The following is a 72,089-nucleotide window of genomic DNA, read 5'->3' as shown; positions in this document are numbered from 1 at the left end:
GGACAGATAAGAGTAGACTAGACACCTATATCGTGACGCAGTACACGATCTTAAGAAAAATGCTGTAGAAGAGTTATTTGAGGGCTTTAAAATTAGGGTTTAAAAAAGTGTACGTTCATATAAAAGAAATTGAGTGCAATTTATACTTTATATTAATACGCTAATTCAGAATGATAGAGATAGAGTTGCCAATTCTTAAATATCAATGATAAAACCTGCTCCTTAAAAGATTAAGAATTGTTTTAATTCATTTAAAATTAAGAGAATACAAGCTATAAATATTTTAAATGAAATGACTCGTGGGAATTATTTAATCAAAATATGTATGAAACCTCAACTGTCCTCATATAGGTCGACTCTTGGTCCGTGAAAACAATGATTACAAAGAAGGGGAAAGAAAGTAATGAACAAGCAAATGATGAGGAAAACATTTTCTGACAATGTCAAGGTTAATTACGACGCTCAAATTTTACATGAAAGAAACTAGGAACGAGATGCCAATGTAATCAACATCGACTTATCAATCTGTAAAAAGAGCTTGTTTAAATGTTAAATAATCAAAATATGTCGGGTGAAAAAAGTTTAATATTTTGGTGTTGTGAAAGATGGCAAGTCATTTTTAAATTTCATTTATTAAAAATTTATAAACCAGAATTTATATCTTTCATTTCTTTAAATCTTAGAGATTGCTTAAGTTATTTATGAAACTAATTTAGAAAGAATATTTATGAAATGAGAGAACCGCTTGGGCTTCAGCGACTGTTTTCTTACCTTATTTATGGATTTCCGATTAAACGTTTAACACTATGGAAATTAAACATTTATACAAATTACACAGATTAGTTTTAGAAAAAACGAATTATCCGATTTCTTGGACATTGAAAAATGTTTTATGAATTAAACTAAAAGATGGAGACTATTAGAGAAGGAATTTGGAAAAACTATTAATTCATAGTTTTTTTTTTTTTTTAAATTTCCAAATACAAGCCTAAAAATATTTTAACATAATAGAACTAGAAAAATTGACCCTTTATAGGGTTAAACGTTAAGAACCGACTCTTCTACTTATCTTAATTAACCTAGTGAAATTTCTTTAACCTCGGAAAAATCGAAACATTGCATTTAATAAGAAAGTTTATCCAGTGAAGAAAGAGCATTCTTTAACACTTATATTTACTTAAGTTGAAAACTGATATTAAACTTCTATAGAATTTCATAAGAAATATTTTGAATTTTGCATAGAAATTTATCACTTCACAAACTTTTAAAATACACTTTGTTAAAAAATAAAAATTTAAAATCTTGCTTTTATGTCCGATTTTATATTGTCCCGAGAAAATATTGATTCGTTACCAATTGAATAAAAGAAGCCCGATTAAAAAAGATTTTGAAAACACTCAGAAAATTAGGATGAAAGGTATACGAATGCATCTACTCCTACATTGCACCTAAACAAAATTAAATACAAAGTTCCGGCTTATATTTTTCCGCTTAAATTATTTCGATGCTTCTAAAGTCTAAACAATTTGATACGGCCTAAAATGTCAAGAAAATTAAATAGCGAAAATTTAAATACTTTTGAGTATCGGATTATCCTGGTATGCATGTTCATACATCAAAACAGTTTACCCTAAACTGAATATCTACTAATTTCTGCTCAATAAAACTTTAAAAAACGGGATACTTTAAACAAAAGGATTGCTCTAGACATTTCCAGATTGCAATTAGGAAAAAATAAACATCCACCATTTTGCTGAAAGGGCTCTTTTCAACCACTTTTAATTTCCTCCTATTGAGAATTATTCGAGTAGTACGAAACAGTATTACAGAGATATCAAAGTAAATGTGAAATAGATTTTATCGATCGATCGATATTTACATGGCGAAGTTTATATAATTTTTATATTAATGTGATATTATAATACTGCTTTGTCACTCCCTGATCTGCTACCAATTGCATGCCTTTATCTGGAATATTAGACAAACTGATTGTAGTTTTAAAAATAAAATTTGCTTTAAACTGCCTTCTTATTAATTTAATTTTCTAAGGCTCGATTACATTTGCTTAACTTATTAAATGGAAAAATTCGCTATTGAAAGCCTTTTCAATCATGTTGATCAGGCATGATCAAATTGGCTTACAGCCCTAAAGTAACAGAAGATGATTAATTAGTTAGCCGGCAATAACCAATTAACCATCTTCTGTGGAGAGTTAAACAAAAGATTTAATTACACTTTTAAATTATTTATATTGTTTAGAGTTAGAATTTTGATCATTAATTTTTAAGTGAAACATTCTCTGTGAGATTTATTCTAAGTAGTCGCAATTATTTAAAACAGAACCGGGAAATCAAGCAATTAAAACAATTTTAATTAAAATAACCTTTGACTGGAATGAGAAACATCTCTTAAAATTTGTTTTAATGAGAATTTAAATGAATTCTTGGATCTAATTATTCTGCGAAAATGCGTAATTTATTTTTTTTTTCTTTTGATTCAGAAAAGAAGCTTATTAGAGAACCATTTAGAATACAATAATTTTTTTCAACCATATAATCTTAACTGTTGATCATTATTAAGTTCGAGAATATTACAACTTGTATTACATTTCCAAATTATTTTTCGTAAATCCTAAAATAAAAACGAATAAAAGCCATTTTTACAAATGTGACTGAATCTCTGCAGGGCAATACTTCCGTATAAAAGTGTCAATTATTTTTACGTTAATTTCTAATGGCATTTATTCCTTCAAATCTTATTCTTTTGGATTATATCAGATTACCTAACCTCACTAGTTAGTATACACTTAGTCTTTTGACTCCACTCATTTCTGCTCTCATTCCTTTTAAGTCGCTTTCGTCTAAAATTATTTGCCTTTGAGAATCTGGAGTGTAGACTGCTCAATTGGTCATAATTAGCTCAACTTTATTCATATTTTTAGAGTCTTGTTCTTTTTGTTACTTCAAGTCACTTTAAATTATTCGTAAAATATCGAACGACTTATTCCCGATTAAGATTTTTAGAAAGCAAGATCGAAAGTCGAAGTGCTTACTTTGCGAGAAGTAAATTGGCTACCTAGCCCTTAGTATAAATGCAAATACAAACTAGCTATATTGTCACCCCGGTCGAGTTAGATACACATTTGGGTCGGTGAATCTACCCAACTTTTCGACAGATCTTTAAGATGAGGGCCCTCTCTACCCAAGGAACAAATACGTTAATCACGCTGTTTAGATAGAAATGGTTACATTGTTTTCGAAAATCCTTTACTTTAAAGCGGGCACGTAAGTAACATTCCTAATCCCGATTGAAATTCCCAGACCCCCTACAACCAGCCGGCTGGTATCCCACCTGTCCTACATTATTCCCAATTTCTTTGATACCCAAAAGATTCGACAAACTCGACACCGATACCGCGTTTTTCCCTACAAGCTCCATTCCTCAGCTTAAATTACCTTCTCCAATTTGCCCTTCGCGAAGTAAGCACAACGACTTTCACATCTGGCTTTCTTATAACACTTAACCCTACTCTTCAACGCTGCACTAGATATAAACCTATCAAGACATACACTTAACCCTACTCTTCAACGCTGCACTAGATATAAACCTATCAAGACATACACTTAACCCTACTCTTCAACGCTGCACTAGATATATACCTATCAAGACATACACTTAACCCTACTCTTCAACGCTGCACTAGATATATACCTATCAAGACATACACTTAACCCTACTCTTCAACGTTGTACTAGATATAAACCTATCAAGTATGTTATCGGATGAATAATTTCTAGATTGCCGTTTCGTTAATGAGTAATGCTGCGAAATTTTGAAATTGATGTACTTCAGGTACCGATTTTTATTATAAAATTAAAATTTTGTTTCTGGTAGCTAATATTCGCGATTAATATATTTAGTTTTAAAATCTCATTAGAAGAAGTTCGATCCAAGTTGAGTATTTATGTAGGTAAATAGTTAATTCATTTACTCGCAAGCAAGTTGATTGACCTCTCGAAAAAGAAAGATTTTTTAGTGGCTGAATGCTTCTTCAAATATAGCGATTAATTTAAAATTGACCTTACTCAATTTCCATGCATAACCAGGATATCTGAAACTCCTACTCACTCCTAAATTCTATGCTAACCAATGGAACTCTTCTATTTCAAATGAATTTTTGTTTAAGTCTAATATCGAACCTGTGGATTGCCCATGGTAGGCTCAAAAGTTTACAATTTCTTAAATTTTAAAGATTTAAATGTTATTAAAGCACAAATAAAAAAAGGACGTCCTTCAAAAAAAAAATACTCGATTTAAATATGGAAGAAATTTTAACTAAAATTTGTAAGAAAATTACTGAAATTTTAAGGCGTGAAACTTCAGAAAAGTAACTACAATATCAGAGAAGTAACTACAATATCAGAGAAGTAACTACAATATCAGAGAAGTAACTACAATATCAGAGAAGTAACTACAATATCAGAACACATCAATCGTTTCGAAATATCTGGAAGCTTACATTTTAAACAAAGATTTTATTACCTTTTCCGATACTATAATGCAACCTTCGTACAAGAAAACCGATCTCGCTATGGTCGATAAAGGCGGCTATTTCCTAGCATCCTTCTCGTATCTTGATAGTTCTGTATATAAATATCAAATTGCTTCGGTTATTGCAGAAATCCAAAACTTATTTAAAATCAGTTGCGCTTCCGAATTTTGCTATATTAAACGGCGGAAGAAATTTGTTTGAAGAATTTAGATTCATACCATTCAGCAATTCTATTATATAAATTGCTCTTTCGTAAGTAAAATGACCAATACATGACATTTCAACGAGCTTGATTCAAAACAGCGGTCTAAATACTCACCACAGAGAAGACCTACATGAAATTAAAAATTTTAAAAAACTGGCGAAATATTTATATTAGTTTCTTTATTAGAAAGTTTATTCTTGATATTTTTAAAAGCATCAAATACAATTAAGAAAGTTTTTGATTGCATTAATTATTATCTTTAACCAAGTAACATATATAAAATGAGAAAAACGTATCGTTAATGAAGTCCAAGCAGTTTTTTTCCTAAGCCAAATATTGAATATTACGCTCATTAATTAAAATAAAGGGAAACTTTATAGTTACACACTTATTAATAAAATTAATGTAAATTGTAAACAAAATTCATTTATCTTCGAAAGTATGTATGAAGACTGCCATTTTCCATACCATCACATTATCTTAGAAAGTTCTGGATATAAAGAAATTCCGGAATTACTAAAATACAAACATTTATATGATAGATATTTTGCTAAGCTTCTACAAAAGAAATGTGAAAGTTTAACTACGCAAACTAAGGAATATAGCAAACTGACGCAAAAAGAAAATTTAATAGAATAAAAGTATTTTGAAGCTTCATAGAAAAAAAAAACAGAAAAACTAAGTTCGGACAGTGAATTAGAAAAAGATGACGCTACAACAACAACCAGAATTAAAAATCTTATCTAACATCACAATGAAGATATTTGCCCGTCCATAGCATATATCGAAGATGCTTTAACCATCTTTATTAGAATTCCCTACTGCACGATAGGAATTGATATAGAAAAGCCTAGTAAATTTCTGCAAAAAAAAAAAAAATCATTAAATTCTTATGGATCTATGCATTAAAAAAGCTCATTCAAGCTGTGGCAAAGCCATGAGAATGATAACTAGAGTTATAATACTATTACCGTTTTCGACTAGTAAAGGCAAGAAAGTGAAAAAGAAATACAGTTTATAATACTGCCGTGCTAACCTCATCAATTCATGATGAACATAAACACCCACTGATAATACCAAACCCTGTTAGGATTCTATGAACATTACGAGAAGTACGAGTTCATTTATGAATCAACCTTGCATTAGCCAATTATATACAAGCGTTAATACAAGTAAATTCATAAGCTACATTATATCCTTCGAACGTTGAGCCTTTATCGTACTATTTCCATGCTTTGCTTTCGCGATAAGTCGAGGTTACCTATAATATGCAACAGTATTTCAAATCTCGTCCTAGCTGAACTTCAGCCGCACAACACCATACCTCTTACGGGGTGAAGGCCACACCTTAATGTGAAAGACCAACAAACACATTCATCTAAACAAGCCCACTAGGAAATGCGCCCATGTCCAGATGTCAGACACAACAGATCAATTACCACGCCAAGAAACAGATCTACACAAATCTACCAACATTGCTTTTTAATTTTGGCCCTCTGGCATTTTCAGTTACCATTGGAAATATAAATCAATATAGAAAACCTTCATAAAGAAAAATGGGCAATATTTCTATGATAATGTTTTTTTTATCTTAAATTTTTTTGAATCAATGAGTGAACATCTCAATATCTTTCCTACAAACCAAATTTGTCTTTCATTTTTACACAGAACTCAATCCTATATGCTCAATTGCAGCCACGCTTTAGTCACTAGTATTTTCACATTTACTACTAGTTTTGTTTACATTCTGCCACTAGTACTTCAGCACTTTCAAAAGAAATACAATTTAGTCACTAGAAACTTGTAACAAGTAGCAAGGCTTCCTCTCCTAGTATATTAACACAGAGATTAATATATTAATGTTTCACAAATTGAAGAGAATATCTGTGTTTATAAAATGTGAATTTCCCTTCCCTAAATTTAAAACTTGCTTCTATTAAATCCCTGAAATCAGAATTAAACTTTACAAATCTTGATTCGGAAACTTCGTCTCAAGGCATATCGTCAATTTTATGCAGACTCAAGTTGGTGAACTTTGACAAGAAAGGCGTGTCCATTGTACTAAATGGATGCTTTCTGACAACATCAGTTAGCTGAACAAAACAGAAGCTGAACTTATCAGCAAGTCTTATTTGTCGTTTCATTTCCGTTTCTGCAATGTTAATCCGGTAAATATCAATCTTGCGTTTCGTTATAATAGAAATTACAAAGAATCTATTACAATCCAAAAGACATTTGATGATTTACCTTTTTGAAGCCACATTTATCATTTTGATGCCACTGGAGAGCTATAATCTCCTTGGGAAACAAAATAGCGAAGCTGGTTGGAAGTTTTATTTTCCATAATTTCTAATAAATAAAATCCAAATAAAAAAAATTGTTCAGGGATACATCATTTCAAATATTTCAGCTAGTAAACGGAAGTTAAGATTTGACTTTAAAAGGTGGTTAATCCAAAATATATTTAAATTCCCTTAATGCAGAAATTGCTTTGATTTTGGGATGCTTGCTTTCAGAATTTGGAGATAGAAGTTTCTTATACCTTTATCAAACTAAAGAAACTGCACACATATTATTTAAAAGTGGTTCTAAATGAAGGACTGCTTTATTTTCCAGAAAGATAAGTAGAGCCATAAATCCAAGGAGTTGACTTAAATAAACTCTTGAATTCCGTTTCTTTAATGGCCAACAAGAATTAACAACCAAGACTCTGCGAGAGCTCCAGAGTTGCTAGAGAGAAGTTAAACTCCCTGTACAAAAAGTGGCCAACTGTTAGCGATTGAAACGCCAACGGAAACCAAAAGGAAAAGACATTTTGCATCATAGAATGTTTTCATAAGTATGAATAGATTATTCGTTTTGAAATGTGTCGATTCCGAACAGCTTAGAAAAGAAATTAGTAATATACGAAAGTTCAACTGGATTCCTCTCCCGAGGAATTAAATAGATAGAACAATATTTAAGACTGAATTCTTTCATTTCAAACTATTAATAAAAACAATTTTGAACATTTATCGCATTTTATTGATGCATAACCAGATCTCAAAATAATCAATAAATTATCTACGCTGATATGGAGGCCCAAAGAAAGCAAATAGCGAATAATATATTCCGGAATCTATCCAACACCAAGGATTGAGAGAAATCGTTATAAAAAAAACTTTATTTTGAACATTTTGACTTTATTTAGAAGACTAATGTCCATTACCACTAATTCAACTTTGGAATAAAATACCAGCTTTTGCTAATTTTGGTCTCGTTGATACTTCTTAAATGAACAAATCCGAATATAGACCATTTTTTTTTCCTATTCTATCTTCTAACATCATGCAGAAAGACATTTCAACCAAGAAAAGTATTCAACAAAACAGAATAAAAGTGAAGTTGCAATTTCAACAATTTTTCTTTGTGTGCGATTGAATGAGGGGTTAAGGGATTTTTAGCAACAAAGGCTGTCGTCCCAGCGTTCAACAATATCTCCAATTAATAAATGTCAAAAAATTTCAAGTGTTGAAGGAAAATATGGAGAGAGTTTATCTGCAAAAGCTTTGCTCGTGAGTTGTTTAAAATTACAGGTTGTGAGAGTTGAGGCCCAACTTCGACGAGAGGCAACGTCTGATGCTTGAGTATTTTCGGCAATACAGTAAGATATGATCCAAATTCGAAGAGTGGCATGTTTCGCAATTTGGTTGATTCGACAAGTTAAAACGATGTAGAAGGCCAAGTGCAAGTGTTTTGGCATTTTACTTTGTGTTATGAACTTTTGCGTGTTATTCGATTTAAACACAAAGATATCAGTAAGAAAAATTTAAACTTTACCATACGTAATAGTATGAAATTGAACAACAATGGTGTATTTATCCTGTTATAAGTAACGGAGTTGTTTATCAAATCTTTCGCTGCCGACACTGAGAATTTGGCTTGTCTATATAGGCTTAAGGATTAATGCGTTTATATATAGAATTCACTGGATTAACAGATTTTAAAATTCATTTGCAACCATATACAAGAATATTGCCATACGATATTCACTGCAAAACTAAACATTCAGTTTTTAGCATATTTTTATAATTTAAGTAGAAGAAAAGTTGCATTACATTTTAGATATGCAAGATTAAACAATGAATACCAAACTTACTAGGAGAAAGTGCCACGTGTAATCAAATCTCATTTTTGATGGACCCGTTTTAAATAAACTGGAAGAACATTCAATTTTTTCCATTCACTAGTGGACAAGAACCAAAATCGAGATCTAGAAATACAATAATTTCCAAAGAAAGTTATGTCTGACGATACGGTTTAGTTCTAATAACGTCCCGTTTTAAAGCAACACTAGGGCTATTTTGGGACGGAACTCGTAATTTTGGACCGCGGTCAGATGACGAAGACGACATCCGAGCTGGCACCCCCCTCTCCACACCACTCCACACCAGCGGGAGGACATTTGGATATGACGTTTAACGTGCACCAGACCCGATTACACGACGGTTCTTCGCTGGAATCGGGTCTCGAACCTGAAACCTCTGATTCCGAAGCCGAGACCTACCACCAGGCCACCGCAGCCCCTTATGATACGGTGTATGGTGTTTACGTTACTAAATATATTCCATCTGCATAAAATTGTCAAACTTTATCAACCCTTTCGATTTATTCTATGTATACCTGCAAGCACTCTCCACTCGATTACGATTTCGAATTAATCGTAATCGAGTGGAATGAGCGAACGATAAAGATTTTGATCGTGTTCAGAGCATTCAATTGTTTGATTAATATTGGTCATATAAGGCATGCAAAAGTTACTCTATTTCTTATAGCTCTAATTTTCGTTTTGAACACGAAATAAACCAACTCGTCAATACATTGATATCCAATGAGAACATTTCGCATGTTTTGATTTTAGTGTCAAGTTTGGCAGAACAAAAATAGCTTCTTGTTCATGCATGTAAAGTTGCCGAACGATAAGAATTCAGAGGAAAGTTATGTGAACTATTGTAGTTGAAGTGAGGAAAGTATTGTAACAAATGACAGATGCCAGTCAGAAAATTTAGTAACTCCAAAACTGGGCATGCAGCAATATTAGTTTGCGATATCTAATTATTGCATCTAAAAATGCATTTTTTAATTAAACGAGGTTTAATGATTGGAACATTCCAACTGGTGAGTTGCATTGGAATGCTATTTAAAATGATTCTCTGGCCTTTTCTAAGTGTTGGTTTGTTTCATTATAAGCCTACGAACACTCAAAATGATCAGCGAGGAATTGACGCCAGAAAGAAAATTTACAATTAAAGACTAACGCGGTATGAATTAAGCTAGAGACAAGTTTATATTGACTAGAATTAAAGATCAACCTTTAACTAAATATTTAATTCCTTTAGTTCAACTTTTTGATAATTCAAACACATTAACTACAAGAACGTTAAATTTTGACCTCGGTTATTACATTTAATTTCGAAATAAATATTCCTTGTCGAATTACATCTTAGATATAATTTTGGAAATTCCGAGTTCCTCAGATGTTAGAAGTATAAATTAAGCTTCATGGTTTTCACTCATTCTCTGCCGATTCTACACTATTCCCGATATCCTCCCCCCCCCCCAGCCGGCCGGCTTCCCCCTCCACCTTTCTATCTGTACCCATGAACAGCGTTTACTGAATCTCCAGCCATTCTTTCCATATTTTGCGTACACTTTCATTCATCACATAAAACCACTCACTCTTCACACTTTCATACATATATCTCAATACTCACTTTTACTTCCTCTCGCAAAGAAGCTTAATTTAACATCCAAAATAACTAACCGCGAATAAATTATCACCCATTTGATTTTATGTTTGCTTAAGTTTTAAATTCGTAGCGAAAAAAATTAACAAGAACTAATTTCGAACAGCATAATTCTAACTTAAATTTCATATATCTAAAACAAACCATTTTATCTTTAAAATTTTTTATATCATGTTTATTTAACGTCTTTAATTGCAAATTACTTTAAGCACAATCCGCTGATCATATCTTAGATGACTTCTGGAGCAATTATGTGTGACAACGATGACGTTTCCGTCATAAAACTAAAGTAATTTGAGAAAAATGTATTCAATATATCTCAGAAGACAAGCTCAGTAAAAACAAGAATAGGCAAATGCCTATAAATGTGGAAAAGATAAGATTTTAGAGCAGAGTATTCGAGTCCTCAGTGAAATCCAGTACACTAAGGAGCAAAATATGTATACATTTTCTTGTGTACCTTGACGCGTTTTAGTTCTACACGAACATATTTTATCAGATAGATGAAAAATGTATGGAGTGATTTAGAAAAATATCAATATATACATTTAAGTACTAATTAACATTAGTTATTTCATGATAAAAAGAGGACTTATTTTATCAATTAGTATCCATTTTAAATGATGCGACCGATTCAGGCTTTTGTCAACTGAAATTGATCATTGCGAAGCAATTGCTCAAATGTTTTCTTTTCGTATGCAAAACTCCCATTCTATTTTTCAACAAATCTAAGCCAAGGAAATATTTATCAAAACTCATCTAATGAGTTGTTCTATTTACATTTGATTCGTATTAAGTGGAATTTTTAGATTAACGAATAGAAAATTCAAGATAATAAAGAGTCGTGATATCACTCAAAAATTCCAAGAATCGAAAGATGCTTTTGAAGCTAAATATTAATACAGGATGAAAATAATGATCGACATTCTAGCTTCGATGCAAGAAAAATTGAAAAGTTGCGAAAAAGGGAGCCATCTGAAGTTCTGTTAATGGTCAGACATTGAAAAATATGCCAGTTGTTGGAAATTGGATTTGCAATTATGTATTCTTTTAAACAATTCGTCATAGACATATGATTGGTCAATGTACAAAACATTTTGGAATAAAGTATGCACCAAATGCTTGCTAAAAAACAACGTTATTTGATGAAGTGAAATTGTACAAGGCCTCATTGAAAGAGATACCACTTATCATTGAGGAAAATGAGTACTGCTGCCTAAAGTAGCCAAGAGTTCAGCACTTTTCAAATCTATAGATGCTGAAAGACATTTCTTGACCTTTCAAAGCGACAAATATTCATGTAGAACAGTAATGGAGCTTATATCCAACATTCAATTCTATTACATTCACCAAAGATACGAGATGAGCTTAAATTTCAAGACTTCGCACCAAATCCTCTTAAAAGTGAAAGGTTGTTCATTCAACTAAAATACGATGGCCACCGAGACCCTTGGATATAACTGTAGTTCTTTGTTTAAATGCGAATACCTGAAGTGCGTACTTTAACTTGAAAAGACGCTCTCCTAGATGCATTTGGTAGCCGGGAAGAGTTTTGAGAATTCTAAAAGAATGTGCAAGGGAACGTTTGCTTAATAGCCATAAGCTAAGCCAGTTTTGTTGTATAGTTGTCTTTTAAAAACATGATCTACCACAGTAATTAGAGAGAAGCTAGGTAACATTTTCCGTTTGAAACTCGGACGTTTCAGTATTCAAAGATACCTGAATTCAAGTAATCATGGGAAGGAGAAGATTAATACAGGAATTTTTCAATCCTTCAGATTATTGAAGATTTTGGTAAAGAATGGACTGACATGCAAAATGTTAAAAATTCAAATTCCATTTAATTCACGGAGAGAGTATTTGAATTTTGAATAAGCAACACTTGCTATTTCCATTAGGCAAGAAATGTTGAAATACAGGAATCGCATTTCCACTGTTTCAAACTAATTTTCTAATTTATAGAACAAAGTCTGGACATAGAATTCCCTTTATTAATTTTTAACATTCAAGATAAATTTCAATTTTACTTCGAAATTCATCGACTGAAGAATTAAGGGCCCATGCGACCACCGATTGGAAAAATGATCGAGTGGCCTTTTTTTTTTGGACAGAATCTAGTAGACATGTTTAAAATGACCAGATATCGATTCCGCCCAAGCTTTCAAATCCAATTTTTATTCAACTATTAAAAAGACAATGTTAACAACATTGCAGCAGAAAGTTTAAGCCATTTTCGCAATTGATCTATTTAACGTTGGCAGATTCATTCGAATCCAAACTGCTTTGTCCAATACCATTTTGCAGCTTTGTTGCAATTTGTTTCAACAGAGAAGTTCATTGGCTTAAGGAAATGGCGATTTCTGCACCCTTTCTACAAGATTCCTTTGATAATAAAACAAGCCTGCACCGTTGCTATGGCCACTGGCTCAGTGGAAATGCTCTCAGAAATCACAAACTAAATATTGAGGATATACATTCTTTTATGTTTACTGCAATTAGTATGAACCAGGTTATTTTTTTAATCAATTTTTGAATCTGGTCTTAAAGAACAAAAGTTTCTTGCACTTTTGTTCCAGATACTGAGAATAACGAAAATAATTAATTTCATATTCGGACTAATGACCAATTCAGATAAATGTAACAATATTTTGAATTCTTGAATGTATCAGATTCACAGAGATTTATTCATATTACTCAGATATGAAAAACCTAGTGACCCAGTCCAGACATTCTCGGCAAAAGATACATTTCAAACAATATAAAAATCTTTAAAACAATGACAATATAAAATGTAACAAACGTGACATTTCATACCAACTTTCATTTGTCAATCCACCATTCTTAATACACTGTAATACTAACGTCACTCTCGTAAACGACAATAAAATAAACTTTCTATAAAATATTAATTAATAACTTGAAACAAACTTATTTCCATGAAATCAATCCAATAATGTATTCATTTAACTTACAGCATTTACAGAAAAAAAAACAATTTCCATTTCATAAAAAAATGCAGATATTAAGATTTAACAACCATTTAAAAGGCTTTTCATTTGAAATATCATTAAAATTAATATTTCAGCAGGCATGAACTTAAGCGATGTGAAAATAGTCTTAAGAAATGTTTCTCTTGTTCCACAGTTGATTAGAATTTTTTTTTTAAATGTATCGATATTCTTGTAATATTTGCAGAGTTTATGATCTTTTTAAAAGTAATTGTATCTGAAAAGCCCCAAACGCCTTTTCAATCAAACTACAGTAGGCTACCAAGGCATCTGGATATCGAAGTTCCCCCTTTCATTAAATGCAACTAAAAGCCCTAACAACAATCGTTGAAATCCAAAAGCAAATTAAAAGCCTGAAAGATAAAAATATCTCAATAGTTTTTGCATTTGTTCGTGGACACACCGGCATTTATGGAAATGAGCGGGCCGATTGGCTTGCTAAAGCTACCACTAAGCGCAAAATCGACATTGACGTTCATATTCCTAAATCCTTTTACAAGAAGATTACGAGAGAAAAAATGGAGTCTGGGAATCAAGAATACCTCCTTTCAAATAAAGGGAGCTTAAAGAAATTTTTTCCATCCATTAATAAGAGACTATCATGTCATCATTTTTATACTAATTACAAAATGACCCAATTTCTAACTGGTCATGGTAACTTTAAAAGTTATTTGTACAAATTTAATTTGTTTCCGTCATCTTTCTGCGATTGTAATATTGGCGGGGAGGAAAATGTTGAACATGTGCTCCCTCTATATTCCAAGTTTGTCAAAGAAAGACAGATACTAAGACTGGCTCTCAAGCATATGAATATAAATTGGCCTACAGAGTTGCACCAACTTATTTCCACTAGAAGTGCTTTTCAAAATTTCTGTAAATTTATTGTTGACATCTGTAATCCTTCACAACTTAAATTTTCTTTCTTTTTGTTATGTGTTATATACTTCTGTAAGCCTTACTTAATTTCAGCTTATTGGTTTTAGAAACGATAATCCGGTACCGGTATGACGCACCGGTACAACCATAAAATAGTTAGAATTTGAAGAATAAAGTCAAGCAATAGTGTAAGAACTAATGTATGTGAACTAAGAATCGATCACTAGAAATGTGATAGAATAAGTATTTTTTATATTGTAAGAAATTGATTTTAACCTCCAGACGAAGTCAAGATTCTCCCGATAGCTAGTTAAATTCAGTGCATATCTGAAGTGGATATTTGACTATTTTTGAATAGTTTTACGCACCTGGAATTAGCTAAATGCAATTTTTTTTTAATAAGGGGGAAATCTTTTGCATCTTATTTGGAGAGTCATAATTTGTCGAAGATAAATTTTAAAGGCAAGTATATGAATATTATCTTAATACAGAATCCACTTCGGATAAACTGCCAAAGCAGAGTTCTAAAAATTAAAATTTGTTCATGGAAAAGGAAAATGAGAAGCCAAACGCATATCAAAGTCTTAAAAAGAAAATTTGAATAGCTTTTTTGTAATTCTGTTTCTATACAAAGATTAAACGCCAAGTGATCAGCAGCTAACACTAGGAGGCAAATTTACAATTAAAGACTGCTTGAGGAAAAAATGCCGAAGATGTATACGTGTATTAAATGAATACCTAAAATATAAAATTTAAAATTTTAGACTAAAGTGGAGATTTTGGAATATTTATCTATTGAAATTACAACCGAAAAACTTGATACTTTGAAGTGACGTCAAATTTAGCATTTTTTCAATGCTTCCAATTTTGAAATAAACTCAAACTATTTTTATTAAAGATGAGATTGATTTCACTAATAAAATTATGGTGTATAAAGTATAAATTAAGCTTCTTTTCATTCATACCTTATTCTACCAAAATGCTCTCCTACCCACCCACCAGCCGGCTGGTATACCCACCTCTTAACTATTCTAATGAATTAACCATTTTTGGAACTTCACCTTCAAAATATATAAATCAGTCATAATGTTTTTAAACTTGTTAAAACTCACTCACTCACTCAACCCTCTCGCACAATAGTTATTTTAGTTTTACTCTCAAAACAGAAGCTTAACTTAGTACTTTTACACCAAACTCCGAAAAATTAAGGCATCTAACCATGGTACTCCGAAGATAATTACAAATAAACAGTTAAATATATTCATAAGTTTTGAATTAAACAATCTATAAAAATGCCCTATCTCTACTGTGGTAAATTTTTAAGACTTTGGGTTTCCGCTTATCTTAACTAAAAAAACTCGTGTTCTGCACGAGTTGATAAATTTTAATCGAATTTCAAAAGGTGTTGACTACTAACTATATATCCGGAAATGTTTCTGTATCGATAGACTATCGAGCTACTTCAGCACGTTTTCTCGACTTAAGTATAACTTCTTGCGTGTACGTAAAGTATCGCTTTTTTTTACAATTTTGTTAAACTTAAACAGACGTACACTTCTATGTTCATTTGTATCTCGTAAGTTTTAAAGTTAAGCGTTTAGCGTCTTTAATAATAACTGCTCCTAGTATGAACCGCTGATCACATAAGAATGTCCTGATGGAGATTAATGTGTAGTCATTTAAGTCTGATGTTGCAACCGTTTCTGGCATATATTACAATTTGCGAGAAAGTAAAATGTTTACTAACACTTAACATGTCCTAATGTTACTTGAAATTATATGCTGATGTTTTTATTACAAAGGAGGATCTTTTATATCTTCAGGAAATAATGAGTAGGAGTGATTTTCTGTGTAGCTTATTGTGGGAAAAAACAATTGCTCAGATTACGAAAAAAGAATTTAATTTAAAATCCGAAGGAATAATTTAAAGATTTTACTATTTTACCTCCATGCTTCATAAATTATATGTTTGCTTTATTACTTTGGAATATTTATGTATTTTTAATACTAATTTCCACGCAAATCTAAACTAGAAATATTCGCTACAATTTGTTTTATGTGGAAAAGTGTTTCTTAGAATCGTATCTGAAGAGATCCGTTTTAATTGGTAAAATTCCAAAGATTTAGTTAAGGAGGAATAGAAACGACAGTAAACCAAAGAAATACAATAACATTATGAATGAGAGAATTTCAAATCTTAGTGCTTCTTAAAATTTCGAAGAAGCTGACAAAAACTTAAGTTTGAATAACCAGAAGAAAACTGGAGAAACAGACTTTACCATTTCATTTTGCTTCTAAAATAATCAGTAACAGAGCAGCCTATCAAGCGATTCGAACTGGAAGTTATACTAAACTGAAAAATTCAATTTCTTATGCTGATGTTTCATTATCCAAACGCAGAAGGAAATCGTACGCGAGATGTCATCAGAAGAGATTCGCTCCCCAAGATTTGCACTGCCCATTCGTTTAGATGAGAATCAATGCCACTAACATTTAAGAACCAAGAAACCCTGAACATTATCGATAGAAATTTCTTATCTTTTGTCCTGCAAATCCAAAACCTTTTCCTGTAGAACCAGGATGCCATATCCCGAAATCAATATTTGAAATCATTGTCAAATATTATGAAGGATGGCCTTGATTTCCCACACATTCCAAGATGAAGTTACTAGCAGCATTATGTTAATAATGAACTATCGATATGTAGCGACGGATTTAAATTGGCATTTTCCTTAAAAGAATAAAAATTCATTTTTAACCGCAATGTAGCAAAAGTTAACCAACTTATCACGAGCCTTGACATAAGTAATGACACTTCTTGGCAACAAAAGCTTATTTTACTTTATGGATTAACTAATTGATGACTTTACACATATACAATTGAATTCCAATTTAAACTCATTTCTCGGAGCTCCTACCAACACATTCTTGCCATTATCAATCTCAAAACCCAGGGCAACAATTCCTCTTTTTACATCATCTCCTTTGTCATTGGGCTGAAACAGGTACATGGAGGGTACAGGCAGGACAACAGAACTCGAACTATTGAGAAAATAAGCGGCTAATGGCAGCCATTAAAGTTGAAGAGTTCTGTGTTGATGATTCAGTTGATTATGATCTAATTTTTCCATAGTTTACCTTCTTAGTTTCCAATACATTTCTGACTACATTCCCCTGAAGGTATAAAGATGAGAGAAACTTTATACTTATAAATGCAGTTTTACTACGGAAATAGATTTTTGCAGTTTGATTCAATTTTTGAAGGTGTATTCAGTTTTCATGTTCTTTTCCATCATCTGAAATGTATGAAAGGTCCCACGAAAAGACCTGCATTCGAAAAACTTCCTTGGTTCCTTCTGGTAGAAGGTTTTGAGGATTTAAGCTATGAATTAACTGTTCAATTTTCATTCTTTAATAAGATCGTTGAAGCTTAACTGTTTAAATAGTGTGTTTACATATAAGGGCCAAAACTCGGCACAACGCGTAAGCTCAAATTTTGTCAATACCAATTGACTACACAATTTTAAATGGTTGGTAAACATTTGAATTTTATCCTACCAGAGCAATATTTGACTACTTGTTGACTCATGATCATGGTGATTGACAATCTGGTCAGATGGTTAACCAATAAAAAATTTTTGGTTTTACAAAATCTAATTATATCAAATCTAAGCGAAAGGAAAGTATTTTGAAATTAATATTCTTAAAGCTTGGGATTAGAAGTCGTTTAAAGAGCTCACATTTCATCTTCAGCAAGACTGGGCTCCATTTCTTCAATTCATTTGCAGGCTGACAGGATGTCGAATTCAACTTATGATGACGGCCTTTGAAAGTTTGTCAGGAAAAAGGTTTTCATCCATTTTCAACCTAAGAAACATTGCACCTTTAAATTACCAGACAAATTTGACATTTACAGTATAAAATTTGCTTATATATAGGTAAAATGTGAATGAATTGGGATTTGATTTTTATTTAGCACAGCATGGGGATAGGCTGCACTGAATGAGCATGGGTGTACTAAGACCAGTTTATAATGATCAGGGAAACAATAGCTGAACATTGACATTTTCCATAATATCCTTTAAGTACATATCAAAATGGATTTGTTCCTAATCAACTAAGTCGAAACTGAAAAACTCAGATCCTTGAAGGATAAATAGTCTTAAAATGTGTTGAACAATATTATCTAAACGATGGTTAATTATCAAAAAAGCTGCACAAAGCATGCATTTGTATGCTTCGTGTGTGTCCAATGCAATGGCGTCAAAGCATTTTTAAGTTTAAAAACTCATCTGTAATTTTGATATTTATATAACAAAAAGCGAAACGTACTTCTAATTGGGAGAGTTTTTATATTGGACTCGCAAAAATTTTAACCAGGTTACTTCTCTAAAGAATCTAGATAAAAACGTTCCTAATGCGAGTTTATCTGCTCAGACTTCGACAATTGTTTGATCTTTAGATCTTAAGACGCCTTTATTAATTAAAAGTATTTTTAGAATTTCTTTACATTTATTCATATTAAATTAAACTTGCACTTTCCACGTAAAAATCGAAGTTTTAGTCAAATTACAAAAATTATACAACAATTATCAGCAAGAAGACAAATTGTTGAATACAAAGTTTAGTTTAATTACATTTTTTTTATTAACTCCACATTATCAAATGTCGGATAAATTCTATTAGAACCAGCAGTCAATTTGAGTTAAATCTCGAAAAATTTTAGTTTGCAATGAGCCAAACAAACTTATACTTTCATTTTTCAAATCCGACGTTAAAATGCTTAGTTTAATGATTAATATTTCATTTTTATAGAAAAGACATTTCCTGATGGATATAATTTAGTAATAATTTAGATTAATAATTCTATTCAGATTACGAGGACAAAATTCTCTCAAATTTCTGTACTATATCATCAGATAGGAAACATTTTAATCTACGTGGAATTTTATATATGAACTATTAAGAAAAGCGTAGGTTAAAACTTGACTACTAAATGTCAATTACTTCAGTGAAATTGCATTTTGATAAAAGTAAAGAATAGATTTAAAATTAAAACCACTTACTTTCTTCCGATGAATTTTCACGAGAAAATTAGGATTCAGAAAGGATCCTGGATTTCTTAAATTCATCCGAACCATAGACCAATCGCCATTTTTATTTAATCCAATTCCCATCTTTTTGTAAGAATTCCCAAACTAAAATGGGAATTGAAATTTCAAAGACTCTTCAGAACGGAGTTTAACTCCATAACCTAAAAATAAAATATCCAAATGAAATGAATTTTAAATAGTAAATTGTAATAATTCGTCAATTGTGAATTTAAGATTTTCAGACTGGTACAGGTATACAACAGATTTTATTTGCATATTAGACGCCTTTGGCGACTAGTTTACATAACGGGTTTTAATGAATGCTAAGATTATCAATTAAATATTTTGTGAATCTTGGCTTTAATGACTTACTCGACAAAATAATTTCAGCCTTTAAATTTTAATCGACATACTACTTTATAAGTCTTAACTAATTTGTTCAATGTGCTATACATTTCCTCAATGTCTGTTTTGTAGCATAAATATTATAGGAAAGTACAGGAGTATTTAAAAATGGTCTCATTTTGGAAACTCATTGCCATCGCTCGATTCTGAGCTGTAATAACTAAATTCCAAAAATTTTATTAAAAGCGTGCTTAAATCTCAATTTACGCAACATGAAAAAATAAGCCGAATCGTAAGCAAGAATGATGGGGGGGGGGGGAAATGCGTGATGAAATAGTAGCAACAATGAAACTGATTTTAGTTTCACTTCAATAAGGAAATATAATGTAAAATAAGCTTAAATTTAAAAAACTGATTAAGAACAGGAAAGTTATTTATTCGGCAAAAATCTAGCATCACCCCCCCTAATTGTGCTAATATTTAAATTTTTATTACTTAAAATTAATAAAAATTTAATTAGTTTCAAAACATTCGCTCCAACGTGCGCATTTTTACCTTCTAATACATGTATGCGCCATGTTCGTAAAATCCATCTCAAACGGTTCGGCCTATGCATCTCATATACATTGATTTTTATTAGTGTAGATAGTTATAAAATACCGAGTTATATTCTTAATTCTGAGCGAGTTCCGATTCTAAAATTAAAACTAAATACAACAAAATATCAAAAATGTTATTTAAAGCAGGCTTAAATTACAATTTACTCAATATCGTATTCATTTTTATTAGTGTAGATAGTTAAAAAAACGACATAAAAATATTTATTATTGCAGTTAAATATGCCCTTGATTACTTAATTCCTAAAAAATGAGTACAAGAAGATTTTGCTGAAGTACTAATTTAAAATGCTATAAATGTATTTTTTATATAAGTATTTATGCATTGGTTAATCGCTCCTTTCGAAACAGAAAAGACATTTCTAGACAGGAAAATTTTCATGTTTTTAAAAAATTGGTTAAGGTGTACATACACAATTGATTTTTTTTAAATTTTAACTTTAAAAATCCAGTTTTTTCACAGTAGGTTATTAATATATGTTTAAACTCATATCAGTGAGAAAAACCATATTACACTAATTATTAATTAAATATTTAATGAGCTAATTGGTCTATATTTTGAAACATGACATCTTAAATTCTAATGTGTACAGACACACAATTCTAGTTGGAATTGATGCCCAATATTAGTCTTCATGTTGTCTGCATCAAACAAGTTATAAAAATGTATAGTTTTTTAAATAATTTTTTTCATCAACGATAAATAGAAAAAGCTTGATTTTTTTCTGTAAATTTAACTTTTAAACAGCTATTAAAAAATTTATATAAATATAACTGATTGAGGCACAAAACATCAGCTATTTCATACAGATTATTTTGATATATAAATAACTGTATTTGGTTAATGAGTTTTAAAAACACCGTAACTTGAGTTTTTAATGAAAGCACCTCAAGAAAAATAATTATAACTCGAGAAATATTTCGAATACTGACAACATCTTGGTATCGTTTGAAAGCTAAAGGATCAGAGAACATTATGAAGCAATAAAAAAATATTCGATATTTTGAAGGATTTTCGAAGTTTCAAGTGTGTACATACATCTTAACTTAAACTTTTTAATCTCGCTTTTTCCAATCCTTGATAAAAACAGTATCTAATCAAACAACATGTTGAAGAAGCGACATAACTAAGGTCTTCAATTTGCAATTTATATTTAAAAGATTGAGTTAAACCAAGTTTTCATAAATATTTAGAATACTACTCCTTTTAACAATTAAAAAATGCAATAACATCTCGTACAATACGGCGTGAAAATTATAGCCAAAAATTTTGAAATTAAAACAAAAATATTCATTTTAAATTCATATTCAAGCTTCAATTTTAAAAAAAAATAACAAAATAAAATTTGTAATAGTATCTTTCAAATTACATTAACAAATAATGGTACTTACAATGTATTGTGGTAAAGTTTCCAATCAAAATGAAAGCTCTAGAAATTTTCTCCATGAAATAAGTCATCTTTATAAAATTTACAGCACGATGTCGCACCATACTTCGGTTTTGAAAATCCCAAATCGGCAAAATCCCAAGTCTTGGAAATCGGCATTGAGTAGCTTCATTCCATGTATCGAAAAATTAAAATTCCACCAAAATGAAAGTTCTAGAAATCTGTGAAATAACAAGTCTTGAAAGAACACATATCACAACATCAAATCCAAGTATCCAACCGATGAACTTGATTTTGAATAATTTATATCATTTAAAAGTGATTCTGAATGCGCTTTCGCTGTCAGGACAGCCTTCATTTGACTATTGGTGCATCTTCTTCATAATACATGGTACTAGAATGTTTCATTTTCTTTCGAAAATTGTCGGGGATCACAGTGGCCTAGTGGTAGAGTTTCAACTTCGTGGTTGAACAATCGCGAGTGCAAAAAATCCAATTCCACTTTAAGTATTTGCCGCGCATTGACTGGATCCACGATAAAGCTACATTATGGGTTATACATTTTCAAATTATGTAGTAGCTGTTAAAATAATAAGTTACAAATAGTTAAAGTGTCGTTATGGGTACTTCACAAAGTTTCGAATCAAGATATCAATCCTCAATGAGTCCTCTGGTAACTTCAAATCTGAATTTTAATCTCACTTAAAATCTGGTGATTGTCATTGCACTTAATGCACTTATCTTCGAAAACGAAAAAAAAAAATGAATTAATCCATCTCATGCTTATAAACTTGAATATGAAATACAAAAAAAAATCACATATTTTTAAATAGTTTTATTCCATCCATCCCCTGTATTTGTAACCCAAAATCCTAGATTTGTTCTACTTGCATTATGATTTGAATCTCTTCAAATCTTATTGTTCTTAATTCTTTTCAGAAACATATTCGAAACTTCAATTTTTCAAGCCCGTACTTGGGCAGTACACTTATTTGAGATGCCCGAATACGATTGAAAATTTTTTGTATTTGGTTGTAAATTTGATAGAGAATAAAAATCAAACAAATTTCGCAAAAGAATGTTATTTAAAATTACTTTGCTGAAACAAAAAGTAAAAATCTATTAACTATATTTGTTTCATTACATTCATGTACTCGTTTACTGCCATAACTCACCTCTATGATTCAAATCATTTATCTAATTAGATGCCCCCCTTCTTTGTTATCTCTTAACCATACTAGAGATAGTTCATCTATTTTCACAGTAAATGTGAAACCTAAGAGAGGTTGCCAACAGACAACATGTTAATATTAATAATTAGTGTAACTCTATGAACATAAGTATTGTTACGAATCTGTAATGCTGCTTCCCAGCATAGTTGGTTCCACCATCGGAAAGAATGTTTTACTGTCATCTGTATTGGACGGAGTCCGGTGTCGCATCGGAGGTTCCGGAGCTTGGCGACAAACTTGGCGACCATTTGGCGACGAATTTGGCGCCTTTGGCGCCAAAATAAATTATACCCAAAACATCGAGAATTTTCCCGATCCGTCCAGTAGGAACCGAATTACGCCTCGAACGTTCTTGATTGGTTGAGAGGTTTCTAGCCCCGCCTCCTGAGACCTATAAAAGGAGTGGCCCGCAGCTGCCGAGTAGTCGTGAACCAGTGGAGTCGACGGTGAAGAACTGGTCTTCCAGGGATAAGCGGAGCAGCGACGGAGTCAAGCTAGTGCTGAACTAAGCTGTGCGCTACTGTCTGCAGTAGAGAGTCTTATTGTATGCTGCACGTCTCGGCTGAAGATAATCCTCTTCTGTGCTGTATATAGTTGTCGTCCTTGTGCTGTCCTGTGTGTCTTCGTGTAAATAAACGTCGTTGTTTTATTTTCTACTACCGCCTGCTGATTGAGCGTTCTCCACACCATAGAACTCCCACTATCCAAACGAACCCCCGGAAATTTTGTAACGGTATCTTTCTTAATATCTACTGGACTTTTTGTGGTATAATTCAGCAATGCGTGCCGCTGAATAAAAGCGTAGTTAAAATTATTATTGTCATAGCATTAACAAATAGGTTATAAAATTGAGTGTACATAATATAATTATTATAAAATTCACATATATATTTGAAACACAGAAAATGTATGCACTTGCGGAGCAATAATATTTTAAATACAATCAAAACATGTATTTAATATTTTATAATTTTTACTTTGACTAGAAATCTTAGTAAAAGAATCATCAACAGAATTTAAAACACTATTGAAATGAATTCGGCTATGAACAATTAAATGTTTCCATTCGCTAATATGATTGGAGCTCGATTGCAATTTCGTCTGATAATTATTTGTTAAAATATCGAAACCGTCTAGCTAAAAAAATGATTTAAATTATATATATCATATGAAATATATATCTTACTTAAAGTTGAAATTTAATCATTTGTTCCATTTTATTTATAATATTTTAACTGAATAATTTGAAAAATTGATTGATAATTTTCAATAAATTGAAAATGTAATGTGAAACATCACAAAACACCGCATATTATGATGTTTCTTATCATTTCACAAATATATAAAAAGTTCAATTTTTATTTAAAATTTCTCTTTTTCTTAATTTTTACTTTTTCTAGTAGTGAGCGAATCACGTTTCCTATTATACCTGTCTGTCTAACTTCTCTACTCCTTGTCCTATTTGTGTTTTTTTTTCCTTTAGTCTCACTTGGAGATTACGCAAAACTTTCTCCTTGAATAAACTTCAATCAGATCATAATTTAAAAAATTATAAAAATCAGACTAAACATCATATCTCGCAAGACTCATCATCGTATTTAAACCAAAATCAGTAGGGAAAAAAAACAGGAAGTGAATTCATTCTTATGCGATTATTCTTTCGAAATGTATTTTCAAAAAAGATGGGTTGATATCGGTAAAATTAGACGTAATTTTAAATAATTAAATTTTGATTAAAATTTTCGTAACAAGGACTTTTAAATGCACATTCCCAATGTGCATCTAATTTTCTTCAAAATGTATCTGTGCCAAACTTAGTCCATCTAAATTCAACAAGATAGATCATATATCGTCGGCAATTAGAAGATATCGATATTTATTAAAATTAAAGATTTAGAATTAAGTCATTCATCTGCGTTCGAATACCAACACAACAATGAAATAACGACACACTTTCCCCTTTTTTTAACACATCCATTTATGCCTGTCCTTCAAAACCATTCTATGTTTTAGTCAATTCATTTATCCCGATTTTTCATAGTTACTTCACGTCAAGTCACTCGGAATTCCTCGGTGAAGGCTATGTTAGAGTACATTCGCCGGACATCTCACTCTCCATGCAAATTCAAAACTAGCATTCACGAATTCGAGCTTACAATCTATGAGGTAATTTAAGAAATCCGTCCATAATTTCCCGCATTCATAATTACATGATGTCATAAATTCTTGCAGAACTAAGAATAGATAATTTTTAGTAAAAAGTAAAAAAAGAAAACATGAATATTATAATAGTAAAAAGAAAGAAAGATGTATAATTAATTGATTGATTTTAGAGCAACTTCTCTACAGTCTGAATAGACAAATCGTCACAACGTTAAATTTTTTATCATTATTGCTCAGGTTCAATTTAAACAAAATTCATTTCTTAAAATGTAAATGTTTACCTATTTTTAATGATATAGAAATAAATAAAAGTAATTGAGATAAAAAATACGCACCAATTCTACAAAACATTAGTTGTTTAGACTAGAAATATTATAAAAGTTTTTTTGTAGATTATTTTATATTTATATCAATACAATTTCAATGCCAGCACCAGAAAAAATATAAATGATTTATATACTTAGCGACATTTTCTCACCAAAATTCTTAACTTCAATTCTACCAATTAATTTAATAAATGAGAATTAAAAGTTTTCAGTAAACAATTACAGTAAAACAATTCTGCAGTAATCGTTTGAAGTAGATTTTCTACTTCAATTTCTGCCTTTCCTTCCTAGGATGTACCACAAACTTCTCTCCGTTTGCACACCCCAAAGTTTAATCTACCCCACTCGAATACATTCCAATAACTTCAAAGAAAATGGACCGGTTGCTATTTGTGACAAATTTTGCTACACATATTGCCAATTCAGTTTCTGCCACTGAGTGCCATCATTCTATGAATTGATACTGGGTGGTGTGATCGTTAATGCTGGCTTAAAAACTATAATATGATGAATGAAACAAAATTGTACATTCTGCAGAACAACGTGTAATGATATTTTTAAAAGGAAATTGTAATAGTATTGCATTTTACATTACGTTACATTTTTACAGAACTATTGTAAATAACTTATTATAATTATTCTAATTATTTTGTATTAATTACTATTATGATGAGTATTCATTTTTTTAAAATTATTTTTATAGCACATATTGCAGGTGGTTTATAACTCTAAATAATTAGCTACATAGATAGTGAATTTTCTAAACGATAGAGGGCAGCACAAATCACGTTTGCCTAGTTTGGGTATTAACATGTGCTATGCATGTATCTGAGAGCAATGCAATAGAGAAATGCAATTATCACTCCAACCAAAATAAATTGTCTGCATTCGAATTATGTTTTGCATGATGAATCAAAAGACTGTGGTGATAGTTAATTATAACTGTAATATTTAAAACTAGTAATTAATAATATTACAGTAATTTTACCAACCAAGTTGCAAAGCTTATAACACGATTTTGTACAGCATTATACGATATTATATTTTTTAATATTGAGCGATATTATACAATATAGCTAATATTATTTAATATTGTGTAATATGTGTATGTTCCTAGGACATAACTATCAAACTAAGGGTGTAGCAATCTGATCTCATATATTGCTACACCCTTATATTATATTTTTTAATATTGAGCAATATTATACAATATTGCTAATATTGTTTAATATTGTGTAATATGTGTATGTTCCTAGGACATAACTATCAAACTAAGGGCGTAGCAATCTGATCTCATATATTGCTACACCCTTATATTATATTTTTTAATATTGAGCAATATTATACAATATTGCTAATATTGTTTAATATTGTGTAATATGTGTATGTTCCTAGGACATAACTATCAAACTAAGGGCGTAGCAATCTGATCTCATATATTGCTACACCCTTATATTATATTTTTTAATATTGAGCAATATTATACAATATTGCTAATATTGTTTAATATTGTGTAATATGTGTATGTTCCTAGGACATAACTATCAAACTAAGGGCGTAGCAATCTGATCTCATATATTGCTACACCCTTATATTATATTTTTTAATATTGAGCAATATTATACAATATTGCTAATATTGTTTAATATTGTGTAATATGTGTATGTTCCTAGGACATAACTATCAAACTAAGGGCGTAGCAATCTGATCTCATATATTGCTACACCCTTATATTATATTTTTTTAATATTGAGCAATATTATACAATATTGCTAATATTGTTTAATATTGTGTAATATGTGTATGTTCCTAGGACATAACTATCAAACTAAGGGCGTAGCAATCTGATCTCATATATTGCTACACCCTTATATTATATTTTTTAATATTGAGCAATATTATACAATATTGCTAATATTGTTTAATATTGTGTAATATGTGTATGTTCCTAGGACATAACTATCAAACTAAGGGCGTAGCAATCTGATCTCATATATTGCTACACCCTTATATTATATTTTTTAATATTGAGCAATATTATACAATATTGCTAATATTGTTTAATATTGTGTAGTATGTGTATGTTCCTAGGACATAACTATCAAACTAAGGGCGTAGCAATCTGATCTCATATATTGCTACACCCTTATATTATATTTTTTAATATTGAGCAATATTATACAATATTGATAATATTGTTTAATATTGTGTAATATGTGTATATTCCTAGGACATAAATATCTCTTACAAGTTTATGTAATTAATGTTGTGTAAACGCAGGGTTATTCAAGAAGAATTAACAGATTTAAAAATTTATCTCTAATGAATGACAATAGGCACAGACATAGACACAATAGATATATACATATAGACAATAGATATTTATTCTGATAGATGAAAATACTTTATATTTCATGCATTCGGCATGATCTCTATTTGATATATGATGAGCATCAAATCGGAAGTCCATTTCTTCGCTCATGTAAAATAACCATTTCTTGACTATCAAACTAAGGGTGTAGCAATCTGATCTCATATATTTTGAAGAGCAGCAGATATAGGTTGTACATACACATTAACCCTGTATGTTCATCCAACAAATAGAGGCTACATTCGATAGCAAATCAGAACCACTCAATCTTTTCATCAAACGTGCAAGGATAATCAGTGTTTGATTTTTTTTTATGAATTACCTTACAATTTTTACTGAATTTTCGTTACTATTTTCCTAAATAAACAACATCACCTATGTTACCGGGATTATCCGGATTCATAAAATAAAACTTCGAGTCTCATTTTATCTAATGTATCGTCTCTGTCTCTCTCCATTGTCATTAGTTAGAAGTAAATAATTTAAATCGGTTCCTTCTTTTTGAATAATACTATAATAATTTCGATAAAGTTAATTTACCTTAAAATTTGTACATTTTAAATCCCCTCGGAACAAAAAAAAAAACTTCAAATTTTTTAAAAAATTCAGGAAATTTATTAAAGTTAAGGAAATATTACTCATGGGAAAATAATTGGTATCAATAAAATTTTAAAATTTTGTAAATAAAAAACAATATTCTTACTCGAAAATAAACTCTCAAAAAACACTTAATTTCTTAAAATCCATTTAAAAGTTTTGAAAAAAATCTTAAATTTGTGAGCCACTACTTCTCAAAGATAATATGCAGCTAATTCGCTCTATTATGCTAAAAATTAGCTCTACAATAGCTAATTTTTCATAGAAAGGTTGAGCTATTTCTGTGCCATAATTTATAAAACGAATGCAATCCTAGAGACATTATATTTTTGACGAAACGTAGAAAGCATTCCAGTTATTCAAATTTCATGACAATTAATTACATAAAAAAAACCTAATCATTCTCAATAATAATTTGGTATTCTTTATAAGAATGAATTTTCTGTTCTGCTTTTAACGATTCTGGGCCAGTCTCTGAGCTCTGTTTGAGTACAGTTTCCTCTGAGCTCCCTTTAGAAATTCAACAAAGAATGGGGAGAATTATTCACTAAATTTTTAACATTGCAATGGAAGTATACCTATGAAAGAGCTCAAATTTCAACGAGAAATGAATCTTCAAAGAGTATTTTTCACTTAAAATTTAATTTTATTCATTTAATCAAGTCATAAACTCCTTCTGTTTAAACATTGCTGTCTTTTCTGGCTAGCCAAATGGCAATTTTTGAGCAATTTATGATTATTTTATTAGCTGTTATATTGTCTTTGCATCATTAATATTTTGAACTTGTGAACTTAAATATTATTCGTTCATCACGAGAAGGTTTCTGCTAAGTAAGCATCATGAGATGTCAGACGAAACTACTTTAAAAGAAATGAACACAGTTTAATTTGTTACAGATTATTTATTGTTCAGTGATATTTTAATCCTCTGTTTCTTTCATAGGCCTTAAAAAATGAAAATATTATTTTTATATTAAACTTAACAATTATTTCATGCCGTACACCAAACCACATCACCTGTGTCACATTTTTTTTGTAAATTTAGACCATTTATTTATTCGTAATTCACAAAAATATCCAATAAAAATATTTTTAGCATCAATTAAAAATGTATTTTTAATCATAACAATCTCACTGATTTAGTATTATCTTAACAATATCATAAAAATTCTTAAGGATTATCATATCTTTTTAATCGTATTGGTTAAAATTAGAAGAAATAATATAATCATTTAATAAGTTCTTTGCTTTGACGCTCATATCTTTCCGTGTAATTTGTTAAAATGTAAATTTTTCAAACTAATAAGTTTTTATTTTATGTTATCAAATGTAAAAATAAGTTTATATTTGTCATTCTCCAAGCAGGATAAATAAGGATAATAATATCTGGATATTTAATAATTTCTAATTTTGCAAATGAAATGGAAAAGATTACAAAATTCTGGCCTGAAAAATAAACATTAACCAATGAATACTACTATTTTACTATTAATTTATATAGTGTTCATGTAGGAGAAAACTATAATGACAAATTCTTATCTCTCTGTACATATTTCGCTTGATTCCAACGGAATATTTTCTGAATAAAGTCATGCTTATTTGATGAACTTATATACGTATGCCTCGTTTGTTGTCTTTGTACCATATTACTCACTAAAACTAATTAGATTTCTTCATTTAAAGTCTTCTTTATACTTTTTTTGGAATTTGCAAACATTTTTGGCATTGCATTATGGCATTATTGGCTTGATTTCTATGCTTTTCGTCTTCGAAATAAAAATGGTGAATATATATTTGTGTATATATTATGTTTTTAAGAACCTTTTAAACAATATGCAAAATTAGCAAAAAAATGGCACCTCCAAGAAAATGTTTAAGATATTGAATATGAAATTGGCCCGAATATTCTTTTTGTCATACGGTTTTTTATAAAATTATTGTCGGATGATAACAAAATTAGAAATTTCAAAGCCGTAAATGATAATCTGTCAATGGAAAACAGTTGTATGGAAGAACAGTTGTATGGTTGTTCAAGAAAATTCTATTTTTTGTTGTTTGGAGACGATTGAGAAAGAGGACAAGAGAGCGCTTTCATATTTTAGAAATAAAAAAAGAATGTAATAGAGTATTCTAATTCTCCAAAGAAAAAATTAAATTTCTCTTTTATCAAAGTAGTCTTAGACCACATTACATGTAGACAAAGTAGTCTTAGGTCAAGTGATAATTATTAGACTTGACCTAAGAATTAGGTGTTTTACTTGACCTTGGTCAGACTTACGTGTAAGATGACCTTGCTAATATGTTTTACAAAGTAGTCTTAGGTCAAATGGTAAGTATTGAAGATTTATAAATAATTAGTTCAAATTAAAATCTATACCACCTTTTTCATTTTTAGCCGAAATAAATGTTTATAATGCAAAATCAATGGAATTTCGAGCTTTTAATATAAAACATTACATAATAAAAATGTTTTAGATTTCATTCATCAGGTTGTTCTTGCATGCCCTGATTGCAATATCCATCGTATTCATTATCACCATCGAGATATATTTCTTTAATGCTATGCGGAAAGAATAAGATTTTAATATCATTATCATATTATTGAAAAAGAAAGTGCAAATTATGCTTTGATATTAATGTTCGAAGAAACTGCTTTAAAATCACATCATTTAAAACGGTAAAATATGTATCTGAAGAAACTGATGAAATACTGATATTGGATTGAGTTTCATTACAACAATAATAAAACATAAATTCACATCACTTAAAATGGTAAAACCTGTATCTAAAGAAACTGATGAAATACTGATATTGGATTGAGTTTCATTACAATAATAATAAAACATAATATCACATCATTTAAAATGGTAAAACATGTATCTGAAGAAACTGATGAAATACTGATATTGGATTGAGTTTCATTACAACAAAAATAAAACATAATATCACATCATTTAAAATGGTAGAACATGTATCTGAAGAAATTGATGAAATACTGATATTGGATTGAGTTTCATTGCAACAATAATAAAACATTTTTTTTTAAAAAAATTGCTAAACATTTTTGAAATTCTTTTTAAATTAAAATGAAATTTCTTGGAAATGAATATTATATAACTGAAGAGCAAATGATTTGAATTTTAAAGATGTGTAATTTTGTCCTAATATGCCCGGGAATTTTTAATTAATAAAAAAATCTAACTGATTTTTAAAATCCTTTTGTGAATATCTACTATCCAAAACGTAATAATGCGAAAAATTCAGTAGCTCTAGATTTATAAAGTATTTTGAATTATTTATATTTACTGTAGCCTATAAAATATAACAAAATATAAATTATTAAATATAATTATTCATAATATTAAAAAAAAACATAAATGAAAGTGTGTAAGGATATATATATACATCTTATATTTATTCAAATTAAATGACAATTAAACACAAAAAATGATTCTCAGTAAAAATTTGGCTGTCCTTTAAGAGAATGATTTTTCTGCTCTTTATTGGCGATTCTGGGCCAGTCTCTGATGTCATATTCTCTGAGATTCCCTCCATATTCAGTAGGTAGCATTGAAGCAGGAAAATAATTCAATAAATTTTCAACTTTAGCGTGGAAATGAACCTACAAAGGAATTCTTATTTATTTGAGAAATGAATCTTCAAAAAATTTTGTTTTTATAGTACTTATTTGATAATTAAATAAACTAATAATTTTTCCTATGTCAACATTGACTGTATTTTTAACTATATCATTAATACTTTTTAAGTAATTATTGAAGCTTCCATTTCCTAATATTTTCTACTTACAAAGGAATTTTTATTCATTTGTGAAATGAATCTTCAAAAAATTGTGTTTTTATTGTACTTATTTGATAACTAAATAAACTAATAATCTTTCCTATGTCAACATTGACCGTATTATTAACTGTGTCATTAATACTTTTTAATTAATTATTGAAGCTTCTATTTCCTAATATTTTTTATTTTATTTAGAGTTGTTTTGCAAATGTTAAATCTTTAGTGTTACTTGACCAGCAGCGGCTACGAAGTAAAGATCTCGTGATATCAGATTAATCTGTTTTGATAGTAGGGAGAAAAGGACACTTTAATAATTACTGTCTTATTGTTTCTCCAAGTATTTTAGTTACTTAAACCTCCCAAAAATGCATTCATCTGCATAAGATAGAAATTCACTAGCTTTGTGATATTAGAAGTACATTAAGAAGTTTTATCCATTAGAATTAATAATTTGCCCAATAGAATTGTTTTACATGTTTTATTCCAAATATATTTTGTGTACAATTCAATTAATAAATTAACTTTTCTTTTGCTATTATTCTTTGTTATAGTCTGACTCTGATGTGTTGGCGGTATTTTTAGTAATATCAGACGAATCTATATTGATGAATCATGATAGTCGAGTCCATTTTTAGATGTGAATCATACTTTCTGAAATCTAGTTGTATATTGATTTTACATAAATTGTTATTGATAGTATATCAATGATAAAATTTAGGGAAAACATAAGGTCGAATTCTACTCAATCGTGAGGGCCGCTGTGCCCTGTTGGTAAGGTCTCGGCATCGGAACCGGAGGGTTTCAGGTTCGAGATCCAATTCCACTGAAGAACCGTCGTGTAAGGGGGTCTGTTGCACGTTAAATCCGTCATGACCAAACGTCCTCCTGCTGGTGTTGTGTGGTGTGGAGAGGAAGGTTCCATCTCAGGTGTCGTCCTCGTCATCTGATCGTGGTTCAAAATTACGAGGTACGTTCCAAAATAGCCCAAGTGTTGCTTCAAACGGGACGTTAATATGACCGAACCAAACCAAATCTACTCAATCGTGGTTATTATAGCCCCCATTCTTTTTATCAGTGAACTACTGCTCTTTTCATGTTTTCCATGCTCTAAGCAGAGTACTTGTACAATACTTGTCTGCCTGAGACGAGATCAATTAATTCACCAATTATTCTGAGTCACACCAGTAATGTTTTTCGACCATCGAATATTCCATAAAAAGCATCAAATGTCCGAAAAACATTTAAGAAAATATTGGATTGACTCCGGTTTTGATGCTCAAGAAAACAGTTTTTAAAACAATTCATGAGAAAAGGCTGCCATGATGCCAAACAAGATAAACGGAAAATTTTGGAATGATCGAAACGGTTTTTTTGTGCTTTTTTAAATATTATTTTTTTCGCCCTGTTTTTTTAAAAATTATTTTTAGGTTGCATTTTAAGTGTATATCTTTATCGAATACAACTTTTATTTTCTCCTAACAAAATTGTAATTATATTGAATTGTACATACTTATTTTTATAGTTACACTATTTTAATTATACATTTAACCCTTTAAAGGTTCATTTTTTTCTAGTCATATTATGTTAAAAAATTTTAGGCTTGAAATTAGAATAAGAAAAGGGATTCATTTAGCTTATTAGACACATTTAATTTGATAAATTAATTAATTTGGTTAATTAATAATTAAGTAACAAATCAAGACATTTCATTTTGTCTGAGATAAAGAACTGAAGCATCTAAGTTTCTGACTTACTTAAAAAAATTGTCACAACTTATACCAACCTACATAATTTCACATAAAGATTGAAAAATTTGGTGGGAAGCATACTTCCCACGGCCCTAGAAAGGGTTAAATATGCTGAGTATATTAGGATGATTAAATATGCTTACTATATCTAATTACAAATTGCATAAAGGAATTTATAATTGCAACAATAAATATTTTTCTGTGAATTTATACAGATATCCTGAATTAAATTTCGATATTCAGTGAAAAAAAATTATTTGATTTTACTCCTACCAATAATCAACGATCGTAAAATTTTAATTCGCCAGTTACTTTTCATGGATTAAAATTTAAGCTTTCAAAAGTTACTAAATAAGAGTAAAATTCTTTTAATGCGTTAAAATCCCTATTAGCCTCATTAAATCATTCCAAGCATACTAATAATCACTATTAGCCTCATTAAATCATTCCAAGAATAATAATAATCACTATTAGCCTCATTAAATCATTCCAAGAATAATAATAATCCCTATTAGCCTCATTAAATCATTCCAAGCATACTAATAATCACTATTAGCCTCATTAAATCATTCCAAGAATAATAATAATCACTATTAGCCTCATTAAATCATTCCAAGAATAATAATAATCACTATTAGTCTCATTAAATCATTCCAAGCATAATAATTTTTTTATTATTTCAATTTGGAATTATTAACTATTTGGAATTCAGGAATATTTGATTCTATTATTTCATGACCGATTTGACGCTCCCAATTTGTATTTAATCAGAGATGTTTAAACACAAATGAATTTCAATTAAACACAATTGCTGAATTCCTGAATTTAATAGAACATTTTTTTACATGTAAAAAATAAGCATCCTATTATTCCAACATCACTTACTCTCTTTCTTATTTTTTCCGGCAGGAATGGCCTGAGAAGCATCCACATAATCGTCATAGTTCGAGATTCATTAACCATGTGCATTGCTTTATACCTGCCAGGGAAGCAATTCTGTAAAAATAAACAATTCCAGGTACTGTATTAATAATTACTAATATTTATATTACAAATATTAATATTTATATTGATCAAACACTGATTTTTCGAGCACTATCAGTACATTTACACATAAGAAACAATGTTATAGTAGAAATGTTTGCTAGGTCTAACCACTTATGAAATATGGCAAGTATAATGTACGGGATATCTTGACGCTATACATTGTATTTACCGGGGTTTTCTACGTAAGGAGTTCTAAGAACATTCAAGAATTCATCACTTACTTATGCATGTTTTAGTTTCAAAATTATATTAAATGTGTTTATTCAAAGGCTGCTGGAGAAAGTTCTCTAGTGAGCCTTTAACACAAATCTCACTAAAGTAAAGAGAGATAAAGTAATGCTGCTATTACAGGATATGGCAAAAATTATTATAAATCTCCTGATGATTTTTACAAAAAGTCACTTTTTTCTTACTCTAATAACTCATTTCGAATGATAACTACCAATCTTCTACGACTCTTCATTTTTGCATTTGGGAAAGACCAGGCTGAATTATCACCACATTATGAGTTAGGATAACTATTTTGAGAACCATACAGTAGAGAAAAAGGGAGGTACGTTTGAAGGTAGTCTCTCCTACAGTAGTTGGCGAAGAGTGCCTGACATATTCAGAAGGAAAAAGTTGATAAATGCTTCTAATTATGATGCATAGCATCGCAAGTACTGCAGAAGTAGTTAAACATTCTGCTCTACGAAAATTACACAACATGAAAAAAAAAACATATCTGAATAATTTAATTTTCTATTAAATTTGTTCAATATTCTTTTATATCCTTTTATTTTTATCTTTGGAAAAATATTTTAGGACCTCCCCCCCCCAAAAAAAAAGAGTTTTTGCATCCGGACCCTTTTATACAGACGCCCGGTCCTGATAGTTTACACATACCCTAAAACAGCTGAATTATATAATAATTTAAGTCAGGAAATAAAAAATAAATGCAGTCAACTCCAAAGGAAGATAAATAACTATCGGAGATAAAATACGCTTTAAAAAACTTTATCCTTAGAAAAGGGTAATCATCTAATCAGTAATTTAAGTAGTTCAAAAATAAGTTGGTAGATGTCGCCAGGCGACATTAGTACTAAGGTGAATTATGTGGAGAAATAAGTTAGAAGTTTTTCTCAATTCCATAATAAAATTTACAATTTAATACTTGCGTTATTCTCTTTTTCTATTTTTAGTCTATTTCCTTATTTTTAACAAACTCCGCTAAGATTTAAGACAAAAAGAAATAAAGGATAAATTCGACTTTATTTTTTTTCTCTTTCTGTAAAAGGAACGATTCAAAAACAAATTATTGTAACCTTCCATTAATTGGATCACCAGATTTAGAAAAATCTCGGCATTTTACATACCCTTTAATCTGAAAACAGATCGTTGAAATCATGCTCGTCTGTCCGTCCGTCCAAAGAGATGACATAGCAGTAACTCAAGAACATGTATAGAATTTTTGATAACAATTAAACCAATTGGTAATTATATCATCGAGATAGTAGATGACTTAATTTTCAGTGAAAATCATCAACATGTGGTGAAAGCTTATAAGCCAGTTAACAACTACGTTACACGATCAATTGCTTTCGTATCGTGGTCATGTTACTGGACTGCGAACCATAAAGTCCCTGGTTCTATCCTCAGTCATCCCAATCCGCCACAAACGTTTTGAGGATTTTTTTGATTTCCAGCTTCAATATGTATGATTATATTACTAATTTAAATTTGACCGTATATGAAATCTCTTTATTTTGTTGAAGAAATGTCAGTTCAAGTCTGCATGCTCTCTCTAATTTAGGGAATTATTTCAAGGTCTCCACTTTGGTGCTTTAAGAAATTTGAATTTCCTAACAGATGCGTCATAAAATTTTACAAAACTTCCATCAATATTTTTGCATTTTTTTCAAATTCAATTTTTGAATTCGCAGATGAAAAATTATAGGCTAATTCATTTGGATTTAATGGTGCAAAATCAAAAGATACGATTGATTTATCATGGGACAATTCTTTCAAAAGAAAATTTAGAAATCTGGAAGTAGTTTGTTTATTAGTAAAGATTATCTATTTATGAATTTAAATGATTTCCTGAGTGATTTTTTTATTTATATGACGCTGAGATATCAGCACTCGTTGATATACTTATAGTCAAAGAAAAAAGTGGGAGGTAGCTATGCGTTTTATTATTTCACCAGAGAAAATGTATAGTTAACGCAAGTTCACTCACCCCACTGACATTGAAGGCAACATTAAAGTTCAGGTATTTGAAAAACTTAAAATGAAAAAGTATTTCGAATAAGTTGGTACTTACCATATTTACAAGATGGAGAAATGAATTATATAATAAATTAGTTCAATTTTTTCTATAGGTGGCACTTGACAATGCATTTCGGTAAATATCAGCTATTTATGCGATTCTCATCAAAAATTTGGGAAAGCAGTTGTTTTTCAGACTGCTCAATATGTTGTGGGACTTCAACTTGCATAAATATTGTTGAGTTTAAGTATATTTTCTGGGGTCAAAGAATATAATTATGTTATTTTCTGGACTTCTACTATAACTTGTGCCTGTTACGGCGCAACAAAATAATCCTGTTACTTTAATACTTCCGAAAAAAATGGACCAATAAAAAACTCAGTAGTTTGTTATTGGTTAAATAAAGAATAATTGCTTTTTTTCTCACAGTTTGCTACACTAAACTGTAAGAAACACTGAATGCAAAAGTTTTCAAAAACTGCATGCCTATCAGAAAAGGTACATATATTCTGTATTTTGCTTTGTCTTAATAAATTTAAAGGTGCTTCAAGAAGCCACGAAATTTTTAGAATCCATGATTCGTCTTCATAAATTTTTGTAAGAACAAGAATTCTTTATTGTATATCTGCGGAGTGAAAATACTTTAAAATTTTAATTTTATATTAATAACTTAGTAAAATGTAATGCATGTTGACCCATGATATTGTTTTTGCTACATGCCTAACGTTTTTCATGAATCAATTGCTTCCTTAACTTCCTGTAACAAATTCCTATTTCACTGCGCCTCCTCTGCTTCCAAGAAGCAGCCCAAGTTCAAATATTTAATCATTATTTTTCAAACCCTTCATAGACATTGGTCTTTAATCCTAATCTTTAAGATGACTATATTCTTTGAATGCAGTTGTATAATTGCTACGCTTATAGTAAAAATTTTTATTAATAGAGAATAGGTTTCGATACATTTTAAAAATATTAACAAAATCTTTTTAAAATTGAACATATGCGTTTTGCATTTTGACATAAATTGTGAATGATAAAAAGTCTTTAACAAGCTAAATCGGCTCTAATAAAAAGAAATTAATTCGAGTCTTTCTTATCCCTGTTATCACAGATATATTATACAATACTGCATGATATAAAAAATCTTCGCAATATTTTATAATATTATTCAGTATTGATCAATATTATATAATATCGCACAATATTGTTCAATAATGATCAATATTATATAATATCGCACAATATTGTTCAATAATGATCAATATTATATAATATCGCACAATATTGTTCAATAATGATCAATATTATATAATATCGCACAATATTGTACAATATTATATAATATCGCACAATATTGTATAATATTGTTCAATATTGAGCAATATTATATAATATCGCACAATATTGTACAATATTATGCACTAATCTGTGCTACCTGGGATTGTGTAATCCATTTTTCTATCCTTTAAATATCACAAATACTAAGTTTCCTCGACATAGCCCAAATAGCTTTTCTTCTAGAGTCTTTCATGCACTCTCGCCTGAATTATAACAACCCTTTACACCAATTAAATTTTAAAAACATTTATATAAAAAGCTTATAATGGTCACATCATTAAATGAATGAGGGGTAATTCATAACAATGAATGAGTAATAATAATAATAATAAATAATGTACAGGTAATAAATGAGCATACAGATATATGAAAAGTACAGGTAATAAATGAATGAGGGGTCATTTAATGATGATAAATCATCATTAAATGAAATTATTCATTAATAATAATGATTAGAAATGAATAGAAGTGAAATCATTGTTATATATTTATTTAAATATATAAGGGCTAAATGAAGTAACTAAAAGCATAGGACACTAATAGTCAATAAAAATTTTGGAAAACAAAATAAAATACATCTTACTAAAGCTAAAGTGTAATAAAGATACATGTTGCCGATTGTAGCTACTTTCAGATGCTGTAGTGATGTTCCTTTGAAATCATAAATCGTTTTGATTCCATTTATTTGAGTCATTGGATCACGGAACAATTGCAAGAACGTCAATATGGCCAATCTTTTGAAATCCTCTACTGGCATCTTGCCAGGATTCCATTCACCTATTTCAATCACCATATTAATGTAGAATATGAACATTTTATTACATATATGAAACATGAGTTAATTACAGAGAAAAAGATATATATATATATATATATATATATATATATATATATATATATATATATATATATATATATATATATATATATATATATATATATATATATATATATATATATATATATATATATATATATATATAACATTTGGATCACCTTTCCCATAGAACGTCTCAAAATTATATGGGCAGTCGATTCTATTAGCAATAATTTGTCAAAAATGAAGTAATAATCATGAAAAAACCGTTGATATATTTAATCAACTGTTTTATTATTTATTACAGTGCGAAAATATTGCGGTTACATTAAGTTTTTTTTTTTTTTTTACTTACAAAGGAAATTCCATGTAAGCTGTTTCAAAAAAATATATGGGCAATGAAAAGATTAGCTTTCAGAAAAATTTGCATAATTGTGCCTTCTATATAAGTGACGTAATAGCTTTGAAATATGAAATCCCTGCTAAATATTCAATTTGATATTTGTTGGAAAATGTTTCGCAATGTTCATTTATCTACAATTGATATAGCTAAAATTTGACGAATATCTAGAAGATTGAAGTTTTTTTTTCTGTTTTTGGTTAAGCTCCTTAATTAAATTAAGCAAACAAAAAGTCAGAAACTCTAAAGAAGAATAATGTTCCAAACACATGATCTTACGGCCTTAAAGTCAAGACTTTACCGCTAGGACACCAAGACCTTTGAAAGACAAAATTTTTGTTCAAGGATATTTTTCAAAATTTGAAAGTAATTTGTAGCGAATGTAAGCAGCGAAAATCACATAAAAAATTTCATTCCCTTAGGTTGTTCCTTTTTTTATTTATCTCCATTAGAGAAGTACAGAAATCCCGAAATAGGATTCCGGTTTCCAGGAAATTTTAAATCTGTAAATTTAGCAATATTTTAAGAACGTGTTTAAGGTAGATAGATGCTTTCTTTTCTTAAATGAATTCCTTAGTTAAAGTAATTAAATAAAACCTTTGAAGCTCTAAAAATAAACAAGTTTCAAATACGGTCTATTTTGTTTCCAATACTGATAAATCTTCAAAGAGAATATAGCGGTTCCAGATTATTATGTAACTTAAATGAATCCCTAATAACTCCATTTTTCTTTAGTTTTCGCTTGCCAGTAATTTTAAATAATTTTAAAAATTCAGCTTGATAGTTTTTCTTCGAGATTTCATAAACTGAACTGTAAAATTAAAATGGTCATTTTCAATACTAACCTAATCGGCAATGTACCACAGGACATCCATCGGGACATCTGAAAGGAAGGACTTTTAAAATCCTTTTTGCCCCATCTTCCGTGAAATACTCGTCAGAGATACCTTGAAATAATTTTCCTTCTTTTTTCCGGAAAGTAACATAGTTTCTAATTTGTTTGTAAGCTCCTTTGACATCGTATTTGTGGCGTCTTAGGTACTGAATCAGGAAATCGTCGAGAAAATCAATGTCATTTATTTCCACGTCCTCTAGTTTAGAAATAAAAGGAAAATTGTTATAATCCATAATTAGTAATTTTAATCACTTTATTAAGTTTAAAATTGAATCAAGGTTACTAATTAATAAAGAACTGCCTGAAACACATAATCAAGTTACAGTTGACAAGTTATCGGTTGAATTTCGACTTCAGGAGTAATGAGTACATACCCTGAGAAACAAGAAAATATGAAATGGAGAACAGCTTTCGAAAAAATAACCGAGATGTATATAGATGTGATTATATCGAGCTCAGAGTATATCATTTTTTCCCTTTTCCTTATTGATATACACTATCTGCCAGTAAGTAATTGGACACCTGTGCTAAAAGAAATAAACACAATTTATTCATATTCAATAGTTGGTAGAGCTTTCGCCTGAGGCTGTTACAGCTTTAACCCTCTGTGGCATGCTTTCCATAAGTATTTGGATGATGAACAGTGGTACTTTCTTTCATTCGGCTTGAAGAAGATAAATTTCGCCGATTTTGGACAGTTGCTGCACTTTTTAATTCGGTGCTCCAATACGTCCAAGAAGGTTTTTATAGGATTCAAGTCTGGGCTCTGGACAGCCTAGTCCAGTCGGTTCACCTCATTGTCATTATACCAATCCATGGTGGACTTCGCAGCATAACAAGTGGCTTTGACATCCAGGGAATAAGAAAGACACAACCCTTAAAATTACCACAACGTAGGAAATAGGAAGCACATTGTTGTCTAGAATAGTGGAGTAAGAGTCGGCTTTGAACTTACCATGAATTGGGATCAAGGGTTCTAGTCCATACCACGAGAAACATCCCCAGACCATAATTCCATCTCCGCCAAACTTTACAGTAGGCACAATGTGTTCTGGCAAAAGGCGTTCCCCATGCATACGCCAACCCAGACTCTGCCACCCGACTGGTAGCGATTGAACCTTGATTCCTCATTCCACAGAGCCGATTTCCACTAATCTACAGCCCAATTTTGACGTGACTTGCACCACCTCAACCGAGCAGAGTGGTTGGATTTTGTATTCAAAGGCCTTATGGGTGGCAGAACAACCACAGAAACCAAGCAAATGTGCTTCTTTATGGATGATATTTATCAAAATAACAGTCCCGGATGCTTGTTGGAATTTTGGAATATGATGGCCATCGGTTTGGTGTGGTTTTTCCGAATTTCTTTGGATAGCACTCGTCGGTCTCCATCTCTTAGTTTCCTGGGTCTGCCGGTTGGAAGCACATTTATAAAACCACTACTCATCTTCCACTTCTTAATCACAAAAGCCACTATCAAATTTAGAATATTTAATTCACTAGATATGTCCCTTAAGGATCGGCCATTTCTATGATATCCGACAATTAAGCCTTTCTCGAAATCAGACAGCTCTGAATTTCTTAACATCTTGCATTGGACTAATGCCAATGCTGTTTTATACACGATATTTATATACAGAAGACATAATGTATATCAGGGCTGCAGTTATCCTCATTTGTATGAGTGTCCGTATTCTTATTGGTAGATAGTGTATATAGTAATGTAGGCGAATTTTTCTGTAAGGAAAATATTAAAATCTGATAAAATTTCAAAATATCCATTTCTTAACTCATCAAAATGTACCATGTATAATTAGAAGATTATAGTCTTTTATAATTAGGAAATTTTCTCATCAATCTTGTGATTTCAATTACAGTTCTATATAAAGTTTTTGATTAAAGGGAAGATATCCAAAATACCTATTTGGTTTTCTGTTTATTCAACGTATCAAAACGGTTAATCGCAAAAAAATTAAATCAAAGATTGTAAGTTAATAATGATTTTCGGAACTATCGTTTGCTAATGGCTTGAGTTTAATAATACACAAATCAAATGGCATTCGTTCTCCGATTCTTTTATCTTACTTTTAAAGCAGATTGCATACAAATTTTATAATAGCTGTTTGTATGGTATTTATTTTTAAGTGGTATGAGAAAAAGAAAAGGAACTTTCACCATATCTGTATTATTTACTTTCTCGCACATGAAGTATACACAAAGTGAAAGCATTGCAATAGGTAAAAAATTTGAATTCGAGATTTTGATGAATTTTAACACTTTAGACTTCCGCGAGTCCCAAAAATGCATTTTAATAATTTGTCTGTATGCGAACATGACAATTTTAAAAAAAAACAATAAGTTACACTGATTAATCCTAGCAGGAGGTTTCAACACAAAATTTATAGATTCTATCATATGTTGAACGAAATACAATTACGTCAGTCTGTTCGAATGCAGGTCAATAGGGCAACTACTACTCTACATCCATGCCTATTTCTAGAGCTTCAGCCTTTCCTGATTTATTTCGAACGGATGTGAGTAAAGAGGGAAGATAAAAAGCAAAATAAGTAGCAAGCATCTCTCATACATATCCACTATTTTATATATGCACATACAGATAGGGATCGAATATATCAGACATACCTTCATGATTTTCATCTATAGTTTGTGGATGATCTTTGTCTTTTCTCTTGTGTTAACAACTACCTTCTACGAATTTATTGAATTAACTCTAAATTTGATACTGACGAAACGACTCTTTGTTATTGTTGCCACACGTGAGATATATGACCCTTGGCTATAGAACTCATTTCATTAGCAATTCAATGCTAGCAAACCTTGAAAAGTAACAGGAATAGGTGATACATATACGCTGCCTTTTAAATATACACAGAGATAGGATTAAGTTCCCTAAAGTAGTTCGTATGCGAATGAAGAGTTTTATTTAACAAGCAAAGCGGACCAGTGTTTTGTCCTTTGAGTCTGCAATTATCTTCTACGAATATCATATGGCAAATTTAAATCTGTCTATGACCAATAGGGATCTTTGTTGAAGTCACAATGAAATGCAATACTGCAACAATGGTATTCACTCTTTTTATACCATGGCGCACAGTTTCCTAAAGTAGTTCGCATGCGAATGAAGATTTTTATTTAGCAAGTAAAGCGGACCAGTGTTTTGTCCTTTTGAGTCTGCAACTATCTTCTACGAATATCGTATGCCAAATTTAAATCTATCTATGACCAATAGGGCTCTTTGTTGAAGTCACAATGAAATGCAATACTGCAACAATGGTATTCACTCTTTTTATACTATGGCACACAATACAACTTATCATGATGCATTGGAATTCACCCTTTGCATACTAGGGTACACAATACATAAAATTATTGTATAGAAAACATTACATTAGCAATTCAGTCTAGCAAACCTTGAAAAGTAACAGGAATAGGTGATACATACTGTCTTTTAAATACACACAGAGATAGGATTAAGTTTCTTAAAGTAGTTCGTATGCGAATGAAGATTTTTATTTAGCAAGCAAAGCGGACCAGTGTTTTGTCCTTTGAGTCTGCAACTATCTTTTACGAATATCGTATGCCAAATTTAAATCTATCTATGACTAATAGGGCTCTTTGTTGAAGTCACAATGAAATGCAATACTGCAACAATGGTATTCACTCTTTTTATACTATGGCGCACAGTACAACTTATCATGATGATAATTCACACTTTGCATACTAGGGTACACAATATTTCTTTGCATAGGGCATTGCCATTTTTTTGTAAATAAACAGCAGCACTTTTGTTACTAAGATTATCCGAATGCCCAAGAATACAAGTTTGAACTTCCTTCTAACCAAAAATATATCGCATATAACTTTATCTATTATCGCTCCTAAGAAATAAATATTTTTAATATATGTCCCCATCCCCAATATTTTTTGTATTAAATCTGCATTAAAGAAATGTCCAAGCTAATTTTTTCAACTATCATAAAGGAATTGCAAAAGCAAGGAGTTTAAAAAAAATCCATGCTGAATATCTAAGCCATAGGTTCCCAAAGTGGTCCAGGTGGACCCCCAGGGGTCCATAGGAGACCACACGGGGGTCCACGTAGACGTGAAAAGAAAACAGGGGTTCACAAGTTGTAAGTTGGGATCTACGAAAAATTTTCTGGTTTTTATAATAAAGAACAAAAATTTTGGCTTGGATTTACCTATCAACGTGGGCAGGTACATTCACTAGGTAGGTACTCAAAAATATTCGAGACTCAGTTCAAACACAGAATTGAATAGAACAATAGATAATAGCACAAGTATTTAATAATAGGACATAGTTTTATTAATAATAGTTTTATAGTAATAGTTATTAATGATAGTTTTATAGTAATAGTTATTAATGATAGTTTTATAGTAATAGTTATTAATGATAGTTTTATAGTAATAGTTATTAATGATAGTTTTATAATAATAGTTTAATAAATAGGACACAAGAAAATGTGCTACTTTTTTTTCCCTTCTTAACACCCCCAATTTAGGGTGATATTTTTTTTGGAGTTTTGGGAATACAGTAGAAATGTAGCAGCAGGGGGTCTACCGAAAATAGTAAAACTTTGAAAGTGGTCCACGAGAAAAAAAGTTTGGGAACCTCTGATCTAAACTAACAAATTGAAAGAAATTTGATGCATTGCGTTGCATCTGCACATTGTAAGTACCTTTTTTCAAAATGGTGTTGTATCTATAAGTCAATATTTGCCAATAACTTTATATGAAAACTGTCAAAATATTAAGATTATTAAAACATATATTGCAAAATTAATTTATTCGTAAACAATTATAAATTAGTAAGAAAATTAGTCATAATATACCGAAAACGCATAAGACAGAATAAACTTACCCTCAATCTTACTTTTCAGATCTCTAATTCCATTTCGCTTTTTTTCAAGTGTTTCTTTTAATTCTACTTCACATTTTTCGATAGCAAATTCAGGCAAACAAACGTTATCAAAAGGAGCTATTCCTCTAAATGTCTTATCTATATTTTCAAACATATCTAATGAAAAATGCTTATGTTGCCGTTTTCGTTTTTAAAAATGGATTGAAAACTGTCAACAATGTTGCAAAGCAACGCACTATTTATTTTACCAGCAATTTAATAAACATTCGTGTGAGGTTTTATTACAAAAAATTTAAAATTCCATACACAAATAAAAGATAAAGTCAGTGATATTTCAACTAATGACTTTCCTTGTGTTGTCACTCTTTTAGTTTTAAAAAAATGGAACAAAATTATAACTTTATATTAGGCTTATCAGTTTATTTATATTTAAATTATGCTGAGGTAAAGAGCATGCTTGTTTCATAGTCTTGTATTTTTTTTCCTTGTAATGATTTACCATTATTATTTAAATTCATTATTTAATCATTATTTAAAAGAATTGAACATTAAAAACAAAACTCAAAATGAATACAAAGAATCACATTTTCTTTTCATATTACGAAAAAATTTTCAAACTATATTTAAAGATAAGTTTCTTTTTCCTCGTATTAGTTAAAATACGAGGATAAAGTAAAGTAATTCGTTTGGTATTTTATTTCTTTGTTATAAAGCGCATACTCTTTCATGCAATTTATTACAAAATAAATTGTAAAAACAAGTAGTTTTCCTTTTCTAAAACTATTTTTAAAATTGAATTTATATTTACCATTTCCTGCTTAAACAAAGGATTGGTAATAATATATTGCAATTTAAGGTTTTCAATTTCACAAATGGCATGACAGAAACTGAGCCACTGCGGCTAATTGGCAGTAGCTTAAGAATCAACTAATTTTTACTATTTACCAAGAGGAGTGTACTTATTCTATGAACTGACATATATGTTTCGTCTGGTATCTTAGTCCTATGCTAACCGCAACATAAGAGATTTTAACATTTAATGGCACACGAAGTAGTTCATACACGGCAGAAATTGAATCACTGTGGCTTGTTGGCGGTAACTAAAGAAACAACTAATTTTACTATTAACTAATAGGGTTCACAAGTAAGGAAGAACCATGTTGATAAATTCTTATCTTACTAAGCATATTTCGCCTGATTCGAATGGAATTCTTTCTGAATGGCATCGTACGTATTCGATGTTCGATCGAAATGTTTCTTCTGGTATTCGTCACATTCAATATATCATCTAGTGTCTTCGTTCCATGTTACCTGCACTAGGACTGAGATGTTTTCATTTAAGGGCCCACGAAGTAATTCATATATGGCAGAAATTGAGTCACTGTGGCTTGTTGGCGGTAGCTGGCGAAACTGATTTTACTATGTAGAGTTTTAATTAGCGGCCGTTACCATTCCACTGTTATACTGAACGCATCCAATTCAATTTAGTTTTATTGTATTGTAATAGATGGCATCATGGGTTCTACTAATCCGAAGTGCTAAGTCACATGACTATAAATTTTAATGAAAAAGCGAGCTGTTGGCATTCGCTCGAGAGAAGAGAAAGAGAGAGGGTTCTTCGTGTCCGATAACGACGAGTATTTAATAATCTTGCACTATGGCGGCACATAGTTTTGCTATGGGCAGACATCGTATTAGGCTTGGCCCTTGGTGCCATCTGAATATTTTACTTCTAACTTTAAAGTAAATAATATTTCCCGTCATAATTGTTAATGTCCTTTTAATGTTGTTTACTGTAAATAAATTATTTGTTTTTCTTTAAAAGTTTCTTAATCAGTACTCCAGACACTGATCCAGATGGGATTGAATGGGCATTTTGTCCCACCCAGTCCTACAAACTTGGGGGCACGACCCGGGATTTTGAAATCATCATTCAAGAAAACTCCAGCATCCAGTCTCCTCTTCAAATAAGTATACAACGGGAGGGTTCCCACCTGTGCAACGGAAGAATGTGTGTTCCTGTATCTCAAAAGCATCATCAGTGAAAAAAAAAAAACCGTATCTCGAAAGCATCATCAGCGAAAAAAAATTATCCAAGCATCGGAAATAAGTGTGCACCACCGAGTAAACTTTAAAATGTTGTGCCGTCGTATACAGCTACTGAGCAAGATTCACGTAAATACTTCTGAAATATTTTGTCTACATTCCAGAATTGAATCGCCTGTCCTGAAAGTAATCTATTGACGCTCTCCAGTTCTTTTTATTTAAATATATGTAACAATCCATTGATCCATTTATTTAAATCCATTGATAACTGCTATTTATAAAAATTTCAGCTTCAAGAATGTGTTTAATATATAGTAACATATTTCAGTTTGTTTTTGAAGAGTCTATTCTATAATAAACGTAGGGAAATTAATTTCAAGCAAGCTATTGAATAATTGAAAGTTATTATTTTTATTTTATTGAAAAAATATTATTTCTGATTTCTGAATTTTACTTGTTTATTGAAAATGTATGTGCACTATTTCGTTTTTCTATTGCGGCATTTATATTAAAAAGAAAAAAAGAATCGCCGAAAAAACGGCTAGACAATGACCTTGAGTGGCGCACCGGAGGATTCCAGAGTTCAAATCAACAGTACCCACTAGTATTTGTTCGGTAAATATCATAATCTAAATCTGTTAATAGACATTTTGCAGACGATTCCTTTTCAGACATTTTATAACTGCTACTATTTTTATTTCAATTAAAATATTAAAAAAGTAAAAGCAAACGATTTTTTCTTTGATAAACATTTTTTGTTAATATTATTTCGTTTATTTTTCGTATAATAGCTGATGATCCATTGTAAACCTTCTGGAATCTGGCAATGTTTGTAAGATACGTTGTTATGTTGAAAGAGTAAACAAGCCGATGGAATTGTAAATTGCTTGGAATATTACTTTAGTTTTAAGATTTTAAGATGCTCTTCAAGCTATAGTTTGAAGCTTAAGAAAACGGGTAGTTTTCTAGAAAGCATGCAAAATCTTTTTCTTATTATTTGTGTGTATTATCCAATGCTATATTTTTGTACGGGTATTTATTCATTCCAGTACCATTAGAAACGAAACGGGAGTATATATATATATGTATCGTGTTGAAAGAAACTTAACTGATATTCAAATAATTTTTCCTAGCTGCATAAATAAATATTGACGAAAGAACTTTTTTTTATTTTGCTTGTGATCTCAAATGAAATATCCAATATTCTTACTCATTTAATGGTTCTTAAGGGTCAGGGCTCATTTTTCATTTAAGGGTACATGAAGTAATTCATACACGATATATATATATATATATATATATATATATATATATATATATATATATATATATATATATATGACCCTTGAAAAAGTCTTCAGGCCGGATTCTTTTTTTATATTTTTTTAATAATTTTTTTGCTTTTCCTATTAACTTGATTCTAATACTTTTGTGTATATATATATATATATATATATATATATATATATATATATATATATATATATATATATTAGCAGATATGCTAGGTATTGTGGTTTAAACCCCGTGTTCCTCTCACTTAAACTCCCTGTATACTCCAAAACAAGGTAATTCCACCAAGTAATATACTGCTGAAATGATCCGGTTGTATTTCGAAAGAAATTAATGGAACAAATGTTGTTTTAAATTATCAATATTTTCAATTATTTGTAATAAAAAATCTGCTCGTAAAGCGAAATTATTTAATTTCATGAAAAATTGTTCACGCAGGCAAAATTGTGGCACGCAGAATTTCACTTTGGTATGTTCAATGGAAAAAGAAACATGGATATTAATCTATTCGAAGCTTTCTCGCATACTCTTAACCTTTTGTCCTTGACGGAATTCACGAACATCATGAGTACTCCGATTTTTATTTTCTGAGTCCTGCATATGAAAGTAGTTTTCTTTGCAGTATAGTGTAGTTTGCTTTGTACTTTGTAGTATATAATGCACGATTGCATTCTGAAAACCTTTTTTTTTCTCTTTGACCAAATGAAGACAACATTTCGCGCACTACACAATAAGAAACTTTCGGGGTGATCATTCCTCTGGTTACAACATTGCTCCTGAGTAATTATCAAAAGTGTTTTATATGAATATTGAATTGCTTTAATTTAAATTCAATTGAAAATTAAGATTTCAAAAATTCTTAATTAAATTTGAAAAAATTTCCAAACCATGTTCTTTTTAATATGTAGAGAACCTTTTCTTATTTCCTTCGTATTTCATTTCAAAAGTGCCTGTCTTTTCAAATTTCTTAATCATTTCCTCCAGACCCTTGGATGACATTGGGTCACAGCCTTTTTTCATACCCTTTAACGCCTAGAATTTCTTTAAAGCTGCTAGCGCACAATCGCCGTTTTTGTGAAATGCTTCACAAGCAGAGCACATTTCTTCATTGAGAGATTCATGACAAGCTTCTCAGATAGGATATGATGAGTACGCCAGGTATAATGCGTTTTTATAACAAATACAGATACTTTTCCGTTAGCTATTAGATGGTACATTTCCGAGCGCAAATGTCGCCAATTGTGAACCAAACGCGAATTTGGCGTAAAAAAATTTGGCGGAATTCTGCATTATTTGGCGATTTTTCGCTTGCGCTCGGCTAACGGAAAAGTATCCAAATACAATGTGTTACGCGCATGAATGTCTTAATTTTTATAGCATATACAAATCTATTGATATGCATTGGAACTTTTTTCTTATGCCATATCATTTCTCCTTTCTTCAAGTATATTCATTTCAAATTTGAAGTTATTCTGCTCAGTGGTTCTTTTGTACGGCATTTTGAAAATGAGACTGTAATTAAAATCATCATCCTGTAGATTATACTACATTTTAGCATACTAATTAGGGCAACAGTATGCTCATAGAACCCTGAAATGTTCATAGAATTTATTATTAAAAACAAATCCTGTAACTGTGCAGGATAATTTAAAAGTAAAATATTGAATAAAAACATATACAAATTAAAAGAAAAAAATACTGGCAATTGTGTGTTTTAGTGTGAAACCTACAGAAGGGGTTACCTCTAGACTTTCTCCCACAAAGGTCATATTACACTCCCATTACATAAAACTGTGGGCCTTAAATAAGATACACCTCTCATGGCCTCTCATGGAAGTGGCTAATAGTAATTCCGAAATATATATTCTTGAAGAGAATCTAGCATTTTTACTGAATCCATCGTGGAATATACATTTTAGACTGAAATACGTTGAAATATACATTTTAGACTGAATACGTTGAAATATACATTTTAGACTGAAATACATTGAAATATACATTTTAGACTGAAATACGTTGAAATATACATTTTAGACTGAAATACATTGAAATATACATTTTAGACTGAAATACGTTGAAATATACATTTTAGACTGAAATACGTTGAAATATACATTTTAGACTGAAATACGTTGAAATATACATTTTAGACTGAAATACGTTGAAATATACATTTTAGACTGAAATGTAAATTTTAGACTGAAATACGTTGAAATATAAATTTTAGACTGAAATACGTTGAAATATACATTTTAGACTGAAATATAAATTTTAGACTGAAATACGTTGAAATATACATTTTAGACTGAAATACGTTGAAATGTACATTTTAGAGTGTAATCGATTGAAGCCAAAATTTGATATGAAATTACAAATGTATTAGCAAAATCACATATCGTATTTCATTGATTCAAGTCGTTTCGTTTATGAGTTATATTGTTTGACAGACGATTATTGTTTACGGAATTGGTTCGAAATTTGATAACTATTTAGAAAGCTGTATCAACTTTTATTTAATTAGCTCTTTACGTTTTAAAATCATTGAGTTCACTTGTACTCAAACAGCCAGAGAGACAGACTTCTCTTGATTGGCAATATGACTTCCTTTTCAGTTCAAAATTTAATAGAAATATATAATTTTTCTTTAAAATCTATGTATTAAATTCCATCCGTCTATATCAAAGCGTTTTTAAAGTGATCACATTAAGCAGGAGCTGTAATAAAATTACATTCGTAAAAATCAATACATAAATTTTTTTAACTATCAAGAAACTGATTAAAATCTTTTTTAAAAATCTTCTTTATAGTTGCATATTCATTTTTTTAAAAGTTTGTTAAATTGACCAAATTTGATTACTTTATTTGCATTAACATGAAATGCATCAAACAGTCAAAGACAATACAATAAAAAATTGTCTAATTGATATATAAAAATTCGTTTGATATATAAAAAAATGATACTTGATTTCAAAAGATGACTAATACGTTGTATATACCGTTTGAAAATGTATTATAGTTCCTAAAAAATATTCATTTTAAAAAACTAGGAAAAAGGCATATCCAATATTTCTTTTTCGCAGTTTTCATTTAATCACGGAAAAAAAATGTAACAGCTAACATATAATATTACAGGTAACAATAGATTAAGAAAATAATAATGTTAAATACCAAGCATATATATTTTCACAACAATAGGATTGAATAAAAATTAAGAAACAAAATAAAGTATAAATAAATAAAAAACTTTTAAATGCTATCAAAAATATGTTATATTACGCTGAAATAACAGAAATTAAAATAACACAGAAACATACCCTGTATCGTCTTTTTCAGTTCTTGAAGTCCATTTTGCTTTTTTTCTGGTGTTTCTTTTAACTCCAATTCGCACTTATTAAGAGCAAATTCAGGCAAAGTATCATTATCAAAGGGGGCTATGCCTTTCATTTTTTGCAGCTGTTCCAATATTTGCACATATGGATTTTGAAAAAAAAATCAAACTTTGCTATCTTCTTTACTATAAATAATAAAATGGTTAAAAGTCAATATGCGAAGTAGCATTTATTACAAAATTCAAGCATACCTATCTTGTATGACTTTCGTTTTATCAGCAGTTTGACCTACAAAGGATTTCATTTAAATTTGATAAAAATTTAAGATATTCATTCACAGATAAAACGAAAAATGATGAGTTGGTGATATTTTTACTTTTTCGTATAAGAAGTAGAGAACGCATTACAATCATCAAATGTTTCGAATTCAAGTTTCTGACAAATCTTCTCTTTTCAAAACTTTTGAGCTCAAAGAATCCATTTCCGGATTTACGTTTGACAGTCGGTTTGTGAAGATGACAATCATCATCTCTAGTGAAGAAAGCGTGCGGAACGGTTATTCAGTCAATCACGCTGAATGAGAGGCAATTTCACAATAATATTTAGAAGTCTCGGGCGCCAGGCGTAGCTTCATTAAACGGATATTTAGGGCCTTTCATTACTGATAGATATAAGGGCACATGAAACCCCTGATGTCTGAGATAACTGTAAACTCTAAGTTAATTTTATAATTGGTAGAAATGCTTGAATGATTTATATGTTTCTCAAACTTATTTTTCTCTTTCTTTCTCGTTTTTTTTTCTTCGAAATTCTCAAGAATAAATTTTGTTTAAAACATACCTTATTGCTTTACTTACTGCAAATAGAATAACTGCTATATATTACTATGCAAAGCTATATATGTGATAAAATAGAAACTCTACAAACTTCTCTTTTCTCTCTCTCTCTCTTACTTCTTTCTTTTTTGAAGATGATTCAAAATCGTTTTCTTATGTCAAACGTATTAATTAAATGCGTTAAAAGTTGTGTTAAGCCTAACCAGTTATTGATTAATTTAAAAAGCATGTATTAGAAATGTCCTTACTATTACTTGAAAAATTGGAAAAATTTTTAAAAAATGAATCTCGATTGTTTCATATAATAATAGTAGTAGTATAAAAATGTTACAGATTTAGGAACCTTTTTATCTCGTATGAACAAAGAACTTAAATATGTTAAACAGTGTAATTAATAGCTCATTTAATGTTATATTTCTTTGTCAGGAAACATGCATTATTTTATATAACTATTTATAGATTTCTTTATGCAAAATAAGTTTTTTTTTGTTTAATCACATTTAAAAATAAGTTTATTTTTACACTTGATTAATTTTCTAATAAAACAAAAGAAAGTACATGCGATTTTGCAATTAATATAAATACCATCGAAAACATTAAAAAAACGTAAACTCACTATAGCAAAATAGCCAAAGATAGTTTCTAATTATTATAACATTTAATTTAGATGTCCCCAACCGGTTAACCGCGATAATTTTTTATGTGTTTGGCAGAACTTACAAAAATTATATAACAAGTTATAAAAAAAAGCATATAACAAGTAACAGACGTTGTAAAAGTTCTTCAAAATGCACTGTTTAATTATCCTAATTTTCAAAAGTTTTCTGGGACTATTCTCGGATCTCTTCTTTACCTGGTTTATTTCATATCCCTGGAAAGATCGCTGCCTCAAGTCGGGTATGGAGGCGATTTACAGATGGTTCAATTTTTGGCTTAGTAATCCGATTTACGGGTTCCAAAGCCCTTCTGTAATTGATAGAAATAAGCAGAAAATGATATTTACTTTCCAGAATCAAAAATTTTGAACTCAAGATTTTGATGAATCAAAGCTCTCCGAGTGCAAAAGAAAAAAAAATCATATTTTTGGTACTTTGCCTGTCTGTTTGTGAATACGATAATTTAAAAATGCTTTGGTCTAGCCGAATTTTTTAAAAATTTCAATATTTTCTAATTGTAGATTTGATTTATCAGGAATTAAAAAAAAAAAGATAAGCTGAAATCTTCTCTTTTATTTTCTTTCTCTTCATTTAATCTGTTATTTAAATTATTTATTTATTTATTATTTTATTTTATTTATTTGTTTATTTATTATTTTATTTTATTTATTTATTTATTTATTATTTTATTTTAATTATTTATTTATTTATTGTTTTATTTTAATTAATTATTTATTTATTATTTTATTTTAATTATTTACTTATTATTTTTATTTTAATTATTTATTTATTAATTATTTTATTTTAATTATTTACTTATTATTTTTATTTTAATTATTTATTAATTAATTGTTTTATTTTAATTATTTACTTATTATTTTTATTTTAATTATTTATTAATTAATTATTTTATTTTAATTATTTACTTATTATTTTTATTTTAATTATTTATTAATTAATTATTTTATTTTAATTATTTACTTATTAATATTTTATTTTAATTATTGACTTATTATTATTTTTTAAATTATTTATTAATTATTTTATTTTAATTATTTACTTATTTTTATTTTAATTATTTATATCTTATTTCATTTTAACATTTTTTTATGATAAATATTTATTTATTATTTTTTGTTAATTATTTATTATTTCCTTTTTATAAGATGACTTATTACCGTCTACAGGATAGGCATAGACAGCCAAATTTTTTACATATTTATTTCTTCAGGTTATAAGAGTTCATTAAGAAAACGCTTTGCAAAACTTTTATTTATTTTTACTTATATTAATCAAAATTGTAATTATATATTACTTAATTACTTTGCATCATTTAATTTCAAAAAAAATTATTATATATATTTAAATGCAAAAACGAAACTTTTGCGAGAACGATACTTTATTTCCTTTCACATTTTTGCTAAAAAAAATTTTTTAATTTTTAAGCATATCTTACAGCAATAAATTTCATATTTTCTATTTTTTTTACCGATTATATACTACATAAAACATTTTTATCGTGATACTTAGTCTTTCTCGCTTTTATAGAATAAAATGCAAATTTCCAAAAATACCATATAGAAAGGCAAAATAATCTTAAAATATTACAGTGATACGATGTTTCGAATTAAAGAAACGACCTTCCTTACCTTTATCAAAATGCTCAAATGTCCTCTCAATAAAATTGCGACAGTTGCTCCAGATTCCTAGACATCACTGCAAAATTTCTCAATCGTTCTTTAGGTGTGATTGAATGAATATCCGAGGCGCATGCATTGTTCGCTAAATATACTCGCTGTGATGGATTTCCGGAATAGGGATTTTCTGAAAGCTTTTAAAGGATGTTTGAGCATACATTTATTTGATAATTAACTGTTAAGCGGGTTCCTCTTTTTGTATATCAACAACATAGAACATTTGGAATGTTATGACATTTAGAACACATGTTATTATATTTAGAAAAAGTGAGATTATTATTATTATTATTGAAAGAAAAATGCGGGCGTTTCAGTATTCTGAGGTACCTGAACTCGACCGATTTTAGGAATCAGCATTTTCTTTGCGAAACACTTCATGCATTTAATTCCTCATTTTAATTGCTGCAATTATGGGTATAGACCTAACCTGTTAAGCGGATTCCTCTTTTTATATATCAACAACTTTAGAACACATGTTATCATATTTAGAAAAAGTGAGATTATTATTATTATTATTGAAAGAAAAATGCGGGCGTTTCAGTATTCTGAGGTACCTGAACTCGACCGATTTTAGGAATCAGCATTTTCTTTGCGAAACACTTCATGCATTTAATTCCTCATTTTAATTGCTGCAATTATGAGTATAGACCTAACCTGTTAAGCGGGTTCCTCTTTTTATATATCAACAACTTTAGAACACATGTTATCGTATTTAGAAAAAATGAGATTATTATTATTATTATTATTCAAAGAAAAATTCGGGCGTTTCAGTATTCTGAGGTACCTGAACTCGATCGATTTTAGGAATCAGCATTTTCTTTGCGAAACACGTCATGCATTTAATTCCTCATTTTAATTGCTGCAATTATGAGTATAGACCTAACCTGTTAAGCGGGTTCCTCTTTTTATATATCAACAACTTTAGAACACATGTTATCGTATTTAGAAAAAATGAGATTTTTATTATTATTATTGAAAGAAAAATTCGGGCGTTTCGGTATTCTGAGGTACCTGAACTCGATTGATTTTAGGAATGAGAATTCTCTTTGCGAAACACTTCTTGCATTTAATTCCTCATTTTAATTGCTACAATTATGAGTACAGACCTAACCTTTTAAGCGGGTTTCTCTATTTGTATATCAACAACTTTAGAACACCTGTTATCGTATTTAGAAAAAGTGAGATTTTTATTATTATTATTGAAAGAAAAATTCGGGCGTTTCAGTATTCTGAGGTATCTGAACTCGACCGATTTAAGGAATGAGAATTCTCTTTACGAAACACTTCTTGCATTTAATTCCTCATTTTAATTGCTACAATTATGAGTACAGACCTAACCTTTTAAGCGGGTTTCTCTATTTGTATATCAACAACTTTACAACACATGTTATCATATTTAGAAAAAGTGAGATTTTTATTATTATTATTATTGGGAAAAAAAATTCGGGCGTTTCAGTATTCTGAGGTACCTGAACTCAACCGATTTAAGGAATCATCATTTTCTTTGCGAAAAACTTCATGCATTTAATTCCTCATTTTAATTGCTACAATTATGAGTACAGACCTAACCTGTTAAGCGGGTTCCTCTATTTGTATATCAACAACTTTAGAACACATGTTATCGTTTTTAGAAAAAATGAGATTATTATTATTATTATTAAAAGAAAAAGTCGGGCGTTTCAATATTCTGAGGTACCTGAACTCGACCGATTTTAGGAATGAGAATTGTCTTTGCGAAACACTTCATGCATTTAATTCCTCATTTTAATTGCAGCAATTATGAGTATAGACCTAACCTGTTAAGCGAGTTCCTCTTTTTGTATATCAACAACTTTAGAACATATGTTATCATATTTAGAAAAAGTGAGATTATTATTATTATTGAAAATAAATTCGGGCATTTCAGTATTCTGAGGTACCTGAACTCGACCGGTTTTAGGAATGAGAATTTTTTTTTACGAAACACTTCATTCATTTAATTCCTCATTTTAATTGCTACAATTATGAGTACAGACCTAATCATTTTATTTATTTTAACTCTTTTGTTTTTGAAGTTTTAAAATCATATTATGGTGTAGAGTTATTATATTGAATAAAATTTGCACATAATACGGTTTTCTATTCTGATTCGTAATATTCTGACAAATAATATTCAGTTCTAAAATCATGAAGCACCATTCAAATACAATTTTATCAATATAAAATAGCTTATTTGTGTAGCATTATATTGCATTCTTGTGTAAAACTGTAAGCTGCAAATGTTATATCAAAAATTGTGCACTAACCTCAATGATTTCCAGTCTGTCCCGGCTGAAATCTATCAATACGAAAAAGAACACAAACTTCTGATATCATTTCGAAAGATAATACAAACATTGATGTTTTTATTTCCTATTTATTTATCGGCACGAATAGCTTTATTCGTAACAACTTGTTGTGGATGGTAGCTTTTTTTCCCAATTATATCCAACACAAAATTATCTGAAAGTAATAATTTTTTTGATATTTTACTGTATTTAAAGAATATTTTAATATATCGAGTGTTTTTTTTGTTTTTTTTTGAACTGACGGTACTCAGAGACTTCTGTAGCTTGAACTATAAGCCATAAATTTTGTACGGGGACTATTGACGACATGGGGAAAAGAAATCCGCAAAAAAATTTAGTTCCAGAAGTTTCCGATAGGGGGAAATGTGGCACTTTACACTTTAAGACAGCTAACATTTTGCATTAAACATGGGAAAAAATTGCAAAATGCAAAATCCCGAATATGTAGTCGACATTAGAGCCAGTATTTTGAGTTATAAAAAAAAAGCGGGGCTTAGAAAATCATTTCAAGTATCAGTTGATTTGTAAAATGCTTCTCATTTTAGCACAACGCGCATTACTTGTGAAGTTATTTTATCTTAATCAATCCAATACAGCGGCCGCTCTTCGCGAATTTAGAAGTCGAAAGAATTTACGTAAAGGACCTCTATCAATTAATGAAATAAAAGCAATGATTAAAAAATTTGAAGAAAAAAAATCAAGTTCTCTCTGAACTCGGCCTGGTAGAGGATAGAAACCGGTATCGGAGGATACGATCACAGATGTTGCAACTGCAATCGTTGAAAGAAATCAGACGAGCACTGCTGGTAATAGAAGCACACGTGGAGTTGCCCGGCAACTGAATGTCAGTGCTTCAATGGTATGGAAAGTTTTAAGAAAAATTCTTCAATTTTATCCATATAAAATTGACTTTTTGCATGAATTAAAACCTACAGATTATGATCTTCGATTAATCTTTGCTTTGACATTTCTTGCCAGGATGGAGGTCGACGAGGCTTGACCTTGGATAATTCTCTGCAATGATGAGGTCCATTTTTATTTGAATGGGACTGTTAACACTCAGAATTCTAGAATTTCGGCATCTGAACAACCCCATGAATTTCAAGAAGTTCCACTTCATTCTCAAAAAGTAACTGTTTGGTATGGTTTTACAGCAGATTTTATCATCGGACCATATTTTTTTGAGATTATTACTCAGTCAGAACTGCAGACCTTTTCCGTAAACGCCCAAAGATATCATGATATGTTGAGTAGTTTTATCCCACAACTTCAGCAAAGGCAATGTTTAGATAAAAGTGTCTTTATGCAAGATGGAGCACCACCATATATTGGTTCATCCGTACTGCAAATGTTGCGCTATCACTTTACAGAAGAAAGAGTTATTAGTTGCTGTTTTCGTGTTGCATGGCCTCTTCGCTCCCTGGATCTAACTCCACACTCTCTCTGCGGGGTTATTTAAAATCGAAGATTTATCTTAATGAAGTCTCGAACGTACCAGTTTTAAAGGAAAACATAACACGGACTGTTATGAACATGCCTCCTGAAATGTTGCACTCAGCTGTAGAGAGTACAGTGTACAGAATGCAAAGTTTAGTGCAAGAAAAATCGAGATCATATTGAAAATAGCCGATGCCTTCCCCGGGAAAGCGATTCTACTGAATAAAAACAAAAGAACAAAGATTTTTTTTAAAAAAAAGTCGAATAGAATCTCCTCTTTATTATTATTATTATTGAACCATTTACAAAAGTTATTTTTTCGAATGAAGCACATTTGTGAAAAAGAGAATTCTTTGTTATTCATTTATCTGTTTATTGTAGCTTTTTAAAATTTCATCGTGCAGTTATACTTAAAATTTAGAACAAAAGCGCCACATTTCCCCTATCGACAACTTTTCGAACTTGGGTTTTTTCTTTCTTTCTTTTTTTTTTTTTTTTTTTTTTTTTTTTTTTTTGTGGATCCCTTATTCTATGGCGTCAATAGTTCCCGTACAAAATTTGGTGACTTTGAGGCTGATAGTTCGAGCTTCAGAGGTCTCTCAGTACCGTCAGTAAAAAAAGAAAAAAAAACCTGTATACCGATTAGAAAGTATATCGATTAGAAAATTTTTAAATAACGTTTGACCACCATTTTGATTATTTTTTTTCTAACATAATTTAAGAGAAAATTATTAACATTATGTTTGAAATCAATTTGGACGTTACCGTTTAATACACCAAAACGGGTTTTTTTTTCATTTTACTTATTCTAAAATTAATTATTTTCTATTAATTTTCAATGTGCTAAATATTATACCATCTTGAAATCGATCTATCTCTATTTACTATGAAATAGACCCATTTGTATGGAATAAAAATTAAATTAAATTAATGGATTAAGAGACATTTTAGTTTAAAAAATGTCGAAAGAATGTATTTTTTTATCCAGAATAGGGCATCAAACAAAATTTCAAAATTTTGTTAATTTAGAAGGAGAAAGAAAAATTAATTAGCAAACATTATCTTTGCAAAAATGATACAAATATTTAATTATGCAAAAATTTTAAAAATCCCTATTGAAATTTGTATATTTCTTTAATGTGATAAACTGTCGAACGACGAATAAAGCACAAATGTAAAATGTAAGCAGAATGTTCCATGTAAATAGAATTAAATATTGTTTTGGTATTTAATATGTTTGATCAATTTCTGTGACAAGCCCCAAACACAAATAAATGAAACAAAAGTTTTATTAATAAGGTTCTGAGGTTTATATCCGATTTTATAGTTAATAAAATGCTTAAAAATTGCAGTAATTAAATTTCTGAATGAATAAAAACTGCTTTGAAATAATTACATATTATGATTTCATACACATTCATTTCATACGCAAGTCGACTAACGATTATTCATGTGTGCTACATACATGTGTATTGATGCTGCATAATTAAGGACAAATTTTGTTAGTAAAATAATTTTAGACAAATAAATCCTAAAGCATAATTATTCTAGACTTTAAACTAGATAAAGTGGGTCGTTCCTTTCAATTATACATCTTATTATTTATTATAGGATCTTATCCGTCCTTAATTGAAAATATTAATAAACAATTAGTTGAACAACATAAACGAAGTATGATTTAAAATAAATTTTAAAAATTTATGAAAATGGATGTTTATTTAGTTGATTATTAATTTAGCAATTTCAACAACTGAGAAATCTTGAAGTCTTAAGGAAGAAATAAAAATAAAAAACAAAACAAAAAAACAACAACAAGAAACGGCCATAGGAAAGTCTTAACTATATAGCAATTATCTTTCGTAATACCATTTGAGCAATACGTAAATGTCATTCACATTCAACGTTTTTTAGAGAAATTCCTTGAACCTTCGTTTGCGTTATTAAGTAGAGATTCTTATTAATTTATTATTCTTATTAAATTATTATTTCTAATTAAACATTCTAATTAATTTTTATAAAAATTTCTAAACCTAATACATAAATAAGAATTCCTTATGAATAGTTAAAGGAAATTCTACTTTTTTTTTATCCGAAAAGGAGAATACTGCTTTGAAGTTGATGTCCAAAGAAAGCATTTTTATCATAAAATTATCAATGATTAATGCGCCAGAATGAATGATTTGATAAAATAATTTTTTACAACAACAAAGCAGTAATTTACCTTTGAAAATTATTTTTTTCACTTACCGTCCATGATTTTAAAATAATTGGAAAAATCAAAGAATCATCTTCCAGTTACAAATATACCACCAATTTCGCCAATTTTTACATCATATTAAATTAGTCTATCAATGGTACCATGTTTTTTATATCAAGTTAATGTTGCCTTTATCTCAACCAGCGTCCATTTCTGAAAGAAATTTCGAAAACATGGCTTCACTGTTCATTTTCTGTTTGGAGAATAATTAAACGAAGTCTGATTAATGAGTTATGAAAACTAATTTGAAAATTATTGTAGTATAAAAAAATTGCCATAAAATATAGGAAAATGAGATATATATTTTAACCTCATACTTTCATAAAAATTGAGTTATTCTTTAATCCTGAGGTCCACATTCATTGGCCTCTTCTTTGTCTCATAAAATCTCATCTATTTAATATTTTGACATTTTGACTTAATTTCTAGAAAGAAGTTTTTGCTTTAAATACATACCATGACATTACAGAAATGTACTGAATTTACATATGAAATAATCCGTCGTTTTACTAGAATTTTCAAATTGACTTTAAGGCATCATGGTCAAAATAATTTTCATAATCATTTAAAATAATTAGACACTTTAGAACAATGTGTTTTGTAATATTGTGTATTGTTAACTTATTTAAAATCATTAAATTTTGTTTTTGGGAACATTGTAGTGATTTTTTTATAGTTCCATGTATTTGGAGAGTTCTAAATGCAGTAAATAAAATCATAATTTGTCGTATAGTGAGTTACATCATAATTTGCTGTTGGTTATTTTTAAACTATTTTTATAATTATGCATTTTTGATGTTTCATATATATATATTTTTTATATTTAACATAAATTCTTTTTCTTCCACACTAAAAAAAAAAAGCTTTTTAGCTACATTTATTTCATTATTTTGCATGATAATGAAAAAAAATCGTGTCTGATTAGAATGTTAATATTGATTATTTTCATATGTTTATATACTTTTTTAGAATTTTTAAAACCGAAAGAAAATCTTAGAGTTATTAGAGCAAGGTGATTTTATCTGATATAACTAGTGAAATTGTGGATGGCCTGGTAACGGAGAATATAATAATCGCTCATTGTCATATAGTGATGAAGAGGTCTTAGTAAATCAGTCTTCAATGAGATATACATATTCATTGTATACATTGAATGTTATACAACCAACGATATAGATCTTGCTGTATCCATCAGCTGAATTCAATCCGTTAAATTCGAAAAAAAAATGATAATAATTCTTATATGTCAATGTTCTAATTGATCATCTTACTTTTTTCCAATTTACAGATTGCAGGAAAGTTTATAAACATGTCATGTAAATACTTTTAATTCCACCTCCCCGCAAATAAAAGGTTTTCGTTTTTGATTTTACCTATTGTGCTGCCATCTATTAACGTAACTTGTAACTATAATTTTTTCACAGTTCAGTGAATAAATATCAGAATTATTTCTAGCAATCAATCATTTGAAACAGTCAAAATATTTTTGAATTTTAATATTATTTGTTTATTCGAATGTTTGCATTCCTTTCGATGATAAAATGAATTTTCCATTTATTGAAAAGTATGAGAAATAAATAATCGAAATTAATTTTAAACGAGCAGGAGAAAAGAAATCGTCATTTTTTTTATCAATTAGACGAAGGACGGTTTTAGACGAAAAGGGTCCAGACCAGGAAAAAAAAATTAATTAAAAACTAATTTCCGAAAGCTTAAAATAAATAAAAAGAACTGTCAGTGTTTTCTCCTTTCGCCTCTTTTTGCACTTGCGCAATATGATATGCTATGTGCTCCATAATGTTGTGAAGATATCGTGTAAACAGTGTTTCTTTTTTGGCATTAGGAATTAAAACTTTATGAAAAGTTAGAATTTTAGATTTTTTTAAAGCAACAAATGTCATTCATCTAAAATACCACATTTTTCAATTATAATTTTTACGTACTCAAGAACACACAGACTGACAGGCAATTAACTTTTTCATGGATTTAGTCCTAAATATAATACAGATCAACATTTATCCTCATAAAATCATATGCTAAATTTAATCTTTCCGAATTTCAGTTATCATGCTTAAACGCAAACGGATGGACATATGTTTCCTGTAAATATAATTGCTTTGAAGTTCCATTTATATCTTCAATTTTGATACTATAACCAACAATCAGATTCCATCTTTGAGTAATGTGTTAGACCAATTTAATTTTAGTTGCTGCATTTACATTAATTATTTACTAAAAAAATAAGAAAAAAATACTTCACAATTTATTTTAATCAACTTTTCACTCTCTGTAAATGCGAGCAAGGCATTTGTCCCGCTTGATCAAACTCTAGTAATACCGTTGGACTAAGCTGAAATCCTACAAAACTGTGGTGTGAGTACGTTTTAGCATGGGCATTAACTGGGAGACATTGTTCCAATTGTCTTAGTATTTACCCTGAACTCCTGAATTCAATAATTTATTTCTCAATTTGTACTCGCATATCATCGGAGGAAGTAAGCTAAGAATTTCTTTGTGAAACATAAAGAATGTTTGTCTGAAGACACAATGTTTATCTCAAGACATATATTTTGATAGATAGATATACTGTTGTATGTTCTAAAACGATATTAAATTATTTATAAAAAATAACATAATGAAACATAAAAAATGTTTATCTCAAGACACAATACACACATATATATTTTGGTAGATATACTGTTGTCTGTTCTAAAATGACAAATTATTCATAAAAAATAAAATAACATAATGGAACATAAAGAATGCTTATCTCAAGACACAACGCACACACATATATTTTTATAGATAGATACACTGTTGTCTGTTCTAAAATGACATTAAATTATTTATAAAAAATAAAATAACATAATGGAACATAAAGAATGTTTAGCTCAAGACACAATACACATATATATTTTGATAGATATATATACTGTTGTATGTTCTAAAATGATATTAAATTATTCATAAAAAATAAAATAGCATAATGAAACATAAAGAATGTTTATCTCAAGACACAATAGACACATATATATTTTGGTAAATATACTGTTGTCTGTTCTAAAACGATATTAAATTACTTATAAAAAATAAAATAGCATAATGAAGCATAAAGAATATTTATCTCAAGACACAATACACATATATATTTTGATAGATAGACATACTGTTGTCTGTTCTAAAATGACATTAAATTATTTATAAAAAAATAAAATAACATAATGGAACATAAAGAATGTTTATCTCAAGACACAATACACATATATATTTTGATAGATAGATATACTGTTGTCTATTCTAAAATGATATTCAAGTATTTATAAAAAATAAAATAAAATAAGAGATATTTAAACCTCTAGTCCAAAGCATCACAACAAGATAACATTTTAAGACTGATATGCCTGGTTTTATGTTATTTTTTAGCTTTTTCTTTTGCAGTTACTATAGCATACATATGAAAAAATGTATTTAAAATCGTTGTATTAGCCTTGTGTATGACGATAATAAGTAAATTAAGGAAATAAATTGGAAAATGCATTTAAAATATATTTAAAAATCTATTTGGAGTAGAGAAAATGTTGTATGAAAATAAAATTAGAATAACTGAAAACTTTTTAAAAATTTTCATGTATTGCACGAAGAAATATTTTGAAATAATATGCTCTGAAATCATTGATAAAGGAAGAAAAACATTAAAATCTTAATAATTTTTTATTAAAAACTGAATTAAAATTTTTATTAATCATTCAACCAGCAACTGCGCTACGAAGTGCGTAGCTTGTATCTAACGATGTACCCTGTAGAGTGATTTGAAACATAATGGCATCTTACACAGTCGCAATTACAATTTACATCATTCTATAAAAATTATTAGATTGAAAAATTTGTAAGAGTTCCAGTTCAATTGTTTTGTACATCCAACGACATTTGCAATTTTGGAATGTAGTAGAGAAATTAACATTGCCACAATTAAGAGGGGAAAATGTTAAGTGGCCGCAAAATAACCGTTCCTAATTGGTGCTCGCACAGTTCAACTTTTTTTTTTATTTCATAAATTAGCTTTTTTAATATATTGAAAATAATGTTCAAAATTATGCCCTACTTTAATAGCAACAGCCAGCCTAATCAGAAACTTCAAGAAGCATATGTGACATGCATAAATAATGGCATGTTTTATTTTTTTATTATTATGCATTGAGTATAAGTGAGGTGTTTTGCTTTGTACATAAACACGTTTTCTTGTAAAACTAATCTATATGTAATAATATCCTGTTCTCATCATATTTATTCACTTATTTATTGTTGTTGTTTCGTATGGCACTTGCCAGGGACAAGCCCGCTGTTACGAAGACAGCGATTTTAAGCCGGTGGAGGGGGGTCTCTTGTTTTCATAATAGCGCCAACTAGGGTCAAGAGTACGGCGTTGTTCCTCGTGCTTCACTCATTCGCTTGCACAACCCCTTTTTACAGGAGGGCGCATTCACTCATCTCACAGATAGAACAACGGAAGAACAACCATGCCCAAACCGGGACTCGAACCCAGGACGCCCAGATCATGGGGAAGACGCGCTACCCCTACGCCAGGATGCCAGCGCTTATTTGTTAAATATACTGACTTTGCCACCACAGTGGGCGTTGCAAAAATAGAAATGGGAAGTGATTTTTTTTTATATGCAAGTACTACATAACTGTTATAAAATAAAAAAATACATAATAAACATGACAAAAAATGGATAAAAAAATAGTAACAAAAAACATAGTAATAAGTAATAAATTTGTATATATAAGAAAATTTATTGAACCTATAATGAATCGAGAAAATTTTTATATCCATTTCAACTCAAAAGGTAGCGAAAAATGGTTTAAGATTCCTAAAATTAAAAGCTGCTGTAATACATAAAATTTATGTATAAAATCAACGTAATAAAGTATTATTGTACATACGTAATAAAGTAGAAATTTTAAACATAATAATACAAAATAACTTGATATATATATTAAAAATTATATCATACCCATTATGAGTGAGAATAAACTAGATATTTCATATTCATTTTATTTTACGTACAAGTAAACAAATTTAAGATTCTAAAATGCAAAGATTATGCATTAGAAGAGAAATCAGTTGTTTCTACAATAATTTAATGGTGGAAAAAAAACTATATTCTTCGAACTTTAATAAACTTTCAATTTTTCTCAAACATTTTTTCTGTTGAACACTTTTTCCTTGCCTCTGATGCGGTGTGGAAGTTGGAGAGGGGGTGCCAGCTCAGGTGTCCTCCTCGTCATCTGTATGCGGCTCAAAATTACGAGGTCCATCCCAAAATAGACCGAATGCTGCTTTAAAACGAGACGTTACTGTAATTAAAATAAACAAAACTCTGTAGAACACTCAGATTTTGTCTGCATATCATATTATCTTAGTTAAGTTTTTAACGTTGACGATCACTCCATGTCACATTGTGGAAGTGATGGTGCTACAAAACATATCCTTAAGGAGAAAAACAGATCAAAATGGTCAGGGTAGAATATGCAATTTCTACTAATTTCCATTCATCCATTTTCATCACGTCATTTGGAATGCATGCTGCTGAACAGGACAATGGTTTAGGGAGCACTGCAATGGGAGGTTCGTTGTCGTGTATTGATTTTTGACCATCAAATCACGTTACATTTATTACAAGCTAAAATACAACAAATAATACCAGAAATAATAAACATGAAATTTGCTGTAAAATATCAGTTATTAACTACAAGTAAAAAGAGATATGATGTTCATGCTTATACTATATTTTTTAATATAATATTAGTTAAATTAGTCAAAGTTTTTAAAAAAAGTGAATAATAAGATATCATTCAAATAAACAGAAATTAACTTCTCCTCTAGCGTTTGTTCCGTAGATATTCTAATAAGTAATGGGTTTAATTCATTGTTTAATGCATACGATAATATAATTTTGCGTAATGCTTAAATCATCATCATTAGCATTTCATCATCCTTAGCATTTCATCATCCTTAGCACTTCATCATTAGCATTTCATCATCATTATGATGATGAAATCACATGATGATGAAATCGTATAATTTAAACTTAGCTTAAATTAACGAAGCATCAAAATATTACACTGAAATAATAACTATTAATTTTAAGCATTGTTTAAAGATAAACATAATATTAATAATAAATATTTTAAAAAATCCAATAATATGAAATTTGCACTTATAATTATTAATCGATATAAATATGTCAATAAAACAATGAATTTTTTTAAATATTACTTAATAATAACCATATTATTGAAATAACAAATCAGGATTTATTTTATATTTATTAAATATCAAAATGCTAACTTTTTAATACTCGGAGAAGAAGAAATTCTAAAAATATGTAATATGTTGCATTAAAATAACAATTTTCACCAGATTTTGCAATGCTGTCCCTAGATATTGTAGTATTTTAGCAAGCATTTAATATGAAAAGAAATATTAGAACATATGTCTTTTTAATACTTTGAATAAAAATGTGTTAATATTTTTAAAAAAAATTCATATTGTGTTTATTAAAAATTTTTAAAAAATGGATTCAATATGTTTTGAATGAATAATTTTTTTACCAAATAGAAATTAGATATTATATAAATAGATAAATTACTTAATCTAATATTATACTATAAAACTATTAATGTTAAAATAAAATATTATATATATATTTTAATATTTTGAATAAAACAGAACTATATTAATTTAAAAAACCAATTTATATTTAGTTAAGATTAAAAATATCATCTGCTTAATATCTTAAATAAACAATTTTTTAAATAGAAATTGTATTATATTTTATTTTAATATAATAATAATGATCTCTAAATTTTACATTGAGATTCTTATAAAATATTTAATAAAACAAATACTATTACGTTTGACTTTTTAATACTTTGAATTAAAAAAAAATATCTACTATATTATTCTATGCCTAATCTAATTTTCGAAACTTGCAAGCAAGGTTAAATCCTCCTTTTATTTTATCTCTTCCATTCTACAATATTTATCTCTTTCATGAGCCAATAAACCTTCATCTGAAGCCAGAACAACCTCGCTACTAAAGTTATTTTAGAGGACAAACCGTGTCTCTCAATGACACGTCCGCAAGCTTCATTCGCGAAGAGGACATATGAAAGTGAGACCGAGCGACCTCATCAGCTAAAACCGCAGAATTTCGGGTCATCTCATGAGAATGAACTGCCAATAGAGGTCCATGGCTGTCTTTGACCTTCGCTAGCCGAAAAACACTTTCGTTTCAAGAGGAAGATGATTTCAAGGTCTCTTTCGTCTAGGCCGAACATTGGCCTCTATCCACTCCGGGAAGTGAATGATCGGAAGTGGATTGAACCGTTCTCTGTGGCGAGAGATCAGAATGCACCAGAAGAGGTGGCGACATCTTGTGTCGAAATCATCTACCTATCCATTACCTATTAATTTAAGTAAAATGATTAAACGTCTCATATTAAATCAAACAATTGCAACCGCTCACTTTTAGATTTAAATAATGCATTCATGATTGGATTAATATATGTATATATATATTAATATATGTATATATATATTAATTGCAGCTGAATGTTTTTTAATGTGGTAGTTTTAATACTGTGAACGATATTAAAAAAGGAAAAAGGTTGAAAGAGAAAAAAAAATAGTGAAATAAATTATTTATTCTTTTTCAGTTATTAATGCTTTTAATTTTTTTATTAATTAATATTTTGTCGTTTTTAATTTTTTGAAGGTTGATTTATATACTGCTTTTTTTAATTTATTTATTTTGTCCAGTGACTACCTTCAAGCCTTTCTTAAAATTTCAAGAAATACAATCTCATATTATTTTTTCTTTTTTTGTTCAATAACACTCAGATGATTACCATATTTAGAAAGACAGATTCTCTAAAAAACAATAATATATAATAATATATTATTAAAATGATATATTATTTAGATTCCTGATATAGATAATATTTATATGTGAAAAACCATATTTTATTTACAAGATACAACTTGAATATGATATCTTTATCGTATATCCTGATTTTCAATTTTTACATTTTGTTTCGTGACATATAATTCTAATTTAAAATATAACAAATTAATTCCTTTTTTAAAACACTTATATTTTTTAATTAAAAATAATATTTAGGCTGAACGAAACAAAATAATGTTTAATTACAGTTGTATTGCAAAATCATGTGCATAATTAAACTTCAATAAAATGTTGAACCAAATGAATAAAAAACAAATGTGTATTCAGAATGCTTTTCTTTGGATAAATTGCAATCAAAATTTAACACTTAACTGTAACTATTGTGTTTCCATGCTTGTGAAATTACAGTTGAATAGAATGTCAATTCCAAAGGGAATTCTTTCCAGATTTGACAGTTATAAACTGTTTGGGAGTTAAATATGTACATTAATTTTATACATCTAACTCTCTTCATTTTATAGTTATTGTGTTGACTTGGAGATTTCCTCTGTATGAATTTTATTTAAAATTTGATAAATATATACAAATTTGGTTTGAAAATCATGCAAAGAATCCCTTCATTGTGGCTCAAGACGGTTTTAAGTTATGATATTCACAGACTCATAATTCTATAAATGTGTTTTCTAGATTCAGACAGCTCTGAAACGTAGAGACTCATCAAAATCTTGAATTCGATTTTTTTGAAGATTACAATTCTTATTCATAGTGTACTTCATATATGAGAAAGTAAGAATGAATGATTCTTTCAGTTTCTTGGAAGTATAAAATACTGAGATCGTAGAATTCTCGAAGTTTACTTTTAATAATTCTGGTATATTGTTGGTAAATTGCGTCATAACACACGAGCCATTTGACGTACATAGGTAAAAAGTGTAGCAAATGCTTTGCGGTGCAGATCATTTGACCTAGAGTTGACCTCGTAAATAAGGCAGGAATATGCACTGGTTAAGTAGTAGAAGCTCCCTAAGTAACTATTTTAAATTTTTAATCAAATTTCCAATAAAAATTTATTAAAATTTTAATTTTTTTTCATGAATAACTTCAGAGCATTTTAGTGCATAAAAACTATTTATATACTTCATCAAAATTCAAATACTAATTTTTCTGTGATGCTTATTTTATCTCCATATTTTTTTTTTGTTTGTTTCTATAAATTTTTGATATATTGTTAAGTATACGTTTCGCAACAATGATTTTCATTGTTTTATCTAACCGTATTTGTTTGCTATGAAGTATGTTTTTGTATATGTCCATTATTTCTGATATAAATAAAGATACATTGCAAAAATGCATTAAGATGGAAGAATCAAGCCCATAACATTATCAGGTTACGATATTTTTGTTTACAGGTCGAATTTTCTTGAAATTGCTAAAATAGCTTTACATGGGGTTTATTAAATCTTTTATTTAAGAGTGTAGTGTCCTCTGTCTTCTTTTCAATCTTCTATAACATGCAAACCATAATTTAGAAATGAGAAAAATTCAATTTTCTTTAATTAGATGGCAGCACAAGTTACTTATTCAAATACTAATTGTTTTATCAGACGTACAAGTGTAGTAAAGTTATAAACCCCAAGTTGATATAAACATATCAACTTGATATGTTTTGAACCTTGTTTTCCATGATTTCAAAATCATGTTCTTATAAACAAACATTTCTAGTGCATGCTGTGTAAATAATTATGCAATTTTAAACTACTTTTCTACTAAGCATAGTTATGCAAAAAGTAATAAGAAGTTATATCAAGAATTTCGGGTTATTATTGTAAACTAATGTGTGTTCAAGCATGTGAAATGTATGTTTCTGATTTGCTATGACAAGTATTATATTCTTTATGTTCAACAGACTATATACAGTAGCGCAAATATATACAGCATTCTTATTTTTAATATGATTATGATTATAGGCTATTACTATTGCATACTATTCTTGAATTGCGTCAAGAGATATCCAAGATGAAAAAAAAAAAATGTTTCGAAATATTCAGCAGGACACATCATTGGATGTAAGTTTAGCAATTATGGCACATAGTTACTTTTTTGGCTGCAGGCGTACATTATGAAAAGTTTTTAAAAATTCATTGAGATCTTTAATTAAAAATTATTCGAAACTTTAAAATTTTTCTTCAATAAATTTAGAACATATAATTAAAAAGAAAGTATTTTTACAGCATTTTAAACTTAAAAAAAAATATATATATTATTTTGAAATATCGTATTTATTTTAGTACAATTTTTCTTCAGTTAAAAAAAATTTAATAATATTTTCAAATATATTTTGATAATTTGAATTATATTCATGCGCATTGCAGTAATATTCAATGTATTTCTTATGAGTAAATTATCGTTTCTATAAATAAATTATTAAATATGGTATAAAGATATGTAAATCAAACTAAATGTTTACATAGCTATAATGTTTTGGATTATA

General features: G+C 29.4%; 1 protein-coding gene and 1 long non-coding RNA gene across 2 annotated transcripts; both read right to left on the bottom strand.

Moving 5' to 3' along the window:
* Positions 1 to 16,450: 16,450 nt before the first annotated feature.
* On the bottom strand, positions 16,451 to 22,123 carry LOC129976227 (uncharacterized). Its single transcript, XR_008785103.1, has 3 exons — positions 21,875 to 22,123; positions 19,494 to 19,681; positions 16,451 to 18,294 (listed from the first exon to the last, which is right to left on the bottom strand). It is a non-coding gene; the product is annotated as an uncharacterized LOC129976227 (long non-coding RNA).
* Positions 22,124 to 32,013: 9,890 nt separating this feature from the next.
* Positions 32,014 to 52,622, bottom strand: LOC129975390 (alpha-tocopherol transfer protein-like). The gene is made up of 5 exons (XM_056088453.1): positions 52,404 to 52,622; positions 40,801 to 41,046; positions 39,322 to 39,515; positions 34,991 to 35,101; positions 32,014 to 32,181 (listed from the first exon to the last, which is right to left on the bottom strand). The coding sequence occupies exons 1-5, from the start codon at positions 52,531 to 52,533 to the stop codon at positions 32,014 to 32,016; spliced, it is 849 nt and encodes a 282-aa protein (XP_055944428.1). The 5' UTR covers positions 52,534 to 52,622.
* Positions 52,623 to 72,089: the final 19,467 nt, after the last annotated feature.

The sequence above is a fragment of the Argiope bruennichi genome, chromosome 7, assembly GCF_947563725.1.
Source record: "Argiope bruennichi chromosome 7, qqArgBrue1.1, whole genome shotgun sequence".
NCBI lineage: Eukaryota > Metazoa > Arthropoda > Arachnida > Araneae > Araneidae > Argiope > Argiope bruennichi.
The sequence above is the reverse complement of the archived record's forward strand: the minus strand, read 5'-3'. Positions and strand labels throughout refer to the sequence as shown.

What these genes read in the sequence shown, in the direction of transcription:
- LOC129975390 (XM_056088453.1), bottom strand. Translation starts at nt 52,533, where the DNA reads ATGAAAGGCATAGCCCCCTTTGATAATGATACTTTGCCTGAATTTGCT. An exon ending in TGTGGTACATTGCCGATTAG is followed by an intron (nt 39,516 to 40,800) that starts GTTAGTATTGAA and finishes TGATTGAAATAG; the next exon opens with GTGAATGGAATCCTGGCAAG. An exon ending in TTTATTACACTTTAGCTTTA is followed by an intron (nt 35,102 to 39,321) that starts GTAAGATGTATT and finishes TTATTTTTACAG; the next exon opens with AATTGCTTCCCTGGCAGGTA.